Source organism: Glycine soja, chromosome 11 (assembly GCF_004193775.1).
Source record: "Glycine soja cultivar W05 chromosome 11, ASM419377v2, whole genome shotgun sequence".
In the NCBI taxonomy this organism is placed as follows: domain Eukaryota; kingdom Viridiplantae; phylum Streptophyta; class Magnoliopsida; order Fabales; family Fabaceae; genus Glycine; species Glycine soja.
Window position 1 is genome coordinate 12,320,761 of NC_041012.1, and position 72,089 is coordinate 12,392,849.

General features: G+C 33.8%; 3 protein-coding genes and 1 long non-coding RNA gene across 7 annotated transcripts; 2 read left to right on the forward strand and 2 right to left on the reverse strand.

Moving 5' to 3' along the window:
• The first annotated feature begins 4,289 nt into the window (after positions 1 to 4,289).
• Positions 4,290 to 29,290, forward strand: LOC114375873 (nuclear pore complex protein NUP62-like). The gene is made up of 9 exons (XM_028333739.1): positions 4,290 to 5,907; positions 7,058 to 7,154; positions 8,238 to 8,316; positions 12,523 to 12,645; positions 12,754 to 12,831; positions 26,736 to 26,839; positions 28,035 to 28,122; positions 28,197 to 28,295; positions 28,937 to 29,290. The coding sequence occupies exons 1-9, from the start codon at positions 4,383 to 4,385 to the stop codon at positions 29,027 to 29,029; spliced, it is 2,286 nt and encodes a 761-aa protein (XP_028189540.1). The 5' UTR covers positions 4,290 to 4,382; the 3' UTR covers positions 29,030 to 29,290.
• LOC114375874 lies at positions 8,387 to 11,893 on the reverse strand. The gene is made up of 3 exons (XM_028333740.1): positions 9,556 to 11,893; positions 9,345 to 9,463; positions 8,387 to 9,232 (listed from the first exon to the last, which is right to left on the reverse strand). Exons 1-3 carry the CDS (start codon positions 10,916 to 10,918, stop codon positions 8,687 to 8,689), a joined length of 2,028 nt encoding a protein of 675 aa, XP_028189541.1. The 5' UTR covers positions 10,919 to 11,893; the 3' UTR covers positions 8,387 to 8,686.
• A 14,603-nt stretch (positions 29,291 to 43,893) lies between the features above and the next one.
• Positions 43,894 to 47,621, reverse strand: LOC114375815. Of its 4 annotated transcripts, XR_003658851.1 has the most exons (8): positions 46,316 to 47,621; positions 45,624 to 45,649; positions 45,506 to 45,536; positions 45,326 to 45,413; positions 45,122 to 45,257; positions 44,987 to 45,056; positions 44,707 to 44,821; positions 43,896 to 44,417 (listed from the first exon to the last, which is right to left on the reverse strand). It is a non-coding gene; the product is annotated as an uncharacterized LOC114375815 (long non-coding RNA). The 4 variants fall into 4 exon arrangements; XR_003658852.1 differs by having other exon boundaries at positions 43,894 to 44,417; positions 44,713 to 44,821; positions 45,506 to 45,649; XR_003658850.1 differs by having other exon boundaries at positions 43,895 to 44,417; positions 44,987 to 45,043; positions 45,506 to 45,649.
• Positions 47,622 to 49,017: 1,396 nt separating this feature from the next.
• On the forward strand, positions 49,018 to 58,398 carry LOC114375635 (probable polygalacturonase At3g15720). The gene is made up of 7 exons (XM_028333469.1): positions 49,018 to 49,268; positions 51,745 to 51,882; positions 56,231 to 56,419; positions 56,564 to 56,771; positions 57,544 to 57,625; positions 57,716 to 57,824; positions 57,921 to 58,398. The coding sequence occupies exons 1-7, from the start codon at positions 49,128 to 49,130 to the stop codon at positions 58,260 to 58,262; spliced, it is 1,209 nt and encodes a 402-aa protein (XP_028189270.1). The 5' UTR covers positions 49,018 to 49,127; the 3' UTR covers positions 58,263 to 58,398.
• Positions 58,399 to 72,089: the final 13,691 nt, after the last annotated feature.

Here is a 72,089-nt window from a genome sequence, read left to right on the forward strand (position 1 = left end):
AATCGACTATTTCAATAAACAAAGAGCTCTTTAAGTTTCAAACATTATTGTAATCGATTATCTTAAGCTATAGGGTCTTTCTTCTTCTAAAATTAGCTTCTGTAATCGATTACAAAACTGGTAATCGATTAGTTTGTCACTTCTTGCCATATTTCAAGTAGAAGAGAGTTTTGATGTTTGTTCTAACACTTTGTAATTCATTCCAAAACCTTGTAATGGATTACATTGTTTTGAACTCATTGCTTCTATGAAACTTAGAGATTAATCCATTTTTTGATATATTTGATTCACACTGAGCATGGATATAAGCAAACTTAAACAATATCAAACATCACGCCTAGACTAAAACATTCAATACAAATGCCACATCTATAAAACTTGTTTGGCATTGTAAAATCATTAAACCAAAACTAAGACCAAAAGACAAGTCTTTGAGGCTTCAAGCTTTGATCCAACATTAAATGTTGTATCAGATGATGGCTTAAGCTTGTTATCATTTGATTCTTCAAACGCAGATTTGCACAACATAATATGATAATGCAAATAGATGCAGTTTTTAACATTTGTATTGATTTGCATCTAATCAAAATAATCAGGAGTCCTGATTTGTTTTAAGACATAAATGTCTTTTGACTTGACAACACATTAAGAAACAACAAATATACAGAGTCAATGCACATGCATCATCCACCTTCAACACACAAAATCATTTTCCTCAAGCACCAAACAGACAATAACATCATATGTAGGTTGACCCCATGGAAAACCATAAAAAAGTTCCCCAACTCCCCAATTGGTCTCCACACACACATAAATAAGACAGATGAACAAAAACACCACATGACCTCCTCATAACTCATGAAATAGAAAGCCACTTCACAACAAAAAAGGAGCCATTTCTCTTACCTTTAGTCGCATACACTCCCTAATGTCAAGCCACCACTACTAAAAAAATGAGTTTTAACATTGTCTTATTAACATCGGTTATTTGAAAACTGATGTCGTTAAGTACTTACAACATCGGTTTTCAAATAACCGATGTTAAAATCACACTAAATTCAGTTTTAACACTAGTTATTTGAAAACCGATGTTGTAAGTGCTTAACAACATCGGTTTTCAAATAACCGATGTTAAAACTTAATTATTTTAACATCGGTTATTTGAAAACCGATGTCGTAATATTAAATTTAACGTAATAAAAATATAAACACACCAGACCCTCATCTTTTGGCTCAACTTTATCCGAGTTTTGCCGAGGGAGCAACTCCCTTTTTCACCTTGAATTGGTCAAAATACGCAGAATTTCTTACTTTTCGTGGAGGATTAGATCCAGTAACTGGAGGCCTATGGCTGACCGATATTATACACCATCATTTAGCTATTGCAATTCTTTTCTTGATAGCGAGTCACATGTATAGGACTAACTGGGGTATTGGTCACAGTATAAAAGACATTTTAGAGGCACATAAAGGTCCATTTATGGGCCAGGGTCATAAAGGTCTATATGAGATCCTAACAACGTCATGGCATGCTCAATTATCTATTAACCTAGTTATGTTAGGTTCTTTGACCATTATTGTAGCTCACCAATAAATCGTGTTAGGTCAGTTTTTACATGTGTCCCCTCTTTTTCTCAATTTTGTTTTCCCTCTCCTCCTCCCAAAACCCTATCTTTTTCTCGCATACCACCAAATCTATTTTAGAAAAATGACGATCTCAGACTCATTTACCGTTGGATCGTCGTGAAATTTAAGTAACAAGTTCAAAACTCAATTCTGAGCATTCTCACCATTGGGAATCACTAAAAGATGTCAGAGCTGAGAGAAATAAACTTTGTATCATAGCCTTTTCTTTTCCCGCAGAAACTCAGAACCATCCCAATAAAACTACGATCTCGATTTTTTTAACCGTTGGATTTTTGTGAAATTTTTATATGTGGTTCGTGGTTCAATTCCGCACACCTCCACCGTTGGGATTTGTGATATAAGTTTTTCTAGAAAGAGAAAAAGGAATCGCATGAAGACAATACAAATGGAGGTTTCAATCCCTTCTCCTTCTCTCTAATGTTTGGGAACCCTAACAGAGCAACCGGATGAGGAGCTTTATAGAGCACCAAAAATGCCACAATTGATGATGGAGAATGCTTGAGCGACTATATTGAGGTAAGGAATGAGTTTTTCACAATTGGGGATTAGTGAGAACATGTTTAGGGATCCTTAGAGTATCAATTAGAATGAGTTTTTGGGTGTTTCCGCAATTTTTTATTTTATCCTTATAATTATAACTGAATTATATATGTTTGATGAACCTGTTGATGTCCCAATCAGAAATTGCTGTGAAATTGATATGCTCTTGTGTTGAGTGTGAACCCTATCAATTGAGCCTTTTTCTAATTAGCGTGAATTGATGAAATTAAGTAAGTACAGATCTAGCGTAAGATGGAGTGAGATATTGATTTTGTATTTTTAAAATTTAGAAGAGTATTAAATGACATAAACTTGAATGGTGTTAACTTTCATTTTCTCAAAACGTGGCATGTAATGATATTGATTTTGTGTGTACATGGCACCAGAGGTGATCCGATGTAAACCTTATAATGAAAAGTGTGATGTGTACAATTTTGGGGTTATATTGAACGAGCTTTTAACTGGAAATTACCTATACGTTGAGACAAAATATGGTCCCACCAAGGTATATATGATCATCACACTAATCTTGAGTTGTCTAGTTAATTTTGTTAAATTGTTATGTAAATGTTTAATTAAGTAGTTCAATGCTAATCTCAATTGTATAGCATTCTGAAATGTCACTTGATCTTGATTATCATGAAATAAAATGTTTGATGTTATATTATTAGATTGTCATGGAAGTTGTGGAGGGTAAGCTGCGACCTAAGCTTTCGTGTGATGATGTTGGCCAACTTGAAACCAGAGAGATTGAAGGCGCTTTGCATCCAGTGAACAAAATACTATTTGAAAGTTAAAAATGAAACTTAGGATGTTTAGAAAATTTTGTAATTGTAGTTTATATTTACTTACTTTACAGTTTTTACAATTCATGTCTCAACATTAAATATGTTTTAAATTCATAGTAATTAGTAAATTTCTCATGAAATTTCGAGTAAAAACTGTTTCAAAATAGAATGAAAATTATATGTTGTGTAGTCTGGTTTTAAAATATTTGCAGGTTAATTTTGGGTTTATTGAAAAAATAGATAACATATTAAAAAAAAGTTCTAAAATAACATCGGTTTTTTAAAAAAATCGATGTTAAATGTTACTAACAACATCGGTTTTTAAAAAACCGATGTTGTTAGTAACATTTAACATCGATTTTTTTTTAAAAACGGATATTGATATGTAGATTTATAGTTTTTTTTCATAATTCTTATCATATAACATTGGTTATTTAAATAACCGATGTTGTATTTATTAGTTAACATCGATTTTTCAAAACTGGTGTTAACGATGCTACTTTTCACATCAGTACTTTCAACATCGGTAAATAACCGATGTTGAAAGTCTTAAATAACCGATGTAAAAACCTTATTTTCTAGTAGTGCACGTTCCACAATAGAAAGCCACTTTGCATGATGCATTAAAGGATCCTTTCAACATTGTTCATCGTCACCCATGTCACCACACACACTTAGGAAACAATGGTGCCTCCAATGCAAAGTGAGTGAGAGAGCAATTGAACCTAAACCCTATTTTCACACTCTTTAAAATTCCCAAACAACCTTACAAATATGAGAGAGAAAGCCTATTCAGTACCAATTCTAATTTTGTATTAAGGTGATTTTTTTATTTTTCATTTTAAAATTAAAATGTCAAAATGGATATGACCTCTTTGCCAATAAAACAACCAATAAAAGTGTGTCATATTGCATTTTTACCCATGATTATGCCACATCACATTTTTTTAATGGAGGAAGATGACAAGGACTACAAACATAAATGCTTAATTGTAAGGATTAAAGTGATTCTTTTTACGGGGATAAAAAGCAAAAAAAAAAAAAAAAACCTAATTGCAGAAACGAGAAATATATTTAAACTTAAAATTTATGTTAAAATCATTTCATGAGCTTTCATTAAAAATAGTTGAATGAAACACATTTTTAATATTTTCATTTTCTGAAAAAGAAAATAAGAAACGAAGATAAAAAATATTTTCAGAAAATAAAAAACATTTTCTAAAGCCAAAATGCCATAGCCCCAATTTTTTTAAAATTTTCCAAATCACTAAAAACACTACTACTAGTAGTATTTGACAAAAGCACATTAAAGCTAAACCCCCCTCTCCAAATCGAAAACCCCTCTCCTTTTGAAAACGAGACGCTCCTCACTCCAAACAGGCAAAGCAGAGATAGCGCACAACAACAATGTCGGGTTTCTCCTTCGGATCTTCTTCTTCCCAATCTTCTGCATTCTCCTTCACAAACCCTTCTTCTTCTTCTTCTTCCCCGTTCTCACTTAGCTCCACCCCCGCTTTCTCATTTGGATCCTCCTCTCTCTTCACCACAAACCCTACCTCCGCCGCGTCTTCTTCGCCCTCTCCTCTCACTTTCTCCTTCGCTTCCTCTGCCTCTCCCGCACCCGCATCCGCCGCCGCCGCCGCTTCTTCAATCTTCGGTGCCGCCACTTCTGCCTCCCCCTTGTTCTCTTCTCCCGCAACGGCGCCGTCTGGGGCTTCTTCCTCGTCCGCAATGACGCCGTCGTTTGGAGCAGCAGCTTCCTCCGCCGCGGCGTCGCCTTTCGGTGGCGGAACGCCCTCTGCCAAAACGACGCCGTTTGGAGCAGCAGCATCCTCGGTTTCAACTAATCTGTTTGGAGCAGGGTCCTCTGCTTCCACTACTCTATTTGGTGGAGTATCCTCTGCTTCAACGACGCCGTTTGGCGGAGCGCCCTCAGCTTCATTAACGGCGTTTGGTGGAACGCCCTCAGCTCCTACGGCGCCGTTTGGCACAGCTTCCTCAACGCCAACAACAACTACATCCACGACTCTGTTCGGTGGAGCGTCTTCTGCTTCAGCGACGCCGTTTGGAGTAGCGTCCTCAGCTTCAACGACGCCGTCTGGTGCAGCGTCTTCAGCTTCAACGACGCCGTTTGGTGCACCGTCGTCTGCTTCATTAACGGCGTTTGCTGGAACGTCATCTTCATCGACACTATTCGGATTCAGCGGAACAGCTTCTGCAACGACGCCGTTTGGTGGTAGTAGTAGTAGTAGTAGTACTGCCTCTGCCTCTGACTCAAGTTCAGCTTTTGGAGCATCTTCTTCAGCCGCAACGACGCCGTTTGGAGCGTTGAATGCTTCTTCTTCAGCTGCAAATAGCTCTCCTTTGTTCTCAGGTGCATTTGCTAATACCGGAGCTTCTTCGTCCGCGGCCTCAACGACGTCGTTTTCAGGGTTTGCAAAGCCGTCTACTCCTGCCGCTACAACGGCGTTGTCTAGCTCTTCAGGACTCTCCCTCGCTTCTCAACCCTCTTTTGGATTTCCCAATGCAGCTTCGGCTTCGGCTTCTTCAGCTGCTTCCACAGCTTCTGGTACACCGGCGGCTTCGAGGCCCTCTTCGGGTTCAACTTTTTCGTTCACCACGTCTTCGGCGCCGCTGTTCTCGACGGTGACGACCACCACCACCGCCTCCACCGTGTCTACCGGCAGCACGACCTTGGCGCCTTCTGTGCCTGCATTTGGTGCTACTGGTGCTGCATCTTCTGCTGCCGCGAGTGCTTCCGCAACTCCTGTTGCTTCTACTGGTGCTGCATCTTCTGCTGCCAGTGGAGGATCGTCTTTTACAGGATTTGGCGTTGGAAGCACAGCGACCACTGCTTCTTTTGGGACTGGGTTTTCCTTTTCGAATAAGTCGTCAACGGTGGCAGTTTCTAGTGTTACCGCTTCTGCATTTGGTGAGCTATGCTGTTTGAATATTTTTAGAAATATCTATGTAAATCATATTTGCTACTATGTTTTTGAGGTGTCTGACCTGTTTTATTGCTAAAATGGAGGTTCTGTGATGATTTTATCTATGATGATATTGGCTTTTGAATCAATTTGATGTATGGATGAAATGTAGACGATTGTCTTTGACACATTGAAAAAAACTGCGTGGGTAGAAGATTTTGCTCCTGAATCAAGTTTCAAATGTTTTTCAGTTGTCTTCTCTTTTCTTGTGGTAGAATTTCTGTTGATTCTTGTAGTAATTTCCTCTTGTTATATAGTGCTTTCCACAAAGTAAATTTTCCTTGCTTGAGTTGTCATTGGATGTGATAGGTACCTTGTGATACCATTTTAATGAGTTTATGCAATAATTGAGAATTTGGCCAAATGAGAATGAGAAAATGAATGAAATTAGGAACTATCATCAGTATCATGCACAATTCTTTCTGCTCGTAATTTGTATTTTGTTTTTATTTGAAACTTGATTGATGAGAAGTTCCTTGTTTGTGTGAAAAGTAAAGCCTTCAATTGAACTGATTGATTGATAATTCTTGATATCTAGCAAAGACTTTTGAGTGACTGAACCTTGGTCAAATTTGTTGCATTACTTGAGATAGGTTCTGTCATTGCATGCTTTTGACTGAGAGGTGAGCTGAATTAATATGAAAATAATCTTGTTGCATTGGATTAAATTTTAGATTGAACTCAGTTTCAACTCATTAGAAATTTAGAATTGAATGCAAATATAAAAACTAGACTTGAGAATTAGGAAACTGAATTAATATGTGCCTTTTAGTTTCATTAAGTTATTCTGAATCAAATTCAAACTAGAGTACATGTACATACATTGCTCCCTGCATCCTGCTTAGAATTAGTTGGTTTTGGCCTTCAATTGACCACTTCCATGGTTTCATTTTATATGACATGATGTTGGCCTTTGTTGGGTTTTATCATTTTATTTTTGTTTTCATTTTTTTTTTCTATTTCACTTTTGAAGATTACTGATCCTCCTTGTAAGCTTTTTATTTTTTCTCTCTAATAAATTGTTTGTTTGAAAAAATGTTCAAAATCTGTTTCAAACCTGATGGCTGATTGTTCACTGGATAATTGATGCTACAGGGGTGAGCACTTCAACCTCTACTGCTCCAGCAATTTTGAGTTCCAGCTCTAGTGCAACTCCGACATCATCCGCTCTTGTTGTGGCTTCCACTAGTGAGTATGTATACATTTTAATGGTCATAGTTCAAGTATTTCCGATTAGTAAATGTAGTTAAAATATTTCCTTATTCTGTATTGTTCACCTCCCCTTTCTATCTCACTCTTGATTCTGTTTTAAGTTTATGCATGTATAATATGTTCTATTGATATTGTATCATTGCTAATTTCATCAAAAAACGTGCACATTATACTTTTTATCAAAAAACAAACAACACTTATTTGCATTTTGAAGGTTCCTTTATTTGTTTTCCCCCCTCAGTTTTCAGTTGTAGGATATATTGTAATGTGTACTTTGGTGTCCTCAAGTTGCACCTTATGTTAGTTTGCTACTTGTAGAGAAATTTAGAAATACACGATAATAAGATGATTTCCATATCTTACACAGGTATTTAAAGACTGATACAATCCACCAAAAAAGATTGTATGTATCCCTTAGCCACCAACCTTGCCTTGTATCCTGTCAGAAAGTGGGTTTGGGCCTAATTCAACCCTACAAAACTGGCATGTAAGGTGAGGGCTGCCCCCCCACTTATATAATTTATCTCGACACTATCTTTAGTCAAAGGAAAAAGGGTCTTTGGATAGCGAAACGGGTCACCGGAATAAGTACAACGACTAGAAAGGTCCACCGATGGGGGATGGTTTCTGTTATTCCCTCAGCTAGGCTCTGGATACCATGTAAAATAGGATAAAATATAGAGGGACAGTAGACTAAAACCATGTTTCAGAGTACACAGTGGATGCTTGTTTATATAGACAGGTAGTATTGATTACACATAATTAGAGGATATTCAGTTTCCTCTAAACCAGATATCATATTCTATCACTTCATTATACGTTAAATTCCTGATTCTCAACAACATTTAATTTGATACATAATATTTACAGCTCAACACTACTCATAGGACTGATCAGACTCGTTTTACTTTGCATTGTATCTAGTTTCCTGCTTTATGTTTGTTAAATCACATTGTTTTCCGTAATTTATTTATTCCTATGCTTTAAGTTGTGGATGCATTAAGAGTCATTAATAAATCATAGGAAGGTGCTTTTGATACTTTGTTTTCTGCTTGCCCTATAGAACTACTTCAACTGTCAGCACTTCAGTTGCTGCTGCACCAAAATTGCCTTCTGAAATCACAGGGAAGACGGTGGAGGAGGTACTTGATGTGTTCCCTACATCATATTTTATTTATTCTGACTTTGGAAGTTAATCAAGACTATTACTGATAAGCAATGTTGTTAATGGCGGATGGCGGTTCATGGCGGAAAGTCAAAAATCCGCCATAAAAATATGGCGGATGGCGTAGCGGAAAATGGCGGATGTCATGGCGGACACAAAAAAAAAAAAAAAACATATATATAAACTCATTGAAATTGAAAAAAACAAAGGATTGCATTCAAATAAACTAAAAAAGTTTCATGAGTTCATACAATAATCAAGTACCAACACCAAATAAACTCATTAAAGAGTTCAAAATAAGAAAATGATAAAAACATAATGCAAAGTGCAAAGTGAAGGTTGAGGCTCTAATCATCTTCTCCAATCCCAACATAATCATCTTCGTTGTTATCATATGGTAATGGAGCATCTCCCTCTCCCTCTTCCCCATCAGACGCCTCAAAATTGACCATGATTTCTTCTTCTTCAGATTCAACATCAATATTCTCCTCAACATCTAGATCCTTATCATTTTCTTGGACTGCTTTTTGCTTCCTTGATGAAGATCCAACAACCATTGCCTGTTTTTTAGAAGTTTGGGCAGCAACAACACTTGTTTTTTGCTTTTTCCGCCTAGTATACATCCTACACTCTCCAACCCCCGAAGCCTGATACACAGTTGCCCAATTTAGAGCATCATCATCTTCAAATACCAAATCATTTCCAGCATCATTATCATCATCTTGATCCATCTCTCCCACGAGCCATTCATTGCATACATCAATATCATTAAGAGAAATTGGATCAATTTCATCTCTTGCATTATATCTTTGCTTCAATTGTTGGTTGTATTTGACAAACACCAAATCATGCAACCTCTTGTGCTCAAGCCTATTTCTTTTTTTGGAATGAATCTACAACATAACAAATAAATGTTGATTTCAATCTCAAATATACTCCAAATATAACTTGATCATCAAAATTAAATAAAATTAAAAAGTATAGTTAGAGTTTTGTCACAATTACTTGCTCAAACACACTCCAATTTCTTTCACATCCTGAAGCACTGCAAGTCAAACTCAAAATCTTAATAGCCAGCTTTTGCAAATTTGGAGTTTGTGACCCAAACATTCGCCACCAATATGCTGCAATACCAATTACCAACCAAGAGCATAACTTAGAATTCTGAATTCTAACACTAATACATAAAAAAAATAGTATGATAAAAGTTTCTTACTAGGAGAATGGGTTTTCCTTTGAGCCATTGCAAAGTCGGAACCAAAGTGGTCAGCACCAATCTTGTAAAGATGCAACTCGGTTAGAATTTTCTGTTGCACATCAAATTGTGGAATCAACTTCTTAATGCACTCAAACAAACCATTGGTGACCTCAAAATCAAACTCTAAGTCAGTGTTGTCATAAAAGAACTCTGGATTTAAGAAGTGGGCAGCTGCATGCAATGGCCTATGAAGCTGACAATTCCATCTTTTATCAATGATTTCAAACACATCTTTGTACTTGCTTTCATTGTTGTTGAAAGACTTCATAATTGTTTCTTTTGCCTTGTCCATTGCTTCATAAATATAGCCCATGGCTGGTTTCCTTTCACCATCCACAAGACGAAGCACTTTCACAAGTGGAGCCATGACTTTAAGAGTGTAAACCACACTATTCCAAAAAGAAGGCATGAGCACTACCTTTGCAGCTTCTTTTCCCTTAGGCTCCTTAGATAGCTTGTTCAAGGTCCATTCATCAGAAGTAAACATTTTTCTAATATTGGCTTTCTCTTTGTGAAGCCTTTCCAAGGTTAGATAAGAAGTGGAAAATCTAGTAATAGCATGTCTCACCAATTCCCTCTTGTTTGTAAAATTTCTCAACAAACTTAAGGTACTAGAATGGGCATAGATAAACCCAACTAGATTAATTGCCCTTCTAATGGTCTTCCTTATCAAGGGAAGCTTCCCAATATCTTCAAGCATCAAATCAATACAATGAGCTGCACAAGGAGTCCAATAAATATGTTTCCTTTTCTCCTCCAACAACTTACCCGCTAAAACATAGTTGCTCCCATTATCGGTTACAACTTGAACAACATTCTCTTCTCCAACTTCCTCCACAATGGCATCAAGCAACTCAAAAAGCTTTTCACCTGTCTTCACAAAATCAGAGCCATCAACAGACTTCAAAAACATGGTACCAGCTTGAGAGTTAATAAAAAAATTAATGATGCATCTTTGTTTCCGATCAGTCCATGCATCGGACATAATAGTACAACCATACTTGACCCATTGCTCCCTATGGCCTTTCATCAAATTTTCAGTATATTCAACTTCCTTCTTCAAGAGTGGAACTCTGATGTCATGATAGCTAGGAATGGGCAAATGTGGCCCATATTGACCAATGGCTGCAACCATGTTCTCAAAGCTTTTCAATTTAATGAGGTTGAATGACAAACCTACTTGGTACCAAAAGCGAGCAATATGTTGATGCACCTTCAATACTTCATTCTTATCCATTGACTCTCTTATGTTCATTTGCCTCAGCATCTCCATTTTTCTCCGATTGATTGCATTTTCTGGATTCTTACAGAATTTGTCCATTGGTCCTTTTTTAGTCCCACACTTTGTCTTTGCACTTGCAGCAGCATTACAAGAGTCCGCAAACTCATCTTCTCACTTCCATCACATCCAATCGGTTCACCAAATTCAAAATCTCTTATATTTGCCATATTACCACTGCCAGAAGTACTGTAAGTGGTCCCACTTTTTTTTGTAGCCATATATTCCTTCAACTCTTCGATTACATTTGGGGGAGTTTTCTTGCAAGCTGCAACGTTGCCCGACTTCCCAATCAGGTGTTGTTTGGCTCGGGTTATTCCTCCCTTAGTGATTTTTCTACAAAAATTACAAACAATGGTGTTTGTATCTCCTTCCACTAGTGAATGACAATATTTCCAGCCTGGGTCTGCCTTATTTTTCCTCGTTGCACTTGCAGTAGCAGCATCGGATGATGGTTCAGCCATTTAAAAGAGGTCTGAACAGAAAAAAAAAATTGTGGTGTCAAATACGAAAAAAAAAAAAAAACAGACTGTTGACAGTAAAAAGGGGTGTCAAATAGCAAAAGGAAAAAAAAAGCTGTAGACAGAAAAATGGGGTGTCAAACAGCAAAAAGCCCAAAAAAAAATTAAAAAAAAAAAAGAAGCAGACCGCGTCTTCTTCTTCTTCGTTCGTCTTCTTCCTGTCTTCTTCTTCTTCGTGCGTTGCCGGGGTCTTCTTCTTCGCTCGTCGCCGCCGTTCGTGCGTGCTGCAGGGGGTGGTGTCGCGGCGGCTGGGTGGTGTCGCGGCTGCAGGTAGGCTGTTGGGTGGTGTCGTCGCGGCTGCAGGTAGGCTCGTCACGGCGGTTCTCGTGCGTGCGGCTGGGTAAGCTGTAGAAGTCGCGTGCGGTTCGTTCGTGGGTAGGCTGAAGGCAGGTAAGGATGAAGTTTTTTATTTAATGAATAGCCGGGTAGGGTTGGGTCGGGTCGGCCCAACTCCTACCGCGGACAAAAACCCACGAAATCCGCCATTTCCGCCACCCCGCCATGGCGCCGCCATCCCAAACCCGCAACGCCACCACTATTCGGTGGCGTTTTTTCGAAATTCCGCCACGGAAAACCGCCATGGCGCCGCCATGGCCGCCATTTAACAACACTGCTGATAAGTTCATTTGGCTTAGAAAATTTAATTTATTTACTTGGTCAAGATTTTAGCTGCCTTTTCATTGAATTATTATACTAAGGAAATGATTGCTTCTACAACCTAGTGATGAACACATGACGTACTGGAATATATAGAATAGACTAGGGAATAGGGGAAAAATGATATGGACTTATTTTAAACAGCTTTAGTTTCACATTTTCTATACAAAATTATATGTTCAAATCCATAGCTCAAGGGTGTTTGAATTATCTTATTTTGTGTTCGACATAGCTTGTTTTGGGATCAAAATGTTATACTAAGAAAGCTTTAGGGAGAGAAGCATTTTTTTCTCTATAAAATAAGCTAAATCAAACATGCTCTACGGAACACACCCCTAACAACATTATTTCCACTGTGTAATTCACTTTTATAATAGGGTTTCTCATGGAGGATAAGACATTGGGTGTTGGAATTGGACATTCCTCTATTTCTCTCTATCCTGTTCCTAATCATATAATCTTCTGTAGATTATCAAGGAGTGGAATGCTGAGTTGCAAGAGCGAACTGGAAAATTTAGAAAACAAGCAAATGCAATAGCTGAATGGGATCGCAGGATTTTGAACAATCGTGATGTTTTATTGAGACTTGAGGTTTCTCTACATCTACTGATAAACATTTTAAATTATTTTCCACATGCAAATGACTTAAAATTTTGGCAATCCTTGCTCTATAGCTTATTTATACTGTTATAAATTTAGATTGAAGTGGCAAAAGTAGTTGAGACACAGTCAAATTTGGAGAGGCAATTGGAGTTGATAGAGACTCATCAACAGGAGGTATTTTGAAAAACCGGTTTATTTCTTGATAGTTTTCAAGCTTCTTATTCATGTATTTTTAGGAAACAGTTTCTTTTTCGTTATTGTAGGGTGTTAATAAAATATTGTGCTTGTATTCTATTTATTAGCGTTCTTTGTCTTGTTATCTAACAACAAACTCTGCTTTGTTCTAATGGTGACATACTATTCCATTAGGGTTGGAAAGTTGATTGTATGTCAACTTTACGTCATGCTTGTCCTTTGCTTATTTGTATTCAGTAAGCAACTTTCAATCAAAATTTCATCTTTTGAAAAAAAATGGTTTTTCCTGAGTTCAATCTAAATGAAAACACATACAGCATGCTCCTTTATGTTGGCATGTGTCTAGAATAAGTATCCTTTTAAAAACAGTATGGTCACTATTGGTAAATTAAGCAAATAATAGATTCTGGTTTGCATAGAGCAACAAACTCAACAGGCAGGCAGCTGCTCACAAATTCAATAAAACCTGGGCAGTTAGCTAGTAAAACAATATCATAAATTTATATTTTATAGATGCAAATAAATCTTAAGGGTTATGACCTAAAATTGAAATTGATAGATTCAGAAATTCAGGAATTTAGTTAGTTCTATTCAAGGTTGTTAAAATTGTAGATCCTATACCTTGGGATCATCAGACAAGGGAGAAAGAAACATAAGATGTGAAATCGTGACACTTGGATGAAAGATCTTGCCTGTTATGTAAAATTATATTTAAGAACATATGTATGTCTAAAAATAACTAGCACTAGCAGGTGCTCATGAAGTCTAGAATCACTAAGCACTAGAACCAGCAGGAATGCTAGATGGCATTTTTGCATCAACCGACAAGCAGAAGTAGCACTCAAAATTAGAAAGTTTAGACAATCTCAATCATGATTTTGACAACTATGGTTTGTTTTAAGGCGCAGGCTACGGTGGTCAAGTGTGATAATTTGTGTATAGTGCATATTTGATAAAACTGAGTGATTAAGTGTTTGAGAAGATGAGAAAATTGAGAGAAAAGACTGATACTATTACTAGACTGAAAAGTTAATCTGAGTTGGTTACAATGAGAGGTATATATAGACCTCTAAACCTTTACACTAGCCCTAACAAAATCTAACTAACTAACTAACAGCAAAGGCTAACTGAATTAACTAACAGACTAACTGAATTAACTGATCTGTTATCAGATATCTAATGCTAGAGAAGTGTTATTAGCAAAGGCTAACAGCCCTTACAAGTACACAAAATTACAAAACTGTTTATACAGTTATACAACACATGCTCTAATATTCTAATATCCCCCCTCAAACTCAAGGGGAAGAGTTTTCAGAAGAAATACTCTTCACATTGAGTTTGTCGTTGAGTATCTCAAATCTTGCTGAAGAAAGAGGCTTGGTCAGCACATTAGCCCACTGGTCTAAGGCTAGAATATGTACAATTGAAAGCTGTTTGGCCAAAGCTTTTTCTCTAACGAAGAAGACATCAACTTCCATGTGCTTTGTACGACTGTGGAACACAGGGTTGTGAGCAATGGACACAACACTTTGGTGGTCATAGAAAAGGACAGGAGTAGTGAATGGTACTTGTAATTCTGTTAAAAGAGCATGAATCCATGTTAACTCAATGGAAGTTTGAGCTAAACTGCAATATTCAGCTTTAGTGCTGGATCTAGCTGTGACTTTTTGTTTGCAGGACCACCAAGATAGTAGGTTTGGACCAAGAAATATTGCAGCCCCTGAGGTGGAATGCCTGTCATCCACATCCGATACCCAGTCAGCCTCACAAAATGCACGGATAACCAAGGGCCTTGTAGCAAGAGCAGGCTGAAAAAGTAATCCATGAGATAAAGTGCCCTTGAGATACCTTAGTATTCTTTTCACTACTGCCCAATGAGAGTCTAGAGGTGCAGCCATAAATTGACAAACCTTATTGACAGCAAAGCTGATTTCAGGCCTAGTGAGAGTAGCATATTGTAAGGCACCAACCACTGATCTGTATAAAGTTGGGTCATGAAAAATATCAGCACCATGTCGAGATAGTTTGCAATTAGATACCATTGGAGAAGAAATAGAATGAGTTTCAGTCATGTGAGTTTTGCGAAGTAAGTTTTGAATGTATTTACTCTGATTCATCAATATAGAGTTATTAGGGAGATATTTGATCTCTAGACCCAAGAAATAATCCAAATGACCAAGTTGTTTGAGAGAGAATGCAGTGAAGTTTGGTTGTGAGCTGCTGAATTAGAGAGGTAGAACTACCTTTAGATGAAAAGAGAAATGTCACATTTGCTCCATTCAAATCCAAACTGAAGTAGAGTAGATTTCAGCCAATCAAACCACTGCCTTGGAGCTTACTTCAAGCCATAAAGAGCTTTATTTAGCTTGCAGACCTGGGATCTATCTGCAACTTCAAAACCTGGAGGCTATGTCATAAATACAGATTCTTCAAGAACCCCATTTAAGAAAGCATTATTTACATGAAGCTGAAATAGTTCCCAGCCATGTGACAGAGCAAGGGTAAGAACAATACAAAAAGTGACAGGTTTGATTACAGGAGAAAAGGTCTCATGAAAGTCAAAGCCATGAACTTGATGAAACCCCTTTACTACCACGCCTTGCTTTAAACTTGTTGATGGAACCATCAACATTTTCCTTTACTCTGAAAACCCACTTTCACCCAATAGTTTGTCTATTAGAAGGTAAAGAAACTAAGTCCCAAGTTTTATTTTTCAACAAAGCATCATATTCTTGTTGCATGGCAGCAAGCCAATCTGCATTTTCCAGGGCCTGCTTCACAGTTTTAGGTTCAGAATGAGTAAGAAATAATGGATGTAGTCTAGGATTGTGAATTCCAGATTTGGATCTTGTTTGCATGGGATGTGTGTTAGCTGGTATAGAGCTTGGTGCTGAAGGAGACTCAGAGGAGGATGTATTAATGGTTGTGGACTCTAAAGTTTGAGGATAAACAGATGTGGATTCAGAGGGGGTGGGTGAGTGAAAGATATTTAGGAAGAGGAATTGTAGGTGAATGAATTGGATTAGTGGAAAAACCAGGAGGAACAAGAGGTGCAGAAGTAGAATGAGAGGGAGATGATTGAGACAATTGAGGTGTAATGACTACTGAAGGTGGAGATAGATTAGGATTAAGAGTGTGTTATAATTATGAGTTATAATTATGTGTATCTTTAGAATAGATTTCTGTATCTGTTTTAGCTTATAGTAGAAGACAACAGTGTGTCCTGTCTTATCAAAGCTTTCAAGCTTCTCTCTCCTCTTTGTATATATATATATGTTATTTGAATGAAAGAAGCAAGAGACAGTTTTTCCTCACTACCTTAAAAGCTAAGTTGGCATCAGAGCGGGTTCCGTCCGCCGTCGCCGTCCGCCGCCGGCCGCCGTCACTTCCGGCCGCCATTCTCTCCAGCGAACCTAGGGTTCGAACCGCCCTGGAAAGCGCTACCCAACCCTACAGGTTGCGTCGCCATTGGAGTTGTCACGCGCCGTCACGTGCCGTCACAGCTCCTTGCGTTTTCCGGCGCGTGTGGTTCACGCGCCGCCGTCCCAACGTCGGAAGCTAGCCCAACTTGTTCCGGCAGCTTCGTCGTTCTTCTCTGAGCCTGTTTCAGGTGTTGTTTTTTGATTTTGGCAAGCCTTTGTGCCTGCACGTGCCTTCTTCTATCCTTTGTTCCTTTGGGTTTCCATTGTTGATCAGAAATGGCCTCTTCTGGACCAGTTTTTTCCTTTTCTAGAACCCCAACAATAACAACTACAAAACTGAACTGGAAAAATTATCTATCTTGGTCTGCCTCTGTGGAGCTTTGGTTCCTTGGCCAAGGACATCATGACCATTTGGAGAAAGGAGTTGATGCTGTTCCAAATGACAGAAAACTTGAGTGGGAGAAGCTTGACTATCAACTCTGTGCTGTATTATGGCAATCAGTTGAGCCAGATATTTTGGAGATCCTTAGGTCATTCAAAACGTGTCATTCGTTTTGGAAAAAGGCCCAAGAGATCTTTGCAAATGACATTCAAAGCCTTTTTGATGCAACCATGAAGGTTACAGCTCTCAAACAAACTGGACATGACATGATTGCACATGTAGGAAAGGCTAGGGCTGCAGTTGAAGAGCTGAAAAAGTTTCTGGTAGCTGACTCATTGGAAGAAATGAATAGAAAACTGGATAAGTTTTACATGTTCCTCATCCTGAGGAGTCTACACTCTGACTTTGATCATGTGCATGATCAAGTTCTTGCTGGAGATCAAGTTCCATCAATGGACTCTCTCATCACTAGGTTACTTCGTGTGCCTCATGCACTGAAAGAAGAAAATCCAGTTGATGTGGTGGAAACTTCAGCAATGGTTGCATCTCGTGGAAGAGGGGGAGGCCATAATAGTAGAGGAGGCCGCAGTGAAAAAGGTGGACGTCCTCAATGCACATATTGCAAGAGGATGGGTCACACTCAAGAGAATTGTTATTCCCTGCATGGATTTCTTGAAAAAGTTGCCAAGGTAGCTCAGACAGAAAAATCAGAGTTTAAGTTCTCTGATGAAGAGTACCAAGAGTATTTGAAGCTGAAATCTGAGAAATCCAGCAGCCCGGCTTCACCTTCCTCTGTATCATGTTATTCAACAGCATGTATTTCTCAATCTATTGACGGTTCTAGTCCTTGGATACTTGATTCAGGTGCCTTTGATCATATTTCTGGTAACAAGTCCGCTTTTACATTCATGTCTTTTCCAAAAATTCCCCATTTTGTTACTGTAGCTAATGGTTCCAAAGTTGCAGTTCAAGGAAGTGGTCAAGTCTCTTTGTCTTCCTCATTAAAGTTGGATTCTGTTTTATTTATTTCTCAGTGTCCCTATAATCTAATTTCATTGAGTTAGTTAACTCGTTCATTAAATTGTTCAATAACATTTACTTCTAATTCCTGTGTTATTCAGGAACATGGCACGGGTCGAGTGATTGGAGAAGGACGTGAATCAAGAGGACTTTACTACCAGAAATCCAACTTTTCTGTTTCCTGTTCTGCAATTTCAAATCCCAAACTTTTGCATGATCGTCTAGGCCACCCAAGCTTACCAAAGCTGAAAATGATGGTTCATAGTCTGAAGAATCTTAGAGTCCTAGAATGTGAGTCGTGCCAACTAGGAAAACATGTTAGGTCATCATTTCCACAAACTGTCCAAAGATGTAATTCAGTTTTCTCTACCATTCATTCTGATATTTTGGGACCAAGCCGGGTTACATCTTTTGGTTTTCGATATTTTGTAACCTTTATTGATGAATTTTCTAGATGTACTTGGGTCTATTTAATGAAAGACAGATCTGAACTTTTGCCTATCTTTATGTCCTTTCTCAATGAGATTGAAAACCAATTTGGGAAAACAATTAAGATTTTTAGAAGCGACAATGCAAAAGAGTATTTCTCTCATGATTTTTCCTCCCTTTTATCCTCAAAAGGCATTTTACATCAATCCACTTGTCCCCATACACCACAGCAAAATGGTATAGCTGAAAGAAAAAATCGTCAACTTCTTGATACCGCACGCTCACTAATGTTAGCCTCCCATGTTCCTACACACCATTGGGGGGATGCGGTTCTTACTGCTTGTTTCTTAATTAACAGAATGCCTTCATCCTCCCTTGAAAATCAAATTCCTCACTCAATCATTTTCCCTCATGATTCATTATTCCATGTTTCACCTAAAGTGTTTGGTTGTACTTGTTTTGTCCAAGATTTATCTCGGTTTAGACAAACTTTCTGCCCGAGCAATCAAATGTGTCTTTTTAGGTTATTCTCGTCTTCAAAAGGGTTACAAATGCTATTCTCCCTCTACTAGGAGATACTATATGTCTGCAGATATAACCTTCTTTGAAGACACACCCTTCTTTTCACCATCTATGGATCATTCTTCTTCCATCCAGAATGTTCTTCCAATTCCCTCTCCACGTCCTCTAGATACTTCAAACCAAAATGTCAGTGAAGTTCCATCTTCTCCTCCGCATTCGACTGATGTTGGTCCTCCAGTACTTGAAGGTTCACCTCATGATTTTCATTCTCCTTCAATCACTCCTCAAGCCATGGATCCTGCCATCTCTCCTTCCTCTGATTCAGACTGACCCATTGCCATCCGGAAAGGTACTAGATCTACTCGTAATCCTCATCCTATCTATAATTTTTTGAGTTATCATCGTTTGTCTCCTTCATATTCTTCTTTTGTTTTTTCTCTATCTTCACATTCTGTCCCTTCTAATGTTCATGAGACACTTAGTCATCCTGGATGATGACAGGCTATGATTGATGAAATGCAGGCTCTTGAACATAGTGGTACTTGGGAACTTGTCCCTCTTCCTTTTGGCAAGAAGACAGTGGGTTGTAGATGGGTCTACGCAGTTAAAGTTGGGCCTAATGGTGAGATTGATCGACTTAAGGCTCGCTTAGTAGCTAAAGGCTATACTCAGATATATGGCCTTGATTATTGTGACACTTTCTCTCCGGTAGCTAAAATTACTATTGTCCGTCTGTTTCTTGCTATGGCTGCCATGCGTCATTGGCCTCTCCATCAGCTTGATATTAAAAATGCATTTCTCCATGGTGACCTTGAAGAGGAGATTTATATGGAGCAACCTCCTGGGTTTGTTGCTCAGGGGGAGTATGGTCTTGTTTGTAAGCTGCGTCGATCTCTCTATGGGTTGAAGCAATCCCCTCGGGCTTGGTTTGGTAAATTCAGTCATATTGTTCGACTTTTTGGGTTGAAACGTAGTGAGGCTGATCATTCTGTTTTTTATTGTCATGCATCCCCTGGGAAGTGTGTTTATTTGATAGTATATGTGGATGATATAGTGATTACAGGGAATGATGCTACTAAGATTGGTCAGCTAAAGGAGCACTTATTCAGTCATTTTCAGACCAAAGACTTGGGAAGTTTGAAGTACTTCCTTGGTATTGAGGTGGCTCAGTCAGGAGATGGTGTTGTAATTTTTCAGAGGAAGTACGCTCTTGACATTTTGAAGGAAACAGGCATGCAGAATTGTAGACCTGTTGATGGCCCTATGGATCCGAATTTGAAGCTTCTAGCAGATCAAAGTGAAATGTATCCTGACCCTGAAAGATATAGAAGACTTGTGGGAAAACTCATTTATCTCACCATCACCAGACCTGATATTTCCTTTGCTGTTGGAGTGGTGAGTCAATTTATGCAAAATCCCCGTGTTGATCATTGGAATGCTGTTATACGTATTCTTAGATACATTAAGAGAGCTCCAGGACAAGGATTACTTTATGAAGACAAAGGTAATACACAAGTATCTGGGTATTGTGATGCAGATTGGGCTGGTTGTCCTATGGATAGGAGATCCACATCCGGATATTGTGTCTCCATTGGAGAGAATGTTATTTCTTGGAAAAGCAAGAAGCAATCTGTTGTTGCTCGATCTAGTGCAGAGGCTGAATATAGATCTATGGCTGTGGTTACGTGTGAACTTATGTGGGTTAAGCAAATTCTTGAAGAGTTGAATTTTTGCAAAGTGATGCAAATGAAGCTATATTGTGATAATCAAGCTGCTCTTCACATTGCTTCAAACCCCGTCTTCCATGAGAGGACTAAGCACATTGAGATTGATTGTCACTTCATTCGGGAGAAATTACTGTCTAAAGAAATTGTCACTGAGTTCATTAACTCCAGTGATCAGCCAGCAGATATTTTGACTAAACCCTTAAGGGGGCCTAGGATTCAGGTTATATGTTCCAAGCTTGGAGCCTACGATTTATATGCTCCAGCTTGAGGGGGAGTGTTATAATTATGAGTTATAATTATGTGTATCTTTAGAATAGATTTCTGTATTTGTTTTAGCTTATAGTAGAAGACAACAGTGTGTCCTGTCTTATCAAAGCTTTCAAGCTTCTCTCTCCTCTTTGTATATATATATATATATGTTATTTGAATGAAAGAAGCAAGTGACAGTTTTTCCTCACTACCTTAAAAGCTAAGTGAGTGAAATAAGAGTCAAGATTTTTGACTAAGTTAGAAGAGGAGGGAAAAAGATCAAAATAAGGGAATCTCAATTCATTAAACAGCACATCTTTGGATATGTATATTCTTCCAAAAGGAGACAGACATTTGTAACCTTTATGAGATGAAGAATACCCTAAAAGTAAACATTCGTGAGATCTAAAATCAAGTTTATGTGCATGATAAGGTCTTAACAAGGGTAAAAAAGCCCAACCAAATGTTTTAAGGAATTGAAAATCAGGATCCTTGTTAAAGAGAGTGACAAAAGGTATGGAAAAATTTAGGGAAGTAGTAGGAAGTCTGTTGATTAGATAGACAGCAGTGGTAAAAGCATAATCCCAAAATTGTAGGGGTAATGATGCATGATCTAACAATGTAAGGCCCAAATCAACTATGTGCCTATGTTTCCTTTCAACCATACCATTTTGATGATGAGTGTGAGGACAAATAAGTCTATGAGAGATGCCATAAGAATTTAGAAGTGCAGTAAAAGGTCTATATTCACCACCTCAATCAGATTGAACACTTTTGATTTTAGTATTAAGTTTTAGTTCAACCATTGACTTAAAAGCTTGAAAAATAGAGAGTTTCACCCTTAGATTTGATGGAAAATATCCAAGTGTACCTAGAAAAAACACCAATGAGGACACATAATATTTATAACCAACATATGAAGTTAAATGTGGGGGTCCCCACAAGTCTGTGAAGATAAGTTCCAAAAGAGAATAAACAAAAATAGAAGTGTGAGATGGTAATCTGTGAGACTTTGCCATACGACATGAAACAAAAATCTTAGAAGTTTTTATTTGATGGAGAAATATTACAATGTTTGAAAACTAGCGGCATTACATGTCTATTAGGATGACCTAATCTAGTATGCCAAAGACTAGCAAAGGAGAAACAACAGAATTAGGGACCTCACTAGAGTTTTTATTAATAGCTAGAGTTTTTATTAATAGTGGTATCTGTACTAAGCAAGCCATTATCTGAAGTTGAAGTTGAAGTGGATAAAAGCAAAGGAGAATTGTCTTGAAGGTTGAGGTTATGGAAGTAGTAAAGACCATCAGCACCAACAACTCTTTGAAGAAAGACTTTATTGGTCTCCTGAGATTTCACAAGACAAAAGTGAAGATGAAATTCAAAGTAAACAGAATTATCTTTAGCAAACTGACTCACACTTAACAGATTTTTTGATATTGAAGGAACATGTAACAGTTTGTGAAGTTTAAATCAGAAATATTCAAACCTTCATCATTTCCTATGAAGATTTGGTCAGGTCCATCAAAATGAGTGAATTGCTTGATGTTCTGTGATTCTCCAATTACATGAAAGCTGGCTCCTGAATCTGAAATCCAGGTTGAGGTTGCAGTACCATTCCCATGAGAGGAGGAATTAGTAAGCATAGAGCTGATACAGCAGGCTTAGAATTAGGATTGACCCAGATATTGGAAGATCTGATAGAATCAGAAGAGTAAGGAATTGCTTGGAGTGTGGCAGGATCAAAGAAGGTGAGTGATTCATGAGGCTGAAAGCTCATGTCAGACCGAAAATGGCACACATTGGCAGTGTGACCATACTTGAGGTAGATTTGACATTGAAAGTTGGCAAATCTGCCATTACCTCGTTCTCTACTGGAACCACCACCATTATGTCCGGCACCACGATCAGAAGGACCATTACGACAACTACCACGGCCAAAAGATCCTCTAGAACCACCAAAATCACCAAGTTTATAGGAATTCAAGTGTGAATAACCTTGAGTGTAGTTCAGCGATGAAGAGCTTAACATTTGAGCTTCTTTATTGTAACGAACCAGATGTGTTTCATGGCCATAAAGCAAGGCCTCAATTTCAGCTATTGATGGAATGTGTTTATTGCTTTCAATTACAGAAATTACCAGTGCATAATTCGGCAGGAGCCCTTCAAGCAATGCCTCAACATATTCCTCGTGTTGCATCAGAACTCCAACTCCAGCAAGTTCATCAACATAACTATTGATTTTCCACAAATATCCATCAATAGATTTGCCTTCAAGTGAAACCGCACACATCGCGGTTGTCAATTGTCTAGCACGAGATTTGGTGTGCAAGCTAAAATGCTCATAGATCTTGCCCCAAACCTGATACGAATGATTTGAGCCCAGCACGCCCGACAAGACTAATTTTGAGAGTGTGGACTGTAGCCAAACAAAAAGTGTTTGGTCCTGAACTTCCCAAGCTTCATACTCAGGATTCACGCGATCTATAATATGATCATCCTCCGTGAGATAGTGAGGCGAAACGACGGGATTGACGATGAAGCGCTGCAATTTATGCGCCTTGATCACTGGTTCTACATGTCGCCAATGAAGGTAGTTTGAATCATCGAGCTTCTCAACAATGGTGTTTGGGAACGACTATGATACAGGATTCAAAGGTGCGGAAGCCATGGATACACAGATCTTGAATGATAACTACAAAGGATAGGCTTTCGATACCATATTTGATCAAATTGAGTGAGAAAGTGTTTGAGAAGACGAGAAAATTGAGAGAAAAGACTAATATTATTACTAGACTGAAAAGTTAATCTGAGTTGGTTACAACGAGAGGTATATATAGACCTCTGAACCTTTACACTAGCAGTAACAGAATCTAACTAACAGCAAAGGCTAACTGAATTAACTAACAAACTAACTGAACTAACTGAATTAACTAATTGTTATCAGATATCTAATGCTAGAGAAGTGCTGTTAGCAAAGGCTAACATCCCTTACAAGTACACAGAATTACAAAACTGTTTATACAGTTATACAACACATGCTCTAATATTCTAATAGTGCACAAATTTTTTTAGCCCTTGGATTAATCTTTGATACATTGTTTTATTTTGGACTTCCCACACCGTATTATTCCTCCCCCAACTTGTTCCCCTATTATGATACACCCTCTACATCAAATCACTCCCGATCTTATTCTTCTTCTTTCCCTCTCCTTACCTCCGACGGTGACTTCATTGCCAACAGTTCCTCCGTTCAACGACCCTCCACCATCTCTGGCAATCACTTCTTCTGTAAATCTTGTATCACATCCAACTGAAATAGAGTAATTCGGAAGAGTTAAACCATTGCCATTTGTTTATAGTTATTAGCTGAGTGAGTAGTGAAATTTTTCAGACAACTTGGGTATAAGATTATTCCCAAATTCACATTACTAAAAATTGAAATGTACTATGAATAATAAGCATGTAAACTCCATAAATCAAGTTTCTACAATAACATAACAGATGAGAAAACTAAACTACCGAAAACCGAAATGAGATTAAATAAAATAGAAGGATTGAAGACTATTGCTCTAATAACACATAATTGTCTCTGTGGGCACAACAACAAATGCAGGAATCTCAAATCCAAATCTACTAATTAACTATCCACCGCAACCATTAGCAACGTGAAGAAGATCTATAAACCAAAATTAAAAAAATGCCCAGAGAGGATAATGACGTTTCCATATTTGCCTCTGTAAACTAGGAGAAAATATAGAGGGATATTAGACTAAAACCGTGTGTCAGAGTACACAACGGATGTGTTTATATAAGATAATTACATTAATTATACATAAATAGAGGATATTTTGTTTCCTCTAAATCAAAGATAATATCCCTATAAAATGTAATTAATACTAGAATCAAAATATTTATTATGATTTTCAACACTCCTCCTCAAGCTTGTTACAAGAAAATTTATTCCCACTAATAAATAAAAAATATTACAAAAAGGGAGTACCACCAAAAAACGTTTGAAGGACAACACAAGGATGTTGGTGAAGTCAGGGAAAATTGCTAGAAAGAGAGAGCTGGAATATCCATTAGCCTAAGAAAAGCAAGTTGACTATTGTAAAACCATCATTTGGAAGCTTCAAATCAATATTTTGAAGACAACTCAGGGATCTTGGTGAAATCATAAGTTTCTATGTAATGATAAATACAAGATAATGTAATCTAACACTCCCCTTCAAGCTCGGCGATATTTCATATGAATCGAGCTTGTTACAAATGTGGTCAACCTGATAAAAGCTAAAGGCAGTTTGCTGGAGAGCGCCAGGGCCCTGCACCTGGGAAAAAAAAAGAATGGTCCACCGGGGACACCTTGAGGCGGAGGGAGAGAAGACTAGTGTGATGCTAGCTGGAGATGCGTCACGCATCATGTGCGTGAACTTCATGTGCCAGGGCCCTGCAAGGGGCCGGGTGCGGCAGTGTTTTGAGTTGGTTGGGCACATGGACAATGTGGCAGTCTTTAGCAATGGCAACGGGTACTATTCACCCATGAAAAAAGCATAAGACATGATAAATGATAAATGAAAACAGAAATGCGATTAAAACAAAGTGTTGAAAATAAGACCCGACAAATGAAACAGTCCTGGAATGGCCTGAAACTGGCTGGGCTTTGTGTGGCTCAGTTCAGGGAGCCTGGCATCAGATACGAAGGCTGGAAATATGGCCAGATGCGTCGCCACGTGTCGGAACAGTTGGGCGCTCAAAAGCTGTTTGGTGCGCAAAGGAAGCGCACGTGAGAGAGCGCCAAGGCTTTGATGATGTTGTCGTCACCACCATCATGTAGATCGAAGCATGACAATGCTGGTGATGGGGTCACTTGATGGGAAGGTCATCGGAATTCCGATGGTGTACAGCGGCGCAGTTGTTGAAAAATGCACCAGAATAGGAGAAAAATCGTCGGAAAAAGGGAAAGTGAGTAGAAAAGTTCACCGGAAGACAGGAGACAAGAAGAAAGGTCCCCAGTGGAGCACGGGTTTTCGTTATTCCTCTCTCTCAAGAAGAACCTAACTTTTATACCATATAACAGTGTTTTACTGCAATGTTGTGTATCTTAGATGATCACATCTCATCTTTATTTATAATGGAGAAATCAGAATTGGTATTGATTACTTATCAATCAATTACTGATTATTAGGTAATTACATATTAATCAGAATCATAAGTTTTTATGTAATAATAAATACAAGATAATGTAAAGATAAATGTAATCTAACAACCTCCAAATTCAATCCTTTTCCTTCTCGTTTTATTTTTCCTCGTACCTTTTTTTTTCCTTGAATGTGTAAAATAAAACAGGAAATGAAATAAAAAAAAAAAAATCAATTAATTTTGTTGGTCATTCCTCTTGTCATCTTTGTCCTCGAGCAACCTCCCTTCCTCCTCATCTGCCTGTGCGGTCTTCTTCTGTGCCTCCTTTGCTTTCAGCGCTTGCAACTTTGAATGCTTATAATATGCCACACTGAGGAACGCAAGCCCATACTCAAACAAATTAATCGGCGTCACTAGATCATCTATTGCGAGGGGTCTACGTTTGACACTCCAGAATTCATCGATGGAGGGTCAACGGACTCCATCGAACAACTGCTGTCCCTGCTGCAACAACACCAGTCCTATGATTTCTAGAAGACGATGGAGGCTCAACGGACGAAGGAACTGCAGGCGGGGAAGACATCGTTGTCTTCGGAGGTGGTTGAGGGGTCCTTGGAGTGATTTGATGTAAAGGGTGTATCATAACGGGAGGAATAATAGGGTGTGGGAAGTCCAAAATAAAATAATGTCCCATAGATTAATTCAAGGACTAAAATAATTTGTGCACCATACACAAATTATCACACTTAACCACCATAGTCTAAGTCTTGTTTTAATATCTAATTTATAGATGAAGCTACATGATTATAGTCATTTCATTTTACTTTTTTTTATGGGCTATCAAATTGAGTTTTTAGTATGATATAAAATTTATGCTCAACACAATCAAAAAGTACACAGTGATCTATGCATTAAACGGTTCACAAAACATTTTTGAAATGTGTTTCGTATTGTGATGGAGGCTTTTTATTGTCACCCCTGTATTAGGTTGATAAGGCTTTACAAAGTATGGAGGAAGAAGCGGAGTGTATTTACAAGGATGAGCGTGGATTACTTCATGATGATGAAGCTGCATCTACAAGAGATGCAATGTGAGTTATCTGGATGGGTCCACTGATGGTTTGATATATTCTATATTTAAAGTTTTTACCCTATTTTGCCATATTGAATCCAATCTTCAGTTCAATCTGGTTTGGTTTTGACCTGTGATGGCTGAATTATTTTTTATGTAGTTATCATATTACTCTTGTATGCCCAATTTCATAAAAGCATGAACAACTATGACTGTAAAAATACAAAGTATGTATGATAATGACCCAACATTTTTGGCTACTCTAGCAAACTGTTAGTCCATGTGTACTATGATTTTCAAAAGAATGAAAATATAACTGCTTTGTTATATGTGCTTAGTTGTTGTTTTAAGTTTTATGAATTTTGAGATACAACATCAACATGATAAAGTAAGTTTAAATTAATGGTCAGATTGTTAAAATCACCAACTTGGCAGATTTCGTTGTCTTACTGTCAATTGATTCAAGTTGCAATAATTAATATCATTAGCTTTCAACTGCTTTTGTGCTACTGATTACTTACTGAATACAAATTTGTCTTTCATGTTGTTTACTGAAATATAAATTACTACATGATAAGGATTTAAAACAGTTATAGCCTTATACGTGTTGTTTAAATCTCAATGCAACTGTCAGAGATTAAATGATATGATAGTTCATGGAACTATGTTTTTAGGAAGGGCCCCTGGTGGAATTCCAGAATTCAATCCCCATTCTCCAATATTGGCAATAGGACACTAACAATACCAAAAAACACTTGTATTTTTTTGTAGTTTTATTTGGATAATTTCAATGATTAGTCACCTTTACAATATTATATTAAATTCAGAATATTTAAGTAGTTGGTCGATTAACTTCAATATTTTTGGCATGCTGAACCTTTTATTTTTTTGCCAGCTAGGATTGGCCCACTTAGTCAACCTTTCACTCATGACTATTTGACTAGGAATTGAATGTTGGAATTCTTATTGGTAGATTATCTGTAATTTCATTGCAAATCTTCGGTGAGGTTGGTTTGCCCTGACCTTGAAATGGAGAGAGAATTGTATCACACTAAATTCTGTATACTAAAAATAAAGAATTTACATATGAAATTAAGTTTTCCACTTTACACGTTTATGAAAATCATCAGATTTAGAGTTTATAACTCCTTTTCCCACGTTAACTTCATTGCTGATGCTTTATGTCATTTTTTTCCTAATACCTTAATTTGCAGGTATGAGCAATCTGAATTGATTGAAAGGGAACTTGAGCAGATGACTGAACAAATCAAATCAGTTATCCAATCCCTTAATTCAAACCAGGTATTGGTTGTTAGTTGCTCTTTCATTCTAATAAAAGAGCAAGAAATTTTGCTTACAATGGTGTTTTTGTTCAGGGTGGAGAACATGATACCCTTGATGGAATGACTCCATTAGATGCAGTAGTTCGAATTCTAAATAATCAACTAACTTCTCTGATGTGGATTGATGAAAAGGTAGGTTTGTATTTTTCATTGTGCTAATTTTTGTATATTGGGATTTTTTAGCTATTTTCTGCTTGTTACATAGAAATTGGATCAAGATTAACTTGCTTCAAGTATGCAATTAGCCAAGTGAAGATGGTTTTGCTTTGTCTGGACCTGTTCTCTCATGCAAGTTGTTAGAAATATGGAACCACCAATTATCAAGGAACCTTGAAATTGTTTTAGAATGCTGATTTTACATTTCTTTCAGTATATTAGAGCTTCCTAGTCTCGATTTTTAGAATTTGCACTCTTTTTAGGGATTGAAAAAGTGGTGTTTCAAAGTTATTGTGGTTCTCTTGAAATGGTTTTGTTCCTTGCTGCAGGAAGTTTTCCACTTTAGATGAGAGGGGTGAGGATACTGTATAATTATTATTCACGAATATGAATTGTAGGATTTTTTTCATTTACTTACATAATTAGGAAAACCTGGTTTTCCCTTCAATTACTTAGGTGAACCGAAATAGCAGTCCAGAGGGAGGGGGGAGGTGAAAGAAATTAGTTGTGGAAGTGTTGTATATAGGTTTAATATTTAAATTCTGCATAGTGCATACTTCATTCAATTTGATTTTTGCTTTCTTGTGCAAATTCTGACTTTGATCAATCCACTTCAGGCTGAAGAATTTTCTTCCCGTATTCAGAAGCTAGCTAACCCAGGTTCTGCTACAGATCGTGAACTGACGGGTCTAGGAATCTGGATGTCCTGATATTTCAAATTGTACAGTATATCAACCCTTTCAAAATGGGATGATACACCTAGAAGATTTTCATTTGTATGAAGAGGCTATTTTTGTATTTAGATTCGGGATGAACTGTTTTAGTTTTAGAATGGTTACGGGTTACCTTAAAGTTTTCTATTAAATTTCCCAATATTACTTCAATACTTTTCCATTGAAGTAAAAACCTCGTTATGAAATGAAATATTGTGAAGACTTAATGGTAAAGAATGAAATACCAATTTTAAAATAGCAACCTTCAACTATGAAAATGCTTGAGGTCTGTAATTAGTTCTTAGTTCCTGCTATGAAATGAGAGATGATGGAAATAAAATGCAGTTAGTTGTATGGGCTATTGAAGTATTTGACCCCATATTTAAGTTTTAGAAAAATACTATGTTTGACTGGAATTTGAGTAATAACTAGTGTTTATTTTCATATTCAATGGGTGTTATGTCCAAATTTAGATGCAATTAAATGGAACATGGTACATGTTAATGTGCAGTTTTTTGGACAAATTAATAAGGATGCCGTATCATTTTTGAAATTAATAATAAAAGATAATCCCACTGCCCCAAAAGCCATGGTTCCAGTTTCAACCGCCATAGGCATTGCGTCAATCCCTACTGCCCCAAAAACCAAAATCCATCACCGAATCACCATACCATGTTCTAGCTGTGTAGTGTACAGTACTCTTAGATTAATCTATTTTATCAAGATGGGGGGAGTAGGGTGAGAGGGTCAATGCTTCTTTATTCTATTCTCCGTATTCCTCTTTGTTGATTTACCATACAAAAATCAATATAAAAAAATCAGAAACATTTTGCATAATGTTTGAGTATATGATGATGAACCAATTTGTTCCATTACCTTTGGCAGTAGTTGTCTTACCAACTGCTGCACTACTTTTGGTAGTAGTCCCCTTAGCTTTAGAAGTTGCAGGTTGTGAACTTGCAGCTGCTGGTGTGGTTTCAGGTTGTGGAGTTTCAGCTTGTGGTGACCACAGATGCTGGTGTAGTTACAGATGTTGATGTTACAGCTTCTAGTCGCACCACGGGTGCTAAATTTGCAGCTTCTGGAGGTACAACAGTTGTTGGTATTGTTGTAGTTGTTGAATTTGCAGGATCTGGTCTACTTGTCGGTGCTGAAGGTGCAGGTTTCTTGCATGTCCTAACATTGTGGTTTTGTTCATCACATCTCCTACATGGCATTGCAACTCTTATTTTCCTGACCTTGTTGCTAAGTGCCCATTCAATGGGTCCCGGTTCCTTTCTCCTAACTCGAATTCTACTTCCCTTCTCCTCAGCTTCTTAGGTCTCCCAGGCCATCTTTTATAAGCTGGTGGCAGAATGTCTTTTTCATTTGCACGTGGCCATCGCTCATGGCCATTTATAGGACTAATGATTTGCTCATAACACATTTTGTAGAGATATTTCTTATAGTATCTATGAACATATATTTCAAGCTTACCTTCAACATTCCTGATAGCAGTTACAACATGGCGACTTGGAATACCAACAAGATCCCAAAAGTTACAGGTACATGATTGCTTCTCCAGATTCACCACATATTTGTCTTGTGTAACAGAATGTGTCACTTCAGAGATTGGCCCACCAAGCCAAGTTGCATACCAGCTTGAACTAAACTCAATTTCTCTAGATAGCCTGTTCATAGGTTTACACATCACATCCCCGCTTTGTTTTTGGTCGTTTCTCTCTGCAGTAAATCTCTTAATAATATAAGTCCTTATCCACTCAACCATGGTCAATATAGGTTTATCTCTAGTAGCTAACAAGGTAGAATTGAACGAATCTATTATGTTAATGAGAACATGACGCTTTGCACCAACCAATTATATGCATCATTGTTGAGTTGTTTAAGCTGGAGCGTCTTCTCCTCCCATGCAGCCTCATAAGTTACTTTTGTTGCTGCCATCATTAAATCCATCATCATAAGCCCACCTCCAAACCTTTTTCTTAAAGTTGCTATAAAGATGTCTAACACAAAATCTGTGCTCCCCAATTCCCCTAAATTCCTGCAATGATTGAACAATTCCCTGCAACATAAATGTATTTAAAATAAGTTAAATTCACTTGAACTTTCAAAGTAAAATTTTGAAAGGGTTCACATGGACAGTTTATTCCTTTTGTTGATCAAATAATATAATCCATACATTGGTCCCCGGATCTCCTATGTCTTCAAACAGTAAGTTAAAAACCAACTCCAGGTATTTTTTGTCTCAGTTTCCACAACAGAAAAAGCTATTGGGAAATTCTGGTCATTAGGGTCTCTGCCAACATCCACCAATAATTTTCCACCATATTTGTTTTTTAGATGACACTCATCAATACCTATAAAAGGCCTGTAGGTCTGCTGAAAAACTTTTTTGCTGCCATCTAAACATACATACAATCTTTCAAATCTAGGTTGCGGTGATGAGCAAGTCTCTCAACTGATAATAAACATTTGTTCCCCTCACATACTTTTTTCAACTCTTCACCATAAGACCTCAGCATTGCATATTACTTTATTGCATCCCCTTCCACAATGGCTAATGCAATTTGTCTAGCTTTATAAGAAGTTACTGATGTAATACTAGTTGCATATCTACTCCTAATGTCATCAACCACTTCATTCATAGTCATATGAGGATTGGACTTTAGCCTGTCCAAAATCTGCCTTGCAACCCATTTAGACTTAGCATTCTTCTTGTTAAACACTCTGGGACATGTATGTTCATCGGTCAAAGTCTTTACCTCGAATGTTTCAGTTCTCCCAACTCTGCTTACCAAACATAGAAAACCACACTTTTGTGAGCAAACAACCCTAGCCCCTTTTTTAATATTCTTAATGAATATGACTTCTTTCTCATTTAAGACAAAATGTTCCATTATTGCTTCCTTGAACTGGGTGAGTGAACTAAATTGCATGTGAAGCCTGAACTTAAACTCCTTACACAGTTCATGAGGTCCAAACCCGATACTCCTTCTGGGCCTAAAGTTGCCATCCTCATCTGACTTACTCCCATTGTCCAACTCCTCAGACATGTAGTTAGCATCTACATCATCTCCAACATCATCCATGTTAGGTAAATCAAATGCAAAATGAGCCAAACAAGCTCCAGTATTGTCAGCACTGCCCATGTCATCCACAAATTCAGTATCATCATCAATATCTTCATCACTGGCTTTTGAGGTACTTGGAGAGAATGAATCATCCTCATCTTCAAATTGCCCAGTTGACATGACATTATCTGCACCATTTTCATTATGACAAACAACATCCCCACTTTCATTGACAACATTTTGACTCCCTCCATCATCAACTACATCATTTTCATAAGGACCCACCCCTCCATCAGTTCCTCCCTTTGGAGCTTCCTCCCCCCTCCACCTCAACACCAACTTCAGCATTTGGACCACATGTTGAACATCCTCATGACCAACTTCAGCACCATCATTTTCATCAACATGTGCACCATTCCTTTCACCTTCGTCCTCATCCAGAAAAGCATGTGCAAGCTGGAGCAACTCCTCATATGATATATATTGAGGTTGATTGACAGACAAGTGTTCAACATACAAATTTGCTTCACCATTGTTATTCACTGCATATTCTTCCAATTCCAATGCATGCTTGTCATCACTAAACTGCTTTAATCCATCTTCAAAGTTGACTTCTATCAGCTTCCACCACAACCTTAATTGGCTACATTGGTAACCCAAGCAAATAACCAATGCAAGAGCTTCATAGTATGACCAAGTGTCATTGTCCAAATTGCTATATGCATCAACATCTACAGCCTTATAAGATAACTGGTGGTCTTTGACAAACTAACCACTATGATGTATAACCAAAGTAAAAACAGTCCCTGTAATAGACAAACAATAAAATTTTATTTATCATAATTTTTTCTTTTTCACTTTTTTGTACATGCTTTCTTTGTATAACTGAGTACAACTAAGACAAGAAAACAAAACAAAACACACAACGATGCAAATGCCTTTTCTCCGCCATAAAAGCAAAGAATCCAATGACCCATTTAAACATTTTTTTTTTGTTTCTGACCCCAGACTAACATGCTTTTACCTCATACACCAACCCCACCCACATGCCCTCATTACAAACAGAACCCACACCAACGAACATACACGAGGCACATATCCAACCACAAAAAAACAACTACAAGAGCAAAAGACTAGCCACGATTGAGAACAAATGTCGCCTTCTACTCCACCGGGCCACCAACCATTTGGTACTCTCTGCTAGGGTTTCACATGCTGTTATGATTTGGTACTATCTGCTAGGGCTTTAGACTCGAACACTCTACTACACTTTGATGCTCTCTGCTAGGGTTTAACACATTGCGAATGGGTCAAGAAAGAAATAAGGTTTTTTAACATTCCAAAAATTCAATTATAGGAATTTTGAAATATTACTATTAAAATAATAGTATTGATGGCTTAGCAATCAAGTAATTAAATTATTAGAGATACAATAGATTAGGACTAGAGGAAAAATGAGGAAATGACTCACTTTAAGTTAACAAAGTCAATCATAGACCATTATGGTCAATGAGAATGAGTTGACTTTGGTCAATTCATTAATGGCATATTGGTAAATATGACCAAAATTCTTTTAAAAGAGGATTTATTAAATAAAAAGACTTAGTTAGAGTTAGAATTAATAATTAGAAGTGAGTTAAAGCTACGATTAAATGTCATGAAGCTTAAATAGGGGATTAAGGCACCTGACCTAATTGGGCCTTAATCCAAGTGGGATTAGGACCCACTACATAAGGCAACACAACCCTAGAGGTGTGTGCCACTTTCATCCAGAGAAAGGGGGGGAAGAACTCATTTTCTCTCTTGTTCTTAGAGGCCTAGGGTTGAGTGATTGAAGGGGATTTTGTGGAGCTTGAGTTAATTCTTGAATGGGAATTAGATTTTCAGTTGTTCTTTTCATTTCTAAGTTTAATTTCTCAATCTCTTCTCTCAATCATCTCTCACATGTTTCTAGACTTATTGGGTGAAAGCAAGAGGCCTAGTGCTATTTCTCTTTGCATTTTCGAAAATCACCACCATGATATAGGATCTTTCTTTTCTTTCTCATGCATTTCATGTGTTGATGGTGTTGGACCCCATGTTGGGAGTCATAAATATTGATTTAGTGTTTTAGAAAATTGATTGATCAAGTGTTTGAGTGCTATGAATGATGCCTCCAAGATGTTTGAGTTTTTGTTGCACTTACATACCAAATGAATTTGGTTACTAGGAATTTTAGGGTTTTCGTGTGGTGAAAATAAAATTATACTTTGAAAGTAGACATTTGGTGCTTATGTTTTCATGCATGAAATGTAATTTTTGGATAATAAATAAAATTATTATAATTTGTGCAAAATGACCCTTGTACTAGATACTTTATCATGACCTTTGTTGTTTGTTTGATGAACAGGGATCAATCTGGAAATTATCTGTGAATATGGTGAACATGTATAAAAAATAGACATTATAAGATTTAAAATTTGGGGTCACTCTTATTTTATTTCACTAAGTTAGGAAACTAATTTAAGAGGAAACATGTGCCTTGGACTCTGTTTCGATAAAATTGTTAGTTCTCTTTTTGTGTTTTTCCTATGGTGATGTATGGGACCAATTTAGAAAATAAAGTTAAATTTATTTCTGTTGACAAATTTCATAAAAATATATTGAGAGATGAAGAAGTTATTGGTTTTACAAAAAAAAGGTACATAACTGTGAGAAAATAGGACATATTGTGTTAATTGATTTAATTCTAATTAAGTATAACTCCATTTGTGCATTGTGATGTTGTTCTATGAATTAGATTCATAATGCTTGTTAATTAAGGTTAGGAGACTTGAAATTAAGAGTAGGAGTCATTATGAGACCTTATTAAGGAGAATGATAAGTGGTGAACGATTATTTATTACTTGAAGTACTTGACTCTATAACTTATGATTTGTTGTAGAGCTATGAATTAATGAATGAATCTTATGGTTTCGTAATTATGGAAACATGGCATGATGCATGTTTTATAAATAATATTGTGATTAATCTTATGATTCCATTGTGTGGTGGTAATATGATATATTGTATGTGTGGTTGATGGGATAGAAGCAAATGCTTTATTTGTGTGATTCTAAGGAATGGTGTATTAATCCTATGAATATCATGATGTTATCTTATGATCTTAGTGTTATGACGAGATGAACTCAATGATTCTCATATTGATGTTGTACGAGATATTCTATGTTTGTGTTGTGAAGGCTAAGGCCTCTATGCAAGACTATTATGTATATTGATATATTCATTGTTGATCCTATATGGTGTATGTTATATAATTTATGTTTGTGTTGTGAAGGCTAATGCCTCTATGCAATACTATTACGTATATTGTTATAATCATTGTTGATTCTATATGGTGTATGTTATATAATAGAACTTGAGGGTTGTAACCCAACCCCTAAACATTAAATAAAAGATGAGTCAGATTAAGAAAAGTTAGGTAAAAGGAAAGCAGTAGCTTTATTGTGTTAAGAAACAATATTGTTAGTTAAGTAAAAGTGGTCGTTGAAAGGATGTTATGACAACTACGGAGCATGGATGTCACTAATATAAAAGTGGAAACCAGACTAAAGGAAGCAAAGCAATTACTGAAGACCAAAGTGGAAGCAATATAGATCCCTTGCATAGTGATGACAGGATAAGATCCCTTATCTAATAGTGGTAGTATTGTGAGAATGAGGAACTTGGAGAGCGGTGAATAACCTCATAAGACTTTAATGACTTGTTGATGTGATATTTGTATGGTAGGAGGCATGGAGACATTTAGTACTCTGTGTGGTTCTTCGAACAATAATTTTGTACTTGAAGTGAAATTGTGTGTGATGAGACAAGTAATGATTGAAATCATTACTTGGTATGTATGATGAATATTGTGATAATTTGTGGAACCTATTTCATTATGACACGAGTGGGATGTAGAGTGTGTGTGGTCATTGACTATGGAAGGACTCAATTTCCAACACGAGATGAACGATGATGATGACAATAATGCACCAAGATAGCACGACTTTTTATGCATAGAGTTGTGGTCTAAATGACCCATGTCCTATGGGGTTGTGCCTAGCGAGGGTGATGTGACAATGGTCCTTTGATGTTAAATTGGATGGGGGAGCCACCAATGGGAACTTCGAGCTCGAGGGGCCTATAGTCTATGCCTTAGTAACGACGTCATGGTATCAATCTTTGAACTCGACTAGTTTGTGAATAGGAGGCATCCCTAATTGCAATCTAGTGAGGAGTGACGACAAAATAGTGTTTAATCCTATAAGTGAGTGGATGGAATACAATTGGTACTTGGGGTATGGAGGTGAAGACCAAGATGAGCCTTAGGGATCAGAAATGGCACCAAGTTATGATACCTCAATGGGGCTAGGGACTCACGTAACCGACTTGGCAATCCCAACAATCACTGAGAGCATAACCAAGTTATGTTGAAAGTAACCGCCCGTAGTACCAGGGTAAGGATATGTACTCATAATGTCACCCAGAAAAATAAATGAAAGATGCAAGACCTATATGGTGGCATAAAGGATCCAATGCCCAATTACATGTGTGTTTTTCCTTATTCACCTTCTCGCTCTTTGTCATCCGCAACTTCTATGGTCGATATCGCTATGTTGGTAGAGGAGATCTTCGTTTAGTCAATCGTGAGGGAGTACGTTTTGTTATCCCCCAACAATGGGATTCATTTGTTCGCCTATCTATCGTATGATTCAGTTACCCAGACATGATTCATTTTTCTCGAACGTCCGATTGATTGGACACCCATTTTGGAGGACCGTGTTGATGATGTCAGCGATGAGGAGGAGAATCCTTCCGAGGATATGAGCGACATAAGGGAGTCATTAGGGATTGAGGAGTACCCGTATGAGGATTCTTCTTAGATCTTGAGGCATGTTTAGTTGGTGATGGGTAGTGAATATGGTTCATCCTTATGATTGGATTTTTACTTTCCGATGTGTACATGGGTGGGTAGATCTAGCAAAGCTATTTGGATGTAGCATCTTTTATCATCTCATGTTTAGTACTTTATCATGGTGGTTTGTAATTACTTGAATTACCCCCGTCAGACGGTTAATTACTTTATGAATTTATGTAAATAATAGGTCCCCGACTAGTTAGAAGTTATATTTTTTAGTACTATTATTCCTTATGTTTTACTTGACAAGAGTTTATTTACATTAATGACATTATCTTTTATTTTAAAAAATCGGCTACATATTTCTAAGTACTTGTTTACTTATCGATGTATTTACAATTGAAAATATTTTTGTTTTTTTTAAACAATTATAATTTACTTTAAATTAAAATTAAAATTTAAAATTCATTTTCTATGCATTAGAGACAAATACACATGGGATAGAATTTGACGTGTGACATCCCCTAATTTTCCAGGTGGGCCAACAAATCATCACTTGACGGGGCTCCCAAACAATGGGGATTAAAACAAAACAGATCAATGCTTGGGGGATGAGGACCAATAAAAAAAGTTGAGGACTAAAAAATGAAACCCACGATAGTTGGGGAGCAAAAACATATTTTTCCCTAAGAGCATCCACAATGGAGATCTCTCTCCTGAATCTTAACCAACTTTTTGTGGGTCCTATGTGTTGCGTCAGCTCTTAAGATCTCTACAAACTTTTTAATGCAACAATGGTCTCACTTCGAGCATAATTGTGGGCTTACCGTGATCACCTCCAGTAAATTGACCTTTCCAAGTTACATGACAATTTCCCATTCCTAGTACATACAATCAATTGAACCTAACATACATGAAAAGTCACATGCCTCCCCTATTTGTAGTAGGTATTGAGTGTCGTTGTTGCTAGGTCTTCTCAAGTACTCAACCCCAAATATTTGGTTCACACCTCTTACAAATGTCTCTAATCATTCTCGCGCAATAGTTTAACCAATAACATAGTCATCTAAACTATCAGCAGGCAGTCTATATGCCAATACACAAATAGTGAAAGACCCATTCTACTAGCTCCATCAAACCTTGTTTATAAGTACTCATCATGATTGCCCAACACATCCACAATTCGAAGGAACAAATGTCGTCATTGTAACAGCCGTAAATTTTAATAAAGAAATAAGAAATTAATAAATAAATAAATAAGTAAAAAATAATTAGGTCATAAATTTTCACTATATAAACCAAATGTTAACCTAGAGCAGCTTTTACAAAACACTTCTGTTCCTTTTTCTTTTTCTGACGCACAAGAACCCTAACAGAGCAATCGAAGGAGGAGTTCTAGAGAGCACTAGAAAGGCCACAATTGCTAACGGAGAACGTTTGAGCGACTACATCAAGGTAAGGGATGAGTTACTCACGTTTGGGGATAAGAAGGAACATGTATAGGGGTCTCTAGAGGATCAATTTTGGGTTGTTTTTATAAAATGTTAATTCATGATTCTTTCAAATTGAATAATTCTTACGCTAAATTGAGTGTAATATCTTCTATCATGAAATTCTATAATCCGGCTTAGTGTATACTGATATGATATTTGTGTTAGTGTATATCAAGTTTTTTTAAGTGGCAATTGTTATTATTGGATTCTTTTTGTATATTAACTAACGCGTATAATATTTGTTGTTTTGTGCTTGTGAATTACTTTTTTTTAATGTGTCAGTGAATTGTTATCATTTGAATGAAGAAATTTGACCCAAATAATTATATTCCTTTTTTTTTGTAATAAAAATTTATGAATAGCGCGTATTGTGTCTTTGCATATATTTCTTTTGTTGAAACTGCAATTCCCACCTACACTACAATGCAATATGTATATTCCCTTTTGTTAAAGTTGCAATTCCATGCTCTGTATCTACGTTCGTTATATATATATATATATATATATATATATATATATATATATATATATATATATATATATATATATATATATATATATATATAATAAATTAAATATTGTTATGAAATTATTATTTTATTGTTTTGCAGAAATAAATTAAATATTACTGTGAAATTATTTTTATTTCTTTTCATTTATATATGTTATATATGTATAATAATCAATTAAATACGGTGTAAAATTATCCTTAATAATAATTATTTTTGCTATATCTTAAATTAATTATTATAGAGGTTCTCTTTAATTGGAAATAATATATTTTATTTAAATTACACTTATTTTGTGCAATATGCATTATTACTAATGACATAATTGCTTGTTTTAATAGTATAACAAAACTGCAGCAATTAAAATGAAAACTTTGATACGTTAAAGTGCATCAAATATGCTTGATACGTTATTGTTTCTTTTATTCCAACATTAAACGTTCCTTTTAAAGTGCGGATGCACGTTATTGTTTTTCTTCACCTTGATTTAAGAAACGAATTTTGAGCAGTCATATATTCCTTTGCAATAATATATATATTTAATATATTATTCATTAAAGATATTATCCTAGTAAGTGCAGCAACGGATACACATGCTTTTTACTTTTCATGTTATGCACATATATATATAATAATAAATTAGATGTTGTTGTGAAATTATTATTTTACTGCTTTCGAGAAATAAATTAAATATTTTGTGAAATTATTATTTTATTGCTTTGTAGAAATATATTAAATATTGTGAAATTATTATTTTATTTTATTTTATTTAGTTATATATGTATAATAATAAATTAAATACTTTTGTAAAATTATTGCTTAATCATAATTATTTATGCCACATCTCAAATTAATTGTTGTAGATGTTTTTATTTATTTATTTTGTTGAATTAATATATTCGGTTTAATCTATATTTTTGTTGTGTCAAGTAAATGTTACTATTGAATGATATGTGTAGGATGCATGAGATACGATAAATTATTTTATTATGAAATTGTGGTTGAGACTATGTGTGTAAGTGATAATCATTTAGTACGTAATGGATTGTGAATTACATAATTGTTGAGATGTTCTATGTTTTGAGTTGTGAGCCATGAATTATGTAATCACACAATTGTAAGACCTTTTAAGAGCGGCCAGTTAATGTGCAATGAGTTGTGATGGGATCCACTGTGGGAACCCGACAAGTTTAATCACTTGAGGCACACTGAGTTAAAATATATTTTAAATATATATATATATATATATATATATATATATATATATAATTGAGATTTTGAAAACAATTGAATAGTTGTGTGCATTGCATAATTCATAAGTAGAGTATGTGTGTTCAAATGTTTTTTTTTTTTTTGTTGGACCTGAATCAGGAGGGAGAGGCCCTGATAGACTCTTTGGAGTGTAGGCCTTGGGGGTCATCCGATTTGAGTGCTCCTTTAAGTCTGTGTCGATCCCATATGGTTGGAGCATTCTCGTAAAACAACGTGATCCTGACTGGTCTCCCTATGATTTCACTTAGTGAGAGCGACCTGACTTACCCATTGTGAGGCATGTCCTGTCATGTACTCCTAGGCGCCCGACGAGGTTTTTCACTGAAAAATGGTACCACATTGCATGTAGGCTTGAGCTTAGAGTATTTGTTGCATAACACATGTGTTTGACTTTCATTGAGTTAACAATTGTGGTTTGATGTTATTTTCTGGAGTGGATGAACTTGAATGGATGTGCAAATGTGTGTGATTTTGTGAAGTGATGTTAATTATATAAATTCAGCTTTAAGTATTATATGTTTTATATGCTCTAATATTTTATTATATATGAATGTGATAACTCATTCCCGGTGTATGTTTGTATTTGGGCTGATTGCCATTTGTTCAGGTGAGCCATCACATGATGAATTCCATGTTAGAGCCGGAGAGACTTAGTTTGTGATAGAGACATGCTCTGATAAGTGTGACATTGAGGCATAGGATTTTACTTCGCATGCTATATTTTCCGTAAATGATATAGTTGTGTTATGTTTTCTGTTTTAGTTTTTCTTTATTATTCATTTAGTATGGACGACCTTGTTTTGAGCCGGGATAACTTTGTTGTTTTTATTCGAACAATTTCTACTATGTTTTCATTAAGTGAATGTGAATTCTTTATCTATTGAAATCAATTTAAAGTCAATGCGTTTTAAAAAAAATCGCATGATTTTATTTCCTTTTATTCGATTTTTGTGAGGGTAGAGGGTCTCACAGTCACATTTGAAACCTTCACTGAAATTGAATGTGTATGTATACCAGATTTTCGGCGAAGTAGTCAGCGAACAATTGTTGAAGTCCTTCTTCACGACCTTGATCGATCACATTTCTTCTATGTGTTTGTCTACTAGAGTTGTCAACTTCACATTTTTTTCACCTCTCAATTATTTTCCTCATGTATTCTTCTTTACTATTGTTCATAATTTCTTCTTCCATGAGCTGTCATCCGAGCATATAATAGTACTTTTGATTGCTTTGATCCATTAGATGTTTAGCACAATTGGGTATAAGAAGAGAATATGGCAAATAGAATGAGATGTAAATTTGTTTCTATGTTCGGAGTATATATAGCACACAACTTAACAACTAATTTGAGTAGTGGCTAGATTGAATAAAAAATAAGACAACGTAACATTTCTTGAAGCATAATTTATTTCTCCAAATATTAAAAAATTAAAAATAAAATGTAGACATTGACTATGGTAAACATAACCTTTATATTATTTTTGGGTTCACATTAAGTATTTCAATGAACCTTCCTATTCATTCAACTTACTTTAAAAAAAAATCTCAAACATTCTCCCAAATGCCTATTCTCATATTTTACTCTCCCAAATTAATCCCTTCGATAGCAGAAAATAAAAGTAGTGTAACCCTCACTTTCATCAAAGTCACACTCTCTCAAGTCCAAAAGCTAAAATGGGGAAGACAATGGATCATAAACTATTTTTTAGTCATTTTTTTTCAATCTAATTTGTGATTCATTCATGTTATCTTCTATTTTATTCTACTTTTGGGTTTTTTTTTTTCATATCACTAGTTTGTAACCCGTGCACATGCATGGGTTGTTTGCAAACATTGTTTAACAACAAAATAGAGTTAAAGTCAAATACACAAATGAAGTATAGACCAAGATAATATTATGTGGAAATCAAACTCCGGTCCTACCCCTTACACAACAAGCTACAAGTAATGCATAATCTGGTATGAACCTATGAACTACCTTGCTATTAGTAATGTGTACCTTGTAAACATACCAATTAACAAAGATAGAAAAATGCTCATTCTGCATTGTTTTTCTTCAACCAGTTAAAACATCATATCAAGTACATGAGACATGACTTCAATTTCATAAGCAAGACAATAACAAAGTGTGAAAGAGGATATACTTGAATTAGTCCAAAATGCATTTTTGAATACAAATTTTCAAGCTCTGGAAAGCACAACCTATCAATAAATCAATTGTTAGAGGATTTGAGCATGATTTCATACTTCAAATAACTCCTTAGAGCTTAATCTAGATAAATAATGTCTTAATCCTACATCAATTTGTTATCTTGTGATATGAACTAATCCATGAGAAGAAGAGGAAATTAACTTTGCAGAGATATATAAGAAAAATAATTGAAAAACAAAGAAACTTTAGGTTTATTTTTTGGTCATTCAGTAAGTAGTCAATATTTTTTAAAGAAGAAGAAAAATATTTCTCTTTATTCAAATTGAGGAAAAGAGGTTCATACATCATGTTGCAGATAGCTAACAATCTAAGGTGAAACCTCTTTTATTCAGTATCTTTCCTGAAGCATGAAAGCTAAAGAAGCCAACTTATTAGCAATAATGTTGCAGTTTCTTCTTACCCATTGAACACCAGGTGATGAAAAAATGCAATCTTTGATAATGCCATCAAAATTAGGGGTAGGTAAACAGGTCCAAGTCCATGGACTGGCCTGCGGGGCCTGCGGTCCGCGTGAGTTACGAACCAATTTTTTAAAACGGTTCATGGTTATGTCATATTTTTGGGCTCGCCCCACTTAACCCGCGGACTATGCGGGTTTGGCCCGTGGGTTGCCCGCAGTGCGCATTAGGTTTGATTTGGGTGATCTTGACCTAATTATATTAGGTTTGATTTTCTCTTTTTCACTTTAAACTTTTCTTTTAAAATAACAGATAAAGAAATATATTAGATAAGATAAAGATTTAAAGATAAAAATAAAAGATTTAAATTAAAAGATGATAAAGATAACAAAAATAAAAGATTAAGATAAAAAAAAGATAAGTGATAACATGCTAAAAATCTTCCGTTTTGATATTTTCTCGATCTTTTTTTCTTTTCATATCTTCAAGTCATAAATAATAAAAATATCAATTCTTATCATTTAAGTTAAAAATAATTGTTAAATAAATATTTTTAAAGATATTTCAATATATTTTTATTATAAAAAATAGCTCATATCATATCTAGCGATTATCATTGTAGCAGGCGAAGAACACTTTTTCTCCTCACGATTTTTCTCCACCACGCAGTCACGCATGCGCGCAGGTCATATGACTTTTTCCCTTACAAGGAAAAAAAAAACGCGACTCGCCACAGCGGCACAGCCTCGACTCACCACCGTACCACCATGCAAAGTACATCCCTTCTCTCTCTAGAATTTGTTTTTATCCTATTTTTGTTGGGACTTATTCATTGTTGTTGTACTCTTAAATGTAGAGATGGAGAAGGTTCAAGCTACTTCAAATATGGAATCATTTGTTGTTGGAGATGTTTAAATTTCATATTTTAGATTTATTGCTTGAATTTTCTTTTGTCAAGACATTATTTATTTTATTGATGTAATTGACTAATTATTGAGATTTTATTTACATATGTATTGAACTTAATTTGATTGTATTCTATTTTTATTAAAATTAAAATTCTATTAAAATTAGGCCCGTGGACCGGCCCATTTGACCCGCGGGGTACGCGGGACGGGGGTGGACCAATTTATTTGGTTCGTGTAAGAAGCAGGGCGGATTGGCCCGGTCCACTGCCAATGCGGGCTTATAGGGGCGGGCCGGCCCGCTTACCCACCCCTAATCAAAATATGCGTAATGCAGTGTTGGTCCCTTATTACATGACTTCAATACACCATCTCAAGGCTAGAGATTCTACCACTCTGATACTATAAGTATTTGGCATAAACTTTGTTGCAGCTTCCAAAATTTCACCCTCATGGTCCTGATAATGATTCCAATGCCAAAGTTTGCTTTTAATTTGGCTTTGGTAATGGCTTCTTCCATCTTCACTCCTCCTTGTAACACTTTTATTGTCTTCAGTAAGCGGTAAAATGAGGCGATGTACCTGCTGCATATAATCTGCTCAAGTGACATTTTCTTTTGCTTGAACACCATTGGTTGATTTGGTTCCTACAATAACGTTCAACAAAGCAATTGGTATTATGATGTGACTAACTTTAAAAGCTTTTAAAAGACCATTCAGTAACTTATAAGCTCTGCATTACCGTTGATACTACAGATTACACTAAGTTTTGTTTACCAACCTCATCTGGATGTAACACAAGCAATTGAAGGGAAGGGGCTAGTAGTGAGGGTAGGGGTAGGTAAGAGATTATTAGTGCAAGAAAATTCAATCTCAGGCCATGAACAACTTCAAAAGTAAAAAATATTAAAAAACACTATTGGAGGAGAGATATACATATACTTGGTTATTTATGAGTGAAAGTATCCCATATACTTGGTCCTTTTCCACCTTCCCTAGTGGTGGTAGGAGCCAATCGCTATGTCGCCGTTACTTCCATCCTTGATCTTATCTGCATTTCAATAATAATTCAAAATAAGCAAATGTAAATCATAGATATTTTTCTTATCTTCGTTAACTAAAAAAGGTTGCATACGAAAAGCATTAATTCCCTTTCTTTTCTGATACATTCATCTGTTTATAGGTGCATAAGAATAAATAAGAGAAAGTTAGTTACCTGGATATTTATGGGTAAAGGTATCCCATACACTTGGTCCTCTACCACCTTCCTTTGCTGCAACTTAGAACTATATATATGTTCATATGCACAATCATAAAATAAAATAAAATTGAAGTGAAAAATCAGACTTACTCCCATCGCCCGCACTTGGGCAGAGTAACTCCCCTATATTTGGAGCTTCCCCTTGAAAAACCAGTGCACTGTCGCCGTAAAATATGCACAAACTCCTCCTTCGTGAAGTTACTCATTTGCACATAAAATCCACAAACTGCAAATTCAATTCAAGTTTCTTAAAAAAATAGCAACAAATTAAAAAAACACTTCACAGTTAACAACCTGCTTTATATCTTCATCGTAATCGCTAACGTTGAAATTGATATCTGCATCAACGCCACGGAACTTGATCGCAGATCGATCATAAGCCCTGAAACAAAAAAAATAATAATAATAAAAAGTGCGAAATATTTCTTACGCTTAAACAAAACCAAAAACACCTAATCACGGAATTCAAATTACCTTGCCGCAACATGCACTGTGTCAAATCCACCTAAAAGAAAATAAAGAAAAAGAATGTGATATTAAAGAAAGTTGTAGTTAATATAAAACAAATCTTCTACTTGCCTTGCGTCCTCACCCAAGTACACTTGTTTCCCACAGTCCCTGCACATAAACAAAACCACACAGTGGATTCAACAACCATAGCCTATTACTACAAAAATCACCCAAGGGGCCCAAACAAATTTACATATACACACAATATCATAGGGAGTAAAATGAGTAATTGCTTATGGTAATGGTTAACAAACTAAACATAACAAAAATAGAATTTATAAATCAGTAATTTCTATTACATAATAGTAATTTGAATAAGTTAAGATAGGAAAATATAGATCCATACCTCCAAACTCCAACCCCCCCCCCCCCCTCCCCAACACAACTCACCAAAAAATTTCTTACAGCTTACCAGGTCCATATAACCAAACCAAATTCTTACAACAACAAGAGATATATTACAAAAAATATTACCTTTCTCGTTTTTGGTAACCAAACCAAATTCTTACAACAATAAACTCAATTTTAAAAATGATATATTTTCAAGAGAGTAAGCAAAAAGAAGAAAGATTCATGGCAAGTTCATATCTATCAAGGCATAACAATCTCAACATATGCACTGAGCTTAAACACATTTAGAATGTTTACAGGTACATATAGTAATTTTCTTGGTAACACCCTCAAGTTTCCTTTTTCAGACTTGACCACCTTTTGACATTAGCATCAACAGCTTTTGCTACCGTATGGAAAAAAAAAGATTTTTTAAGAAAATACCTTAAACAGGAACACAAACTGCAACTTGTGAAGCACCACCATAGCAAACCTTACAACACTTCCTATGTGATCCTTTGCACGGGTGCTCCTCCATATAAATCATTAAATCCAACCAAGGTAGCCAGGAGGTCAATTTTGCAGTTTGAAAGGAGTGTGCATAGTTGAATTGACAGCTAGAGTAACAGGATAAGTAAAGACAAACAAATATTGAAGGCATGCGATAGAAATCATACCAGAAAGCAAATCAGGCACTCTTCATGATCGTAGGTGGTTTCTTCATCTCCGGGATCGTAAAAAAAAAAACTCCACAATTTACAACAGAACAGCACAATCTCTCAAACATTTCCAAATTCCACACATTCATGCAATGCATCCACACCACCCAACCCAACCAAAACACAAAATCCCCAATTCCCAAAACATCCTCGCAATTCAGCACACCAAAAACTCCAAGGTAAAAGGAAAAAAAAAGGAGTCAACTTTTTTTTTCCAGCTATGGTTGGATTCATAAAACATACCCCATATGCATGCAATGCCAAAAGCAATCTTCTTCTTTGTCGTCCTCTTCTCTTCTCTCACAATTAAAAAAATGAATCGCTACTCCTCCCAAAACACTAGCTCTAGAAAGCACGGGAGAGAGAGAAATGGAAAGATAAAATGGAAAGTGAGAAGGCTCGGGATGAAGGCTGAAAAAGAAGACACGTGGAGCAATACGTGGAGCAACCAACAAAGTGTGATGCGGAAAAGGAATGAACGGATGATACAAAAGTGAAGAAAAGATCAATGGGTGGAACATGCAAGGGCAAAAAATGAAAACTGGTTGAAACACATCAAGCAACGTGGCACACCCAAAAAATGAAAACCGACTGAAACAAAGCAACGTTGCACAACCAGAGGAGTGGGAATTGGACACCCAAAATGACCAAAAACCATTAAAAAGGACAACTGTCTAATTTTCAAGCATGGACACACCAGCATTTTTTCTATACTTCTCTTTTATTATATAGGATATAGATTGATAACCGTTACTTTCCCTTTCTTCTCTGTTATTTATACCAAAAAATTGATTCTTAAGATCCAATTTGTTAGAGTTCTTACTGAAGAACAGATGATCTGACATGGCAATCCCCCTATGCACTACAGCGGACAATCGAGAAAAAGGTGGGTTTGTTGGTATGAAAAACTAATGAACTGCCATTATAGATGCTCTAACTCCCATTACTAGTGCATGTTGCATGTGGACTAACAATTCAATGATTGGTCCAATTTTAAAAACACTCCTTATTGTTGGAGGGCATTGTTTGCTACTTCTAATATACTTTATTGCTCCAACCTTTTATTTATATATATATATATATATAACAGCTTCGCTAAGCAAAACATTTTTCTTGCATTGTCTTTCTAGTATTCTAAAAAGCAACTCTCAAGGGAGGTAGTTTCTTCCTTACACGGAAATTCAAGTAGATATTATTCTAATGTATATCAAGTTTTCGGTGCATTGCATGATATTTTAAAATTTAAATAATTTTATATATAAAAATAGATAAATATTTTTATTATTAACTAATATTTTATTATATTAAATAACACTATATTAAAGATATATTTTTTCTAAATTTGATGAAAAAATATTAAAATTAAGACAACATTTATTGATATGGTTCAAAAAATATTAATTGATATAATGTGTCAAAATTTAATTTTTAAAAATTAATTATTCTTAGCAGCCGCAGACAAACTTTAATAAAAACAAATTAGGATGCAAGGCGTAACCCAATCAAAAGCCCAAAGGCCAGTACAAAACGAACCAATTCCAGAATCTACATGATTTAAACATATAACATTACAGGGCTTTCTAAAAAAAAAAACATTACAGACCAAAATCAATATAGCCAATAACAATTTCCTAAACCCCGTCGACTCTTCCATGTGCCTAAGTCCTAATTAACATCTCACGTGCCAGATTGAAAAGCTATTGATATCAATTAAATTTAAATTAAGACTATTTAAATATAAAAATATTAAAATTCAATTTGTCTAAAAATGAAAGACATCTTCATTTTATATAGTATACAAATATTTAAAATTTTAAACAAACTAAAATTAAATTATGAAATAAATAAAAAGTTTAAGAAAAAAGATTAAATGCTCACTGTCAGAGAACTCATTTGCTGGAATCTCCCATTCATTGTCATTTCCATTAGCACATTATATATTTTCTTTTTTTCAATTTTTCTCCATCGGTGGTGTATTAAGGTATGTTGGATAAAGTATTTTAGTTAATTTTTAATTTTTTTTATTAACTGAAATTTTTTTTTAGTAATATTTAGTATTTTTGAAACGCTTCTTGAAATGACATTTTTTAAAATGTTAGTTTCTAATTTTTAATTTTTTATATTTTATTTCACTTTTATCTTTAATATATTTATTTATTTTGTTTGTTATCTTTTTAACATAAATTATGATTTTATTATTTTTCTGTCATTTTATACTTTCAACTACCTCAACAATCAGTTTTATCGAACACTTATAATTTAATAAGTTAATTTATTTATCTGGTAGCTTTCAATTAACAAATAATTTTTCAGCTTCCTATTATTTTTTTAATTTTTAATTAGTTTTGTCAAATAAAATCTAATCCTAGAGTATGTACAAAAAATAAAATACTAATTCTAGAATCTATAAATTAACATTTTTTCTCGACTTTTCATAGTGCGCTTACATTTTACGTGCCCTAGCTATCTTACATATAGTTAGACTTGATGCATTCAGTGTTGTTTTAAGAAAAAGAATATTAGTTTTAATTTCGAAGATGAAGTTCCTATTTGCTGTGCTAGCTATTTTTGTTGTTGCTTTACCTTGTGCGTGGACTAAACTGGAGCTTGATGCAGGTCCTAGCTTCAATGTTATCGATTATGGTGCCACGGGCAATGGTCAAACTGATGATTCCCAAGTATGTTTATTATAACTTTTTCCCCCCTTATATATCTTACATACAATTGATACAATAATGCACGGCCACAGTCTCCTATCCACACATGCATAATTGCATATACCATAAGGTTTTCTTTTGGTTACAATGGTTATATTAATATTAGAAGCTAGTTCATGCATACCTCAAATATTTATATCATTATTCATACTTCAATTTTGAAAATTAGCATGTACCTCCAATGCATCATATGTTATACATAGGGTTAAGTATAATGTTTTTTTGTTCTTCACTTTATCGTTATTTATGATTTTTGTTTCTAAATTTTTTAACGACCGATGATCAATATATATTAACTTTTTTTCATCACAAGTTTTAGTTATTTCTATTTATTTTAATCATTAAATAATAATATGACAGATTTTATTATGATTCATTTTCTGACGACTAAAAATAAAAAAAAAATGTTTCCTAAAAGAAAGCCCAAATTCAGATTCCCAACATTCTTACTCTTATGCTTAGATTTCCTCAACATTTCTAACTTTTTTTAAAATTTGTTAAATGTTTTCTGACTCTTCTACTACCTCTCTACTAATAAAAACCGCAACTAGAATGGTAATTCATTTTTCATTTGACCAAAGGGAGAAGACACCATAATCTTAACCATTGTGCTTGAACTCATTGAAAAGTAATATTCTAAACTTGGTTGGACTTCACTCACGGGTCACTTCTCATGTCATCCACTTTTCATGACCACTTGTTCCAGATTATTGTTCCATTCAAATTTCAAAGCCTAACATTAAATCCCTAATATTAGGCTTTGAAATTTCTGGAATTGTTTTTCTTTTCTTTTTTAGCTTTTTGCAAACGAATCACTAGGATGTTTTGTTATTTGGAATTATTCGAATGCATAAAAGGCTTATTTTCGATTTTGATTTTGAAGTGTTGCTCACTACTGTTTCTGTTTTCGATCTTTATTTTTAATTGTTAGATTCTGATTGTGAATCGATTGAACGAGTTTATTTTTCCATGTTTATTAATCCTGGCCTTTAAAAAACACTTTATTCATGCAATTGTTTTTAACCGTAAAAAAAAACATAATAAAATTAATGTTCCGTCATCACTTAATAATTAAAATAGACAAAAAAAAGCTAAAAATTATGATGAAAAAAAGCTAGAGAACGTTGATCAATTGTTGAAAATTTTAGAAACCAAAATTATAGATAGCTGATAGTTTAGAGAAAAAATATATATTTAACCCTACTATATATTATATATTAATGTAAACCTATAATACTTTTTGATTAAATTAATTTGTTAGTCCTCTAATTTATTTTTTAAATTTAATTTGGTCTTTTTTTGTTTAATTTAATTCTCTAATTTTTTAAATTGATTTAATTTAGTCTTTTAATTTAAATAATAAGAAATAACCCTTTATAACGGTTCAAAATTATTATTAAGTAGTTTTAAACAGTTACAAAATACATATCTTTTAAAAAAATTAATTGATTTTAAAAATTAAAAAATCAAATTAAACCAAAAAAAAATTAGAAGATCAAATTAAATCTAAATAATAAATTTAAGAAAAAAATCAACTTAACCATACTTTTTTATAAATATGTTTTGTTACATAAAATAGTAATAGTGGTAATTATTTTTTCAATTAGCCAGTTTATGAATTTTTTTAATCTACCCTCCTTTTATCTGCTAAAACTCTTGGAATCTCTGTTCCTTCCGTGGCTCGTGATAATTTGGGATGTCTAACAAATAAAACTAATGTTGATATCTCATTACGTTATATATATATTACCTCTGACGTTTAATTGATATTCAAGGACATGTCTTTTGAAAATGTAGTTTTTATAATGAAAAGAAATTGTCTTTTCACCTGGTATTCAAAGACAAGAATCATGAAATATATATTTTTTTCCCAAATGAATACAGAACCTGGCTTTGGGTTATTCGGTTGTCATTTATTATTAGTATTATATTCATTTTTAATTCATCAGTAAATGTTAACTTTTATTTTGACTAATTTGATTTAAAATTTTTGGTGTTAATATATACTTAATTAGAGCCCAATGCCTTTTACAAGACTTTTGAAGTTAATTGTTTTGTATATGATTTTCTTATTTGAGCTATTGATCAATACATGGTGAAAAAAATAGTACGTATAGTTAAAGGGAATCTATTATTTCTCTTTTTTTTCTTAATTATTAATTTATGTATAAATTTTTAAAAAATTCAATTTAATTCCTTCTTTTTTTTTAAGTGACCAACAATTTCAATACTTAAGACATTCTAATGACCAACAGTCAATCGACAGAAATGACCTAATTGAGATATTTTTTTTTTAAAAAAGGGAACTATATTAAATTTTTTTAAAACTTAGGAATCAAAGAATTTTTTAAAATATTAAATTGATAATTAAGTTTTTTAATATTATTCCTCTTATTTAATACTATCATTTTAAACCTTTTTTTTTTCATTTGTAAAGGCTTTTCTGAAAGCATGGAAAGACGCGTGTAATGCAAGTTATGGCACCGCAACACTTCTCATACCCAAAGAGAAAACTTTCATGTTACAGCCGGTGTTGTTCCGTGGTCCTTGCAAGCCTCCAATCGTTCACATTAAGGTAACTAGTAATAGCTTTCATATTTTGTTAAAAAAAATTCAAAAGAAAGTTTTCCACCGAAAAAATATTTTAAAAAAATAAAAAAAATGATGTAAAAAAAGTGAAGTATAAGCATTAAAATAATAAGATTTTAAATTCTTTAATTAACTAGTTTATAATGATTTTTTTAAGAAAAAAGTAATGTGAATAGTCTTAGATAAGAAGAAAATCAATTATTTGCAAAAGAATTTATTTTGATTACTTTAATTTATTTTAAATAAATAAATGTGGCATAGATAATATTCGATAAAGATAAATTTAAACTTTTGGATCAATAAGAAAATTATTAATTTTTCTGATATAAATTAATTAAGATGAAAAACAATGTTGACCGGGTTTTATGGGAAGAGTTTTTTTTATGAGTTAGTGGCTTAGTGCTTAAACTTTTTAAAATTTTGAATTTTAGTCTTTAATCAAAAGAAGTTTGACCGGATAAAAATTTTAAACATTTTTTCCGTTAAAGTTTTAGTCTGTTTATTCTTGTAGTTAAAGAATAATGTGTCATTATTATTATTATTATTATTATTATTATTATTATTATTATTATTATTATTATTATGTGTGCTTGTTTATTTGGCGGCTAAAAAAAATCTTGTGTGAAATGTTTATTAGTTATTAAATAATTTTTTACTGCTAAAAATTCTTACCCACTCTCGTTGAGGATACCGCTAAGCCGTTCGAAGAGGACGGTGTGCTGCTGTTGATGCTAAAGAGAGTGGCAGCGGCACTGAGGTCGAAGTGCGTTGCGGTGTGGGCAAAGTTAGCGGCGGGGTTTGAAAAAAAATGGAGGTGTGAAAAATAATAAATGGATATAATTTTATATTTTTTCATAATCATTCTTTATATAATAAAAGCATGTATAACTGTCTAGTTCTCTCGTGAAATAATGGACTTTACTCTCTTAACATTAACTATTTTATCGCTTTTAATCTATCATTTTTAATATATTTAGTTCTAACTTAAATTTCAATAATTTAAAAATAAATTATCAATAATAATAATATAAATTATTTATCATAAATATAAAATATAATTTATAAGTTTAAAATATTTATCTTTTACAAATTTTAGTTATAATATAATTTATATATTTAAAAATATTTATTTATTTTAATTTTTAGTTGTATACAATAAACATTTATTTTTATAATACACATCCCAAAATAATAGTTTCATATAAATTTACTAAAATTTTTCTCGTTTTTGAAAAGGTAAAAGAAAATTCTTAAAATAACTTGTGATACTATAATTTTCTGCTATGTTTCTTTGTCCTTCATATCAAAATCAAACCATAATGAAAAAAAAATAGTAAAAGAAACTAATAGTAAAGTTGTACCAACAAATAAATAAAAACACACTAGAATCATACCGACATCACGTAAAATTACACATAGATTCACAAATGACCATGCTTCATTCATCTCCTGAATGCAAAGTGCAGCATGAATGTTCTTAAGCCACCACACATCCACACCCATGTCTTACATGTCACTAGTGATTAACTAACTAAACTCATTCAAATAACCACTAGACCATACTTCATAGTTCATAGTTCATACTAAATATCAAATCATCCGCCGTCTCTTAATTTCCACAAAGCAATTAAGACTGATACTAATTACCAATAATTAATCTAGCAAACATAGAAATGACAAAATAGATCTAGACCTATAGATATTTTTAAAAACATCCGCAATAATTATTTGTTTATTGAGAGGCGGGATGGGTGCAGGTATTTACCGGTAATTTTTTGTGGGAATGAACATAGGTATGGATACTATAACTCATTTTGCCCCTCCCACATACGCACCTATAATCAATATATATATATTAAATATTAATGTAAATTATTTATATTATACATGTATTTTTTTTATAAATAAAATTATATTTTCCTAATTTTATGACTAATAATAACACTCTAACATAGAATAATGAATTCTAATTCAAAATATCTTATGTTAAATTTATTTTATATTTTTTTATGTATAAATTTATGAATTTGTTATCAAGTTCTTTTAAGATTCATTTCAAATTATGAATGATATTTTGTGTTGTTTGGTGCTTCAATTAGTAGTGTAGATTTACATATATTTAATGACTTATCTTTATAATATTGGATGATTATATTTGTAATGTTTATTTATGATTTAAATTTAGACAAATCAATGTTATGTTTTTTGTTTTTAATATTACATTTGGTTCTATATATAAGAAATAAAATATAACATTTTCTTGGTCTTAATTATAAGAAATATAAGATTACTTTATTGCTAAATTTTTTTTAGCCCTAATTAATTATGAGGTCTATCAATAATATGCACTTATTTCTCCATGAAAATGAATGCACTTACTTAGCTTACAACAAAACAATTTATACTCATTGATTAAACAAATTATTTTTCAAAAATAATCATTTCTTAAACTATTTAATGTCATGGGTAGTCTTGAAATAAAATTAAATTTTATGACAAATTAACTAATCTAACCACTTATATTTGTCTTGATGAATTAGGCAATTCTTTCTTTTATATATATAAACATAGGTAATATTATATGTGGATGCTTTTAATGTTATGTTTTAATTAAGAGTAAATATTTAACTTACTTGTAGTAATTTTTCTAATTAATATATTTTTTTATTGATTTATTAATTTTATATATAAGTAAAATGTGGGTCGTGAATGAGGGTATGAGTATATAGATACCTAGTGAATTCTATGATGGGGATTAAAGTTGCTATATTTATTTAAAATACGCATAAGAGGATGGATACTATAAGATCTGTAGACATTGTGTGAGAGTTAAAAAAAATTGAATTATTTTAGTTGTATTATTTTGTTACTCAATGTATACAAATTATGTTTAATTGTTGGGGGTAACTAATGAAACAATTTCTAACAGTTTTTAATATTTTATAAAAACTTCAACAAATACTTTTTTATGGTTTTTAATTGTCAAAGACAAACTGTTGAAAAATCTAATAAAATAATAATAAAATTAATGTCATGTCATTATTTAATGGTAAAGATTAAAATCTTAACAAAAAAATATTTAGGAACTTTTATCAATCAAACTTTTGTTTAAAGATTAAAACTTAAAATTTTGAAAAATTCAAAGGACTAAAAATTTAGTTGTTTTTTTTTTCAAGAAGTTGAAAGTGAAATTTACTATAAAAAAAATAGAGAGAGAAAAATATAGAAATAAACTAGATTGAAAGAGTAAATATATACATATAGACTCATGTGAGTACACTAAAAGGAATCTGTGAAATTTTTTACATCTTTTTTCTAACAACACGCTAAGTCTCCCTCTGTTTAATTATGCATTTTCACTCAACTTGATTTTACGAGTTATTGCAGGGACATTTTCTTAATGGGTAAATTAGGAAGAGTAATGCAAAAATAATGAGTGAAGGAAGAAAAAAGCCGTAAATAAGGAAAAAAATTGATTATTTTTCCATTGATGTTGTGATTATTTTCATCCCTGCAATTTGACAACCACGTATGCGTACTTAATTAGTGGTCATTTAGGCATTTAACATGTTAATTCATCCTTTTTGACGACCTTAGATAACATCAAGTAATAGAGGAGGGGTTAAATTGATTGATTACTTATAATTTCATATACCGTTTTTTTTTCAATTTTACATACCAATTTAATTAACCATTACAAATTAAAGACTAAATTGATTGATAATTTATAATTTCAAAGACCATTTTATCTTATATTTTTTAATTTTAGGAACCAATTTAATTGATTATTATAATTTTAAGGACTAAATTAACTGGTTATTTATAATTTTAGGGATATTTTATCATTTTGTTAATTTTATGAACCAAATTGATCGGTGATTACAATTTCATAGAATTGATTATTCACTCAATATATTTGGTTATGATAATAATATAAAAATATTTTAATCTAAAGAAAAAAGTCTTAAATTAAAATAATTATATCAACGTTTCATAAGTTTATTATTCATCATAATTAAAAACAAAAAGTTACATTTATCTTTTTTTTATAGTTTGAATCTAAAATAGTATCCAAATTACTCAAAATGTTATTATTTATCTAATCAATATAGAAACTCACTTATATTATTTCAAAAAACAATTAAAGTGTATGAATTGGTAGTATCCAATAAATACTAGAGATGGTCATAATCATTTTAAAATTCCTTTTTTTAGAGGAATTATTTTAAAATTTCTAACCATTTAGTTGTGTAACTTATTTTCTAACTATCTATAATATGTGTGTTACCTATTTTGCATGACTATAATATTCAACTTATGGTTTGACTTGATAGCTCAAGGGAACCATCATTGCCCCAAACAAGATTGAGGCTTGGAAATTGCCAAAAAGTACAAGGATGGCATGGATTCGTTTTAGGCACATAAGTGGTCTTGTTATCCGTGGAGGGGGATGGGGACTAATTGATGGTCAAGGTTCTCCATGGTGGAATTCTTATTTCAATACCGAAATTAAGAGGCCAACTGTAAGTTATAAAACATACACAAGAGACTAATGTGAAAATTAATCACAAAGGAAAATATGTTGACCAATGGAAATTTTAATTCAAAGTTTTAAATTCAAATTTTATTATAATTGTGTGTATAATGTCTTAATACCATATGTGCAGGCTTTACATTTTCGTGAATGTGACTATCTATTCCTTAGTGGATTGACTCACATTAACAGTCCCAAAAATCATATAAGCATAAATAGATGCAACAACTCACTCATCTCCAAAATTCATATGATTGCCCCAGACGAAAGCCCAAACACTGATGGGATTGATATCTCACAGTCATCCAACATTGTCATAAAGAATTCTAAGATGGAAACTGGTAAATCGTATATAAGTGTCAGACTTCAGTTGCATAATTATTATTTTTTGTCCTTAAATCATGCAATGAGATTGCATAGTCTTTTAGTTCCTAGGTTTTTTCTAACTACTCAAGTGGTGGATCTGCTCTTAAATTGCAAAAGAAAAAAAAAATTACCTGATGGTTAGAAATGAATTTTCTAATTTAAGTTGACAATCATATGTAATAAAAATAAGAAAGAAAATTCTCTTCAATAATTTTTTAGATGAGAAATTCAATTTATACAACTAAATTGTACAACTTCTTTTTACAAATAAATGGATATAAAAAAAGGAGAGAAATGTGAAATATGATGGACGATTTCATGAAGAATGATTGAAGAAAAAATAAATTTTAAATAAGTTGGAATATAATTTTATTGTACGGATATGATATTTCTTTTCAAAATATGTGGAATTTCAAACATACAAATGTTAAAAGTGTGTCTATCTCTCTATAAATGTTACATAAATATAAGATAGATAGAAAATTTAAACATGACATGCTAGTTGCATGTACGGATCCATTTCCTTTGTCATATTAAATTTAAACATGATAAAGTTGTGCATATCTCTTTATAAATGTTAGACAAGTAGAAGAGTGATATAAAATTTAAACATGACCTCTTATGTATGAATCCCTTTCTTTTGTCCTATCTTATCATTATACAATAATTCTTACATAGTTGATCATAGAATTAAAAATAAAATTGATTAACGAGACTGTTACATATTTTGATTATTATTTTCTAAAGGTGATGATTGCATTGCCATTAACCATGGATCCACCTTCATCAGCATAATTGGTGTCTTTTGTGGACCAGGCCATGGCATCAGGTAAGTTCGAGTAAATTTATATTTTCATGTTAATTCAAGTTATTTGGCCAATAAATTGAAAGCATTTAGGATGCCTTTGTTAATATGTAGTATTGGGAGCTTAGGAAAAAATGGAGCCCATCAAACAGTGGAAGAAATATATGTACGAAATTGCACCTTCAATAGAACAACAAATGGAGCTAGAATCAAAACATGGATAGTAAGGATCAGATCTAGTTAGTTTGGCACTATTATATATATTGAACTAAAGCAAATGACATTAAATAACTTTCATGTTTTGTGTTCTTTAAATCAGGGAGGTCAAGGGTATGCAAGGAAGATCACTTTTAAGGATATTATACTTATGGAAGCTACAAATCCTGTGATTATTGATCAACAATACAACCCATATGACAATGTAGGTGGAGTGAGAGTGAGTGATGTTAGTTACCACAATGTGAGGGGAACCTCAAGTTCCATGCATGCAATCAAACTGCATTGTGACAAAAGCGTAGGTTGCACCAACATTGAATTGAAAGGGATTAACATAACTACCATTACTGGAAAGAAAACTTATGCATCATGCAAAAATGTAAAAGGGGTGTGCTCTTTTTGTAATCCACATGTGTCATGTCTTTCTCATAAAGGATCAAATTAGTGTTATAAGTAATTTCATTTATTGTCAAAACATCTGATTTTTCTTTCTTCATTGTACTCAATTGTCGTTGATTGAATAAATGATAGTGTAACATCTTGAAATTTTTATCTTATTGAAAGAGAATGTCTTATAATTAGAATTTTCTTTATTTACTATGAGGTTGTATTGTGGTTTCAATTTTTAGTCTTTGTCACAAAACAACATAGACACCTTCTCATTTATTTCTCCATTGTGACTTTGCCAAGCATATGTGATCTTGGTTATCAGCTATCACTCGTCAAAGTTTCAACTTGGTTTCTCCTATAAAGCTTATCTTGGTTGGTAATTTGATTGTCAGACCGCAAGCTAAAGATGTTCTTCTTGATAGTGATATATTTGTGATTTGGGTAATCTACATTGTCATAATCAGGTTTGTTTTCATAATGTCCATGTCTCATGATAGCAAACAATTGCACTTATGCCTACTCATATTTCTCTTGCATGTCATCTTACTATTAGAACTGGACGATCCTAGTTTTACAACTGCATAATCCTTCCTTTATCCATTGTTTTGATGATTGGAAGGATATAAATTGTGTTGAACTAATGGTTTTATTTTAATTGAACATGACTTATATTATGGAGCAAACAGGATAATCTTTATTTTCTCTTTGCTCTTTTATATGGTTGTCCATTTACTGGAACTTGTTTTACTAAGTGGAAAATCCAACATCCAATGTGTCGTAATTAACTAAGCATCCAACCTTATGAAAACCAATGTGTTTACACTTAGCCTTTTACATACGTGTCCATTGGACTTAATCACTTAAACAAACACTTTATATTATGCAAGTGACATCCAACCTCTTGTACTGGGTGTGCGTTAGTTAAAAAGAGTAATGCTTGCACCAACCATATTTTTACAATCCATTTGTCTCTTTTTTTTTAATGTTAACGTTTGAATTTCAAGAACAAAATAATAGAGAATAGGAGAAACCAAAGGAATAATCTTCAAGGTTGTTATCACCGGAGAGAATCACGCACATGCAATTGTCAGTACTATCATTCCTTCTCTCAACTCAAGCAAGTGACACATGAACAAAGCTCCAAAGCTAAGAGACAACAATTATTTTAAGACTGGCTCTAATCCCACAACGGATATGTTCACCAAGTTGTCTATAAAAGGCGATTCAAGCTTCAGTGAAGACACTAAGAAATTGTGAAGCAAGGTGAAAAAACAAAAAATATCTGTCAAGTTATTGGACGATACACTCAACTCTTAAAAGTTCATCTTTGCAAAACAAAGTTAATTTGTACCATTGTTACTTAATTGTATATCCACGTAAAATTTAAAAACAAAATATGTAAAATCAACAACAAAAAGAACATGCAATTGATTTTATTGATAAATAATTCAAAAATAATAAAAATATTACCTTTGTGATAAAAAAATTCATCCCAACCTCATTTTTTTTAATAACAATATCATCAGTAGAATCATATTGTTGAAAATGATTATGAGACATGTTCTACAAAACCAAAAAAAATCGCATTCTATAAAAAAATCATAAATATTTAAAAAGTTGGTATATATATATATATATATATATATATATAAAGAAAAAGAAGAATACAATACATCGTCTTCAACGGGCATGTCTTTCAAAGGCTGTATAATATCATCTTTATGAAGAGAATGAAACATTTCATCAAGGTCTATGTTTTGTGTCTATTTAGACTTTGACATTGGTCCTTTTGTTATATGTTTCTTAAAATATTAATAATGATTATATTTTTTTTATTCAATTCAATAAGATTTTATTTAATAAATAATGTTTTAATTTATTTTTAAAAACTTATTTTTAAATAAAAAGAAAATATTTATAATTAAATCAAACTAAAAATCCTAAAATATAAAATAAATAATTCTTTAAAATTTAAAAGTTCAAAACTAAATTACATACAAATATTTTGAGTCCATTTATATGAGATGAATATATTTATTTCATTTTTATTTATTATTTTTAGTAGAAAATTAAGACAACAGAAAAAAAGTAAGAATCTTTAAATTCTAAAATTTTATTCTTTTAAAATCTTTTAACTATTTTTTTCTTTTCTGATAAATAAGTTATTTTCTCATAGAACTTATATGAATGATGTTTTTTATTAAGATTTTAATTTTTTTCCAATTATTTTTATTATTATTATATTATATATCAAAATTAGATTAAATTTAAATTGTTTTAAATTATAATAATAAAACATAATTTAAACAGATTAAGAATTAAAAGAAGAAAATGATATAAAACATAATGCAAGTACATATAGTTACATCTTTTAAAACATTTTTTTCTACAAATATTCTTAGTACAAAAAAGTGTGTTGTTATCATCATCACAAGTGAAAACTTTTAACCCATATTTACTTTTAACTGGAGAGAATGCAACATATAGTTATCCATGTTTGAATGCAGGTCTTGGAAGAAACATGCCAACTTGACTAAAAGTTTGGCCTTGGCTTTTATTGATTGTCATTGCAAAGCATACCAAAAGAGGAAATTGATGCCTATGAAATTTAAAAGGAGTCATTCGATCAAATGGGTCCAAATTCAATCTTGGGATGTAAACTTTATTTCCAATATTAGCTCTTGTAACATTAATAGCTTCAATTAATCGAATTCCTAACTCTTCAACAATGAGTCTAGTTTCATTACAAAGACCAAGAGACATATCTAAATTTCTCATAAGTATAACATGAACACCTTTTTTCAATATCAAACGATGATCAAGAAGACCAAATAACTTGATATTATTCAAAAATTCAATTGTCAACCAATCAGAATGAATGCATATGTCCTTATCAACTTTTAAAATTGAATAAGAACTCAGGTTAATTTTTTTCTCTCAAGGAAATACTGTCATGACTTATTCATTAATTGAAGAGACAACTTCCAAAGTAGGTTCCAAAATTGCTTTATCTTAAAAGTATTCAATAATACCCAAATTATGAAACAAATCACAATAAATAGACTCAACTATATCTTGAATAGGCTGATGTGAATTGTTCACAATTAAGGAATGAGGAATGTCAACATGAGTTTCTCCTTATTGTCATCACCAATTTGGCCATCACCCAAAGCAAGAATTCAATCTGGAAATTTTTTCTTTTCACTTTCGTCCACATCATTTGGATCACTTTTCAAATGCATGTTTAGACCCAATATAAAAAATTTATAATATTTCCACAATTAAGAAGAGTTTATGGTGGCCAAAACAATTTCAACTCTACTTGTATTAGGAACAACAAACAAAATTTGTCTTAAATCACCACCTAGAACAACTTTTCCACCAAAAGGTTTATGTAAACCATCATCAATAGTAAAACACATAATATCTCTCAATGTTCTATCAAGAGCTTCAAATGCAAGCCTATTAACCATAGGTGTTTTATCCCATATGACCGAGGTAGTATGTTTCAACAATTTCACTTTCAAACTTTGTTGCTTAATAGAACAACAAAAATCTTCACTCAATAATAATGACATTGAAAATTGAGAATGAACCGTTTTATCACCAAGAAGAAAAAGAGATGTAGTACAACTTGAAGCTACATTTAACACTATTTTTCTCTAATCTAAATTTATAAGACAATGTCTTGCATAAGAAAGTCTTACCATTACCTCCATATCCATAAACAAAAAAGAATTCCACCTTGGTTGAAATTACACTAGCAGCTTTACCTGGCGATGCTATGGTATTTATGACTTTTAAATTTAAAGATAAAATAAAGTAATGAAAGTATACTATTTTTTTATCCCGTGATATTAATATTTTTTTTACCATATATGTTTTAAAATTTTTTTAGATAAAAAAAAAAATAGATTTGAAATTATGATTGAATAATATGTTTTGAAAAAGCTAAATCAATGGTTTAATTCTCAAGTTGTTTTCATTTGATTTATAAAAGTTAACACTCAATATTTTAGTTAAGAAAAGGAAAATAAGTTGGATACGTGTCATTAAATTGTTAATTGGATATTATCTTCTTTATTAGTTAGATTTATTAATAATAATAGCTTCGAATGTTGAGAACATTTGAAATATACTTGAAATATTTCATTGTAAATTAAATTAAATATATTTTTAAAACTTGAAAATATGTATAACATTTTAATTAAGAATATCAAACTATGTACAATATTTACAACTAATTTAGTTTATCTACATTTGTTTTGAAGCAGCTAGTCCAAGATTGGGCATTTGTATGTGCAGAATTCAACTACACAAAGTGAAGTATATCATTTTTTAAGGCAAAATATGATTTTTTTTAAAATTAAAATCAATTAGTTCCAGCACAAAAGGTGCTAAAACTAAGTCAAAAGCTATGAGACCAAATACACAAAAATACAAAGTAGCCAAAGAAGTATCTAGCTAATAAATACACCCCTTAGTCAATTGATATATAAGCGATAGTCTAATTCTAGTGTTATATTTTCTAACCCATAACAAATAGATAATATAATTAAACAAAAATCAAACTTCAACCTAGACATGCGTAAATACTTATCTTGCCAGTGCTAAGAATAGCAGAAAGTCCATCCATATGCATCGGCTCTACCAGTCTGAAAAGTAAAGTCTCCTATTATAACACTTTTCTTCCCTTTTCATTTTTTATTAGATAATTATGATATCTCTCTTATGTAATTATTGGATTTGTTGCATTTTGATACTTTGTCCATTACATCTATCAATTTCCTTTTCAATAAATAATGGTCCTACAAAGTGTGTCTAGAAGCTTCTAACTCTATAATGTATGTCCAAAGTTGGCCATAAGCTACCCAATCCATAATTCATGTACAACCCTTTAAGTACAACAATCATTACCATTAAAATTAAGATAACTTATTCAACTAATAAATTAATTTAAAGCCAACTCATTCATCCTTTTACTGTCGATAGTTGCTATGCCTAAGAATATAAATATAAAAGAATTATCAAACATGTTTTGGTTTGGCATGTCTCAATATAAACTTCGTACCCTATTGCCCAGAGGCTCTTCGCTATGCGAAGGTATGGGGGAGGGATGTTGTACGCAGCCTTACCCTTGCATATGCAAAGAGGCTGTTTCCGGATTCGAACCCATGACCAACAAGTCACCAAGGCACAACTTTACCGCTGCACCAGGAATTTCAAGGACACTCGCATTAATTTAAGTTTCTTGTGACTTAAAAGAATCATTTCCAATGTTATAGTTATCTCAAAACCAAAATATGTATAAGTATTCTCTATTTACTATATTAATATTCTCTTCAGTAAAATAAATGGCAAGTATAAAGTAGTATGCACATACTCTATTTACTCCATGGGTGGAAGTAAAAACTTGAAAAATTCACTTCAAAGACAATTAATTTTCATTCAAACATGCATCGGTACTAGGGTGGGGGAATGTCTCCTTTGATCCCGATTCTTAAGGTCATTTTTCTCTTACAATAACAATTGGCACACACTCATAATGATGCATAGCATCACAAAAACATAAAACACTTTCACTCACCACTCATTTATGTGTCACACACTAACCACGCCCTTCTCATTAAATTGACTCAGCATTCAATCACAATTGATACACATTGTAGGGAGTAAATTTAGACACACTTAATCACATGATTGTATAAAAATTCATAATTAATTAATTAATTCTCTAAGAATGCAAAGCCATCGATTCCAAATCCTATAGGATCTTTGTCAAGTCTATTTCTCACTAAAACTACACAGCAAGCATCAATCCATGCCAAATAATGCAGTTTAATATTTTTATGTCACAGCTACACAGAATCATAATCAACAAGGCAAGTTGCAATGTAAAAATCATTAAGAATTGTACAAAATTTGAAATGACATGAGACCAAAAGCATTATAAAGAGGACAAACAAATCTACAACACTACCAAAGGGCATTAAAATAAAGATCTTTAGCAAATGTAGTCCAAAACATAACTCAAGGATGATGTTGTCTCACAATTCCAACATATAGAGAAGTGCAATTATGGAAAACCATTAGAACTAAAATTCAATAAGAGAAATGGAGCTTTGTACATTGTTGGTGCCTACCTAGTTGTAAAATAATTGGACCTACAAGGGGGTTTGCCACTAAAGTGTTAACAAAAGCTACTTGAGGAATTGAATTTTTTTATGACAAAATTATAGTACTACAACATGCCAAGACTACTATAAGATCTCGATGGCAAGTATGGTGAACAAAGAGAAATAAAAACAAAGAAACTACAAGATCTTAGTGGAAAATATATGATATGGAAGTTTATCATTCGTACTACATTCTTCATGTTACATTGAACAAATTACTAATTCTATGGAACCTTTACTATCATTTTCATTTTAGTAATCGACTACACCATTGGCTATCTCAAATAAAAAAATCAAATAGTTGTGTGGGATATGATGCATGGAAAGAAACATTTCAACCTTCACTAAAACAAAAAAGAGAATAAATTCCAAATTGTTGTGAAAGTGACAAACCACGACCTTGAATTTTCGTTTTAATACAACTGGATTTTATTCACAAAAACAAATTTAACAACATACCGCAAAGGAAAAAAATAAAGACCAAAATTAATAAAAGAACCAAATAATAACATGTAATTTCCAAAAACTCAGAATGCAAAATAGGTCTTTATGCCTCCTCAAACCGTCACATGTAATTACCCAAAATTGACCTTGTAAAATTAAACAATGTGGGAAATTAAAGGGAGTTACCATAAGCAACTAACGTTGTTCTGGAATCGCAAAACATCCCTACACCCATATATGTATGCTTTTGATATTATTGACACACTCCAAAATAGACTCAAATTGCTTCTACCACCACTATCTGATGTGGAAGCAAAGTTTTCCAAATTTATTTTGATGACGTCAAAGACTCAAGTCAAGAATCAAGAGTCAAACAAGTTTCAAGAATCAAAGAGTCGTTCAATCAAGAATCAAGAGTCAAGTGAAGAGTCAAGATTCAAGTGTAGAATCAAGATTCAAGTAAAGATTCAAGAAAAGACTCAAGATATGCAAGAACTCCAAGAAAAGCATCAAGATAAGTATAAAAAGATTTTTTTTAAAAGAAAAGATTGAATAGCACAATTTTGTTCAAGAGAATTTTCTAAAGAAAATATTTTACCAAGAGTTTTACTCTCTGGTAATCGATTACCAGAAGATAGTAATCGATTACCAGTAGCCAACATTCTTTTCAAAATTGATTTACAAAGCAATAATCGATTACCTTGAGCATGTAATCGATTACCAATGTTTTTAAACGTTGGAATTCAAATTTCAAAAGTCATAACTTGTGATAAAACATTTTCAAACTTGTGTAATCGATTACCAGTGTTTCTAAACGTTTTGGTTTTCAAATTTAAACATGAAGAGTCACCTCTATTGATGTGTAATCGATTACACTATAATGGTAATCGATTACCAGTGACTTATTTTGAAAAATAAATTACCAAAAGTCACAATTCTTAAAGTAACTAGTTTCTGAAGAATTTTTAAGAGTCACAACTTTTAAAGTGACTAGTTTTAAAGAAATTGTCAAGAGTCGCAAACTTTTAACTTGAGTCATCAAATGATTATAAATATGTGATCATGGCACGAATTTCAAAAACAAATTCTTTTCATTCAAAGAGATTTCTTTCATTCATTCAAAGCATTCTTCTAAGAGTTTTTGTTCAATACTTTCTTTATTCAAGAAAAGTTCATTGGCCAAAAACTTGTGCTATTCTTCTTCATTTCTTCTCCCTCCCGCCAAAAGAATTCAAATAACTAACCGTTTGAGAATTCTTTTGATTCTTTCCTTCTCCCTCTTGCCAAAAGAATTCAAAGAATTAACAGTCTGAGAATTCTTTTGATTCCCCAAACAAAGAATTTAAAGAACTAACCATCTGAGAATTCTTTGCCCAAACACTGAATTCAAAGAACTAACCATCTGAGAATTCTGTGTAAGAAGCGGGTAGCTTCTTGGTTGTAATAGTGAACACAAGGGAGGGTACATCCTTTGTGGTTCGCTTCAAGTAGAGGGTACATCTACTTGGTTGTTCAAAGAGAACAAGGAAGGGTACATTCTTTGTGACTCTTTGCTTGTAAAGGATTTTACAAGGTTATTGGAAATCTCAAGAATCGTGGGTTGCTTGAGGACTGGACGTAGGCATGGGTTGTGGCCGAACCAGTATAAATCTTGTGTTTGTTTTTCTTCTTCCCTACACTCTTTACTTTTTCGCTGTGCACTTTTTATTTTCGCTTTACTTTTGTCTAAGTTATTGTTTTTGTTCTTTACTTTCTCATAACTTAGTAGTAAAGCCTAATTGAACTAGTAACATCAAGAAAGATAATTTTTAATTAGTCAAGATACGTTCATAATTAATTCAACCCCCCCTTCTTAATTATTTCGAGGTGACTTGATCCAACATCCAACCCTTTTAAGATACCACTAATCTGCGAACTTTCCTGCATGAGGTCCATCCCTAACCCCTTTGATGAAGAATATAATAATTATGAAAAATAGAATTTATCTGAATTAGAAAAATAAGTGACACAAATATGTTGAATTATATTATTAGATGCTTTGTAAAAAAAAGCCTACATATACTTTTTATATTAAAGTGCTAAATTAAATCTACAATGCAAGGTTGTTAAACTCATGTTTTAAATCGTAGAATCGTACGATTTTAGGATTCCACTAAGCTTCGGCGAGTTAAATCAGAAGCTGAATCAAAAACGGAGTAGACTTGTCTGATTTAGCGCAGACTCGGGCGAGTTTGGGTAGACTCGTGAGTCTGCTACGAGTCTACAGGTTTACGAAAACCCGAAATGGCATCGTGCTGCAGCTACTTATTTGGGTAGACTCTGTCTTCCTTATTCGAGTTCTGCAAAGTGCAAACTTATTTGGTTCATGCTTCTTGGCTTCTTGCTACGATGCGGTCAGTGCCGAAGTGCTATGGTGGGGTGCGACAGTGAAAGGAGGTTTTCGGTGTTGGAGTGTGACTGTGCAAGTGTGTGACACGGTGCTTCTGGATCTTTTGTTGAAAGGAGGTTTTCGATGAAATGAGGTTTTTGGTATATGGGATCAAGGTGATTTGTTGCGAACAAAAGCTAAACTTCAAATTGCACAGGGCCAGTTAAGGAACAAAAGTTATACTGATATACATAGTTGCTTGTTGTTCTTCAAATTCAGAGTAAAAGTTTTGGTTCTGGAAGAAGCTATACAAGGTTTGTTGTTGTAATAACTTATGATGATTGAATATTTTTGAACCATGGGCCTTTATTCCTGTTATTTACTATTAGAATTAGATGAATGTAGTCTCATGAACCTTTTAAATTTATAAGATTTTTCAAGAAATTTGTGATCATGGGTTTGTTAGAAAAAAAGGAAGTGTCCTGATAGTTTGTACCTTAGAAAGTGAGAATATTGATAGGAAAGTAATAGTGAGAGTATTGAAGATTTTATCACCATTTTATTTGGTTTGAAATGGAGGCATTTCGTGAAAAAGTAGAATGCAGAATGCATAGAGTTCCTCAAAATTTTGCATGTGTTGATGAAGCTTTTTGAAGCATGGTACACCTTTAAGGGCATACTACTGTTAGGTTCATATATTTATGTGAGAGTCAGTATGCCATGTTGTGCTGAATCACTTGTTATTTTAGGGTTGAAATATTTATTTATGATTTTATATAAAGGTATATTAATATTTTTTTTATTTGAGTAAACTCTTACGAGTTTACAATTCGATTCTACGAGTTGAGTTTACAGAGCCTCCACGATTTTACGTAGAATCGCGAGTCTGATAACCTTGCTATAATGGCCTTTTGGCTTAGTGGTAGTGTTCATGCAAACTGTAAGAGGTTTTGATAATTCTTGAATTGCACTTAACATTATCTTTTGATATAGAAGACAACGAAAAAAGATGAAAACTCAAGCTTTTATCTTTTGATATAGCTTCCTACTTGATTGACAGAAGTCAAAATCCTTCCATGTACCCATTACCCAGAAGGCATGATACTCTATTACTTACAAAATATAATCTAACATGAGTTGAATATTGTATAAGTAAACATCTCTTTAATCGGTCGTAATGATAAGATCATGCAAATTCTATTTGTTTTGTTTTTTGTGTCTATATAGAGAAGTTATAATGTGAAAGCAGTGGTGGAAGGCTTCAAGTATAAGTAAACCTTATTAAGTGTCCCAATGTTATTTCTATCTATTGGATAAGCGGTGAAGGCTTCTAGTATATAATTATTTCTCTAAAATTACATAGATAATGCAAAGAGTAAGGAAGATAATAAGGGAAAATTGATGTTAGATACGTAAGACAAGGAGTATAGAACAAAGGCATTATTGTTCATTATCTCAAACAACTACATATCTAGAAAATAGTTTAATGGTTTGAAAGTCATTGAGAGCAAGAGAATAAATATAAATAAAGAAAAACTAACTGAAAACATGCACACAACCACTCACACAAACTTTGTTGCGTTTGAAAAAATCAAAACCTCTTAAGCAAAGCTCAAGAATTAGAAAAAGTAACAATGAATGTAGAGAGGAATGATGGTATGCTTCATTAGCAATTTCCATGAATATATGTAAAATATGTCCAAGATCAAGGTTAACATTCAACACAAATAAAGAAAGAATAAAAATTTCAAAAGAAAAATAATTGCAACTATCCTCCTTTATTTTAATTGAAATTAGTGCTACAAAAGAAACAAATTTAGTTATTGATGGCTACAAAAGAATGCTTGGAGGTGCAACTATGATGATGGAACTATGGAAGTATAATAATTATTTCAAAGCTTATTTTCTCTCTCTGTCATACCCTAATTTCATCCGGGTATAATACTTTTATCAGTCACATATGATGTTTTGATTATTGCTAGTCGAATTACAGTGTTTGGCACCAGTTGCAACGCAAGGCTGAGGGATCGCTCAGGGTTGATGTTTGATTGTTAGATCCGGAAACAAAAGCCACAAGGAAAGGGGCAAAATGGTCATTTTTTGGAACTTTCTAGACCTAAACTCGCCCATTCTAGCATCTGGCTTGCTTGGGCCATGGGAAAGCTTTAGCCTTAAGCAATCAGCTCGCCAGGGCGAGCTGGTACCTTCAAGCCTAAGCAATTGGCTCGCCTGGGTGAGCTTCCCCTGCACCAAATGGCCTTTTCCTATAAATAGCCACGCAGGGGAAGGTTTCAGGGGTTTGAAAATCTAAGGAAAGAAAGGAAAAACGCAGAAAAGAGAAAGAGAAGAAGAAAAAAAGCAAAGTCGAGGCTCTGTCGAATTGAACTGTGGATCGTTTCCTACATCATTTCTCTTACTAGCCTTGTATCCTATGCAACAACCGGTTAGTTTTTTTTAAGATTTTGATTTAATCTATGTACCCTTATAGATCTTTTGTGATATTATGTGTGCATTTATCTTCTTCACTTATCATCGGTAATTTCATTTTATCCGTAAGGCTTAGTTCTAATCGGTAACTAGTGTCATGAAATTGGTTTTTTTAGTATGACTGGAAAGTAATAAACAAAACCAAAAATTCACAATCAAACTTCTTTTTGTCATATATCACTTAAGATCGTTTCAAGGTCCAACGCCTTAATGACTTTTTGTTTGCATTTAAAATTAATCTTTCAAAAAGAAACATGAGTGTTCTTATTAAAGAACTACGTAGGTCTGATTTCCTCATTGCACTCAAGGATACGTAGGAGCAAGGGCAACTCCTTTGTTGATTCAAAAATAAAAAATAAAAGAGGGAAAATAAATAATTTTGAAGTCGTGTTTTGCACATTCGATTAAAGGTTGTCGTCCCTTGTGACGGGTGCATGGGGTGCTAATACCTTCCCTATGCGTAAACAACTCCCGAACCCTTCTTTTCAAAATTCGCTGACCTCTTTTGGTTTTTCTAACATTTTTCTTGAATAAACATTGGTGGCAACCCCCACTCGTTTTCTCCATAGGAGACGAATGTGCTTTTGTTTATTTATTTTCTTTCGTCGTTCCGTCGTAAGGTAGGTTGCGACACTTTTTATCTTATCAAGGTTGAGGAAGTGACCTACAAAGTGGGGCTATAAACACCAGGCCAGATGGCTTAATTTATTGAAATCTTCTTTTGAAGCCATTGCTCTATAGTAGGTGATACTAATCATTTCAATCAACAAAAATCAAAACTTAAAAGACAAAAAAAAACTGTTAAGTAAAAAAATATTTATGTCTTAAAGACAAATCAAGACTCCTAATTATTTTTATTAGATGTAAATAAAATATAAATGATAAAAGTTGCATCAAATATGCTATCAAATCATGATATGTATCTACGCGTCTAAAGTTTTTAGATGATACACTCAAAAGGCATGCCCTATTGTCACAGACCTACTATGGTGAAAAAAGTGACTTCCCTACTGAAGTACAAGACATGTTATCCTATCAGCATGAACTTTGCATAAAGAAGGGACAAGCATTTAATGCAAACATTAAATGCTTCATTGGACTCAAGATCTCAAACAAAGAACAGTATGAAGAATCCAACCGTTGAGAGACAATGGATACTTGGAGATGAAGGCTATATATAGAAAAAGCTTTGAAGAAACCAGACACAAATCATCTACATGAATCATTCTTTCTTGTAAAACTTTTTGTAAAATCCTTGTAAAGATACAAAAGCTCTCAAAACATCTTGTATATCTTGAGAGAAAATACTAAAAGTGCTAAGTGATATATTCGTTTGTTAGACGATAATATTTTAATCAGTGGGCAATCTTTCAACAAATCTTGTTGATTTATTTAGAACCAGCAATGACTTGGTAGGACAAAGAATACTGGTTTTAAGTCATGCTTCTGGCAGAACTTGCAATTGCAAGAGCCATAAGTGACAATGAACAATACTTGTAACTTTGATAAGTTAGTGAAAACTAGGTGATTGCCAAGAACTAGACGTAGTCTTGAGCATGAGATGAAATAGTATAAATTCTTTGTGTGTTTTCTTGTTTAACTGACAAAGGGCTTTTGGATTTATTTTTAGATCTTACATCTTTTTATAGAAAACTATTTTTCTCATTGTCTAATTGATTTATATTCATCATACAATAAAAATGTTTTATGGGTTTAAGAATAGCTAATTTTCTAAAAACATAATTCAACCCCCCCCCCTTTTTTGTGTTATTTGTGTTTGTCAGGTTGTGCCATCAATTGTCTCGTGGTAGAGGCCCAGGTGGGTCAAGTCACAGTTGACTCATGCCGCTTGGATTGTTACGCTCTTAAATAGAAAGAGTTGTACCTTGACTATTAGCTATAGCTTTTGGCCTAGTGGTAAGCGCTCAATCCAACAATTTGTATCAAATCCAAGGTCACGAGTTCAATTCCTAATGGGGCAATTGCTGGGGGGAGATTATTTGCCGAGTTGGGGCATCAATTGTCCCATGGCCAAGGCCTCGGTGAGTCAAATCACAATTGACTCGTGGTGCTTGGACTTTTACACTCTTAAGAAGAAAAAATTGTGCCTTGACTATCAGCTATAGCTTTTGACCTAGTGGTAAGCACTTGATCCAACAATTTGCTTCCACAAAAACCAAAGAAACTAACACGTGTAATTAAATCAAAAGAGGATAGAATTGAGTTTTCCATAGCTTATTTTATGCATAAAGAGATAGTAGACTAGAAGAACTGATATGGAGGCAATTCACATACACAACACTTAATTTTTCTATCTTTATATCGACACACAACCTCATCGATAGCCTTTAAAACAACAATTCTTCACTCTCCTCCCATTGTTTTGTTCTTTTCTTAACAAAAAAAT

Coding starts and splice junctions, on each gene's coding strand:
- LOC114375873 (XM_028333739.1), top strand. CDS start 4,383: ATGTCGGGTTTCTCCTTCGGATCTTCTTCTTCCCAATCTTCTGCATTC. Junction 12,646..12,753: donor ATGTTTTATTGAGACTTGAG/GTTTCTCTACAT, acceptor TTATAAATTTAG/ATTGAAGTGGCAAAAGTAGT. Junction 28,123..28,196: donor AATCCCTTAATTCAAACCAG/GTATTGGTTGTT, acceptor GTTTTTGTTCAG/GGTGGAGAACATGATACCCT.
- LOC114375874 (XM_028333740.1), bottom strand. CDS start 10,918: ATGGACAAATTCTGTAAGAATCCAGAAAATGCAATCAATCGGAGAAAA. Junction 9,464..9,555: donor AAGGAAAACCCATTCTCCTA/GTAAGAAACTTT, acceptor TTGGTATTGCAG/CATATTGGTGGCGAATGTTT. Junction 9,233..9,344: donor ATTGGAGTGTGTTTGAGCAA/GTAATTGTGACA, acceptor GTTATGTTGTAG/ATTCATTCCAAAAAAAGAAA.
- LOC114375635 (XM_028333469.1), top strand. CDS start 49,128: ATGAAGTTCCTATTTGCTGTGCTAGCTATTTTTGTTGTTGCTTTACCT. Junction 51,883..56,230: donor CTCCAATCGTTCACATTAAG/GTAACTAGTAAT, acceptor TTGACTTGATAG/CTCAAGGGAACCATCATTGC. Junction 57,626..57,715: donor GGACCAGGCCATGGCATCAG/GTAAGTTCGAGT, acceptor GTTAATATGTAG/TATTGGGAGCTTAGGAAAAA.